We start from the raw sequence: 72,089 nt of genomic DNA on the forward strand, positions 1-72,089 counted from the left end.
GCTTAAGCAGATGTTCTACCATGCAAGGCATGTAATTGACTGAGAATAATTTATTTTTAGAGGTATGTTAATAACTGGGAGAAGCAATCCAAAATGGTCAAGTTCATGTTCTTGTAAGAATTTCCAACAGAAAGCATACAACATGGTATGATCCAGAGAAACAAGAATCAGAGGAATTCACTGAAGGTGAGACATTTAGACATTAGAAGCAAGCTTTTGCTTCATTGTATTAGAAAAAACATCAAGATAAAATAGCCAAACAATTTATTCATCGATTATTCAGTAGAAAACAGCAGTGCAAGAGATGAGAAAGAGATGGGAAAGCATTAACTATATATGCTTATTTCACAATTGTCTACAATAAAAGCAAGAGAAAAATCGGCAGAAATTAGATACATGTTTCCCTAATTCAAACAATTATTACAATCACTAAATAGGGAAATAAGATGTAGACAACCAGATAGCGGAATTGAAAGAGTCATTAATGAGAAAACTAACAACTGAAGGAAGCAATTGTACCACAACAGCACTACAAACAAAACAAATAAGGTTGTATATGATTAGATACTGATAATAACTAAATAGGCAAGCTAAAGCATATGCTCTACCGCACAAATAAAGCAATTGATTGAGAATAATTTATTTTATAAAATACCAATATGTAGGACAAGCAATCCAAAATGGTCAAGTTCATGTTCATGTAGGAATTTTGAAAGAACTCACACAAAGCTGCGAGAGTACAACATAGTATGATCTTGAGAAACAAAAATAAAAAAGATTCACTAAAAATGTGACATTTAGATATTAAAAGCAAGCATCTACTTCATCATATTGGGAAAAACATCAAGATAACCATTGCACATAAACGATCGAGATGCCAAGGTGAAAGGAAGGGAGGGAACTCAAGAAGAGGAAAAGGATGTTAAAATAGCTCAAGGATTGTCAAGTGACAACTTTTGACATGAATTGGGCACAACCCAAAGAGGAAAATATTATAATTGGATTAGATCCAACCAAACAAAACAAAAGTTTTGAGAAAATCACCACATGTTAATAGAATTAAGAATCTACACATTATTCTGCTTGCCTGAACTTAGCTTGAATCAAAAGACAAGAGTCTCAGCAAAAATTTGATAGCTTTCAAGCCCTACAAACACATTGCAGGCTTGGGACAACATACAAAAAATAAAATGACAACAAAAATAAATTCTTGGAGCATTCAAACCCAAAAATTCACAAAAACAAAACCAGAAAAATCTCATTTGGGGTTATTAAACTTACATAGCTTTGTGAGCATGCACTTTTCTAATTAAATCAACACTTAGTTAACCCAAGTGGTCTTTTGGGATAATATTTAAGAAAATGGGCTTGCAAGCTATAATTACTAGCCAAAGTAATAGATGAATAAAATAGTAGAAATCTTCCTTTCCAAGGAGAACAGCATAAAAGATATGTCAACAATCCCAACCCTTTTGGGGTTGACTTAATTTAAAAAATTACATGGCCAGGATAAAAGATTATTTATAGAAAAGTAGAGGACAATGTATACCACACTATGACTAAAGAAAGAGAACATTTGAATAAGGCATTGTAAACAATAAACACTTATCTTGTACAGAGTTGAAAGAGGAAGAAGAACCCCGATGTAAAAGCAAGATATTTGAAAAGCCCCAAATCAAAGAAAGAAAAGAAAAAACCTCCCTAAGAAAAAGCTAATGGTGTATTCAAAGAGTAATAAAACCCAAAATTTAGAAACCATAATTATGTACCTCCAGGGATGTACTAAATAAATATCAACCAGATTGTTACTAAATCATAGAAAAATCCCAACATTAGCCAAGATACACATAGGATCACACAAACATATATAGAAAAAAAAGGGCAAGTGGCATGAATTGGCTGGCTGCTTTGAATGTTAAGCATGATGGTTTAAGTAAGAAAAACCACCATGCATTTCAATATTCAGAATAGAAAGGAAAAGTATATGCTAAGAATATTTTTTTTATATATTCATCCTTTTATATATCATACCTTGAAAGATCCTTCTGTATACATGCCTTGAAAGAGATGTCAATGACACCACAATCTAACCTATGATCCTTCATATTAAGTAACTTAATTCCACCATAATGCACGTGGGAGCTGCCATTCAAAAGGACAGTTGCCATTGCAAAAGTCCTGCATGAGGCAAGAGTTCACAACATGAATGTCAAAACAAGCCCAAGTACATTAGCATACAAAACATATAGCTAGTTCACAGTTTCTACATACCAAGAACACTACCAAATAAACAAGTTTCATAACCCATGAAGAAGATTTTCAAATCCAACTTCAATTGAAATCCTCATTTGATTGTAAAGAAAAGATTTAATCTAATATTTTCTTTGAATAACAAATCAACATGCAAAGTCCTCTCATACTGAGAAAAGCACAAATTCGAGGAATGCAAAACAATATGAGAAAGACCTGGTCATTTTACACTCTTCAATTACTCCCAACAAAGTTATGACTTCAACAAGGTATATATGCTTACATTACAAGTGTCAGTGAAAGCAATTTGAGCCACTTTGTGAGCTTACACAATTCCGGGATTTCTTGTTACCAAAAATACAAGCCAAATACCACAATTGCAACCCAAACTACCATCTTCCCATCATCCCAGTCAAGTTTTCCTTAACTGTACTACATCTTTTATGCAAAAATCAATCACAAAACAATTGGATACTTCTCAATGATCAACCAAATTTCTTACACAAGCAATAATTTGAGCTACCTCCCCTTTCTTTCCAATTTGGAAAATCCCAAAATCACCACTTTCCAAGACTTAATCAAGAAACAAACAACAAAGCTCAAAACTTGTAAAAAAAGCAAACAAAAAGCAGTGACACATTAAACCATACATCTCATATGCAAAACAAATACAAACCAAGAAACTCATTCATCAAAACAACAGCACCATAAATCCCAAGATCATAACTTTCCAAGCCTTAAACAATCAAGAATCAAATACCAAAACTCAAAACTCGTGACAAAAAGCAAAGAAACAAATAGTGACACATTAAAACATACAACTGATCGGCATAACAAATGCATAGCAAGAAACCCACACATCAAAACAACAACACAATCTAATATTACCTAAAAAAAACTCACTTTGTTTATACAAACTTATATATCACTCTTTCTCCTCCTCCTCTTGGGATGTCAAACACCTACAACAACAGAAATACTGAAAACAAGAAATAAATCAATACAAAGAGAAATAGAAAAAAAAGGCAAAGAAAAATACCTTCTAGGGAAGTGAAGCGGCAAAAGAGACCTTGGTGGCGGAATCATAGTCAGACAAAGGAGGTGTTGGAATTTCTCATTTGTGGAAAACCCAAAAAAAAATTAAAAATTAAAATAAAGAATGTTGAATGTGTGTGGGGTGGTGGTTAATGAAAAGGCGGGGAAAATGGGCATTGGTTATAGAGGCTGGCTGGGTGGGTAGTTTAGAACTTTAAACTTCTAGACCTTCACGCTTGTCTCGCTCGCCATTTAGTCGAAAAGTTTATGGACCCCATTTCAGTGGGACCCAGCCCCGATCACATGTAGAGACCCCACGGCCCCACTCACAATCACTACAATGAGCCCATTGACACGCCTCTCGGTCCTCTCCTCTAATCCCCCCTTCTGGCTCTCGCCCTTCTCCCTCTATTCATCTCCGCCTCTCTCTTGTTGTTTTTGAGGCCATTTGAATTGCTATAATAGAATAATGAGATAATAAAGAGGGGCAGTTTGGTCAGGCATGAGACACTAGACGATGGATTTCGTTAGCTTAACTGTTTTTCTTTCCTTTACTTTGTATCTTCGATTATTTTTTCTTTTCTACTTCACTTTTGGTAAGAATAGCTAGTTTATGTAGTTTCTCCTTGGGTTTTTTTTTTATCTTTATTTGTGTGCTTTTCAGTTTTTTTTCAATAAATTTATGGTTTATCTATTTTTTTAAAAAAATAAATAAATAAAGAGAGGGAATGGGAATAAATAAGAGATGAAAATAAAAGTGTTTGGTCGGAAGGGTAACTCATTAGGAATGAGAAAAATAAAAAAATAGAAAAAGAAAAGGGAAAATTACTGTTTACCCCTCGTGAATTTCAAATATTCTCAAACAGCCCCTCCAACTTTGGCAAACCTCGGACAACCCTTTCGTTATTGTTTAAGTTCCCTTTTACCCCCTACCGTTCACTTCAAATGGGTCCATGTTATGAAATTCTATTTTTGCCCTTGAAAATAGTGGGGAAAAAATCGCCCAATCACATCATGTCCGACCTTTATACATATAATTTTGCATTTTTTTTTTTGTCTTTCTGCTTGCTTTTTGTCAAACAAAGTTTAGAAGGCTCATCACTTCTTCTTCTTCTCCTCATTTGGTTTGTTCGATTTGAGTTTTGCCGATTTCCTGATAAGGTGAGAATTTTTTCGATTTGAGTTCTAATATTGACGGCGCTGACTTCTTGGGAATCAGTGCTAGCTGAGATATGTGAGCGATGAGGTCTCGATGTTTCCTGTGTCAGGATGAAGTTTATCACATCCGATGGATATAAAACGGTTTGTCCAATAGAAAACGAGGTTGACTTCTAGCGGATGTGTCACATATACTCCATCTTCAAATGCATTGCAGTCGATCTTGTTATCGAGACAGACGATGTGCATTGTTGAATCCTACTGAAAATGAGTTCCTTTCATTGTAAAGTTTTTCTCTTTTATGTTTATCTAGTTGTATAAGTTAATTATTGTTTAACTGTGCAAGTCTATGTTTAAATATATTACGTTTAAATTTAAACATTGTCTTCTCCATTTAATTTATTTTGTCTTTGTTTAAATATTTGTCTTAACGTTTAAATATTGACTTAACGTTTAAATTTTTAATTTATTATTAAAACACTTTATGTCTCGGCTTAAAATATTGATCTTTTTCATTTAAACTGAAGTGTTGGCAGAAATTTGGATTATAGAGTGCTCTGGTCCCACCCCATGGTGACCCTGACAGTGTGGTATACCTTCCTTCCTCGTCAGATCAATCTAAACTGTTGTCGTTGAATTCAGAAGATCAAGGACCGGCCCTTGTAGAAGGCCACATATGGCAAGTTTATGGTATCCCGTTCACAAGAATTAATGACGCCATTAAATTTTCTAAAATTTAACATAAATATCGGAAGACCCCTTTCTTTTATCAGTCAAGCTTGGTCCCCCGTGTGTTTCTCTTTTTTTTCTCGGATCTGAAGCGTCAACCGGCTTGTGGACTTCACACTAAAAATGAGAAGGAAGACCCCTTCCCTTGAACACCCCTTACTCATTGTCTGAGACCATCTCCTTCCCCTCAAGCAGCGTGAATAGTCTGGACCGTGTGGTGCTGAGAGAGTCATTCATCCACACGACAGTTCTGCGGTTAAATGGTAACAGATATAATTAAACGATATTGTAAATATTTAAATGATATCACAAATATTTAAATGATATTGCAAATATTTAAACGGTAAATACATAAATTAAAGGTTAACATATAAATTTAAATAATAACATAAAAACTTCAAACTTACTTGTCCATACAGCAATTGAGGAAGATCCTTATCAACCCCTGCTCGAATTTGTGGAGGCGCGATTGTCCAACGTATTTTTTCTTCTTTGGAATAAAGTCTTTCTGAACTTCTTCATATTGTTGGTTAGCAAGGATCATATCTCTCGTTGTTTTTTTGGTGGAGCTTCCTTGCCCCTCGTCAATAGCTGTTTTTGGGATCATCATGCGGTACTATTGCTGACGGTTGTCGGTGTTCAGCACCAGCAGCATCTTCCTTTGATGCGAGCACGACGACAGCATCAACCGGAGACATATCCTTACATGCTTCTTGTTGTTGTGGGATTGTGTCTGCCTTCGATGCGGCACTATCGACCGCTGGTTCCACCGTGACTATGATTTCGTTGACAATAGAGTCAACGATCTTCTCAACCGAGACCACGGCAACAACATCAACGGGAGACATACCCTTAGCTGGTTCTTGTTCTTCAGGGATTGTATCCACCTTCGATGCAGGACTATCGGCAGGCGGTTCCACCGTGATGGGGATTTCGTTGACAACAGAGTCAACGATCTTATCAACTGCGGCAATATCAACATCATCTATGATCTTCTCCATCGTGACGGGCATATCATCAATGGTGACAGACTCAATAACAGCATCAACCACCGATGGTGCTGCTATTGTTTCATCATCAGCCGATGGTGGATACAGAGGCATTATTATTTTCCTCTTTTTTGCAAGTCTCTTCAAACATGGGCATCTTGGAATGACCATCCCGATGAAGTCCTCATCATCAAATTCCAATGCCTCGTCCGTCCCAGGTGCTTCATTTGTTTGGAGGAACGGCGCAGTCGATTGTGACCGTCCTTCCAATGCCTCAACCCGAGCAACAAGCCGAGGGAACTCGGTCATCAATATTTGGCACACCTGCAGAAGGGTTGCAGTGGCATCATTGCCTAGTGTCGTCGGGGGCTACCACAGTCGGAGTGGCTGTGGCGATCGGGGGGACTGTCATTGTTGTGGTGGGGGGTGTTACAATCAGGCGGGGTAGGGGAGGGATTCTCCGACGTTGAGGAATGTGTGCGCGTGTTGGGCTGAAAGTAGGAGAACGACGTCAAGCGCGTACAGAAGAGGTTGACCTCTCATCTTGCTTTTGAGCAAGTGGTTCCGGAGCAATAGCATCCACCCGGCGGTTGACCCGAACAAATATATCTTCATCAGCATTCACCAGGACTAGCTCAAGAAACTAACATATGTAAACCAAACAATCTCAGCGAAATCATTTAGCAATAACTGATATATTTAAACATTTAACTTATATATTTAAATGGTATCACATGTACTTAAACAAAAAACAAAATGTTTAAACTTTAAAGAATACTTTTAAACAGAAAATAAACACCGTTAAATGCTAAATACTATATTTAAACATTAACGACTACTGTTAAACACATTGTTCATGATTTATTACCTCTTTTCCTTTGAGAGATGACAAACTAGTTTCTATCGTCGCTTGCTTCCGGTATGTATTTTCACCGTAGCACAACATCCTTGGGGTCTTGTAGAAATGGACTTTTTTTTCCGGTTCTGGTTAGCTAATAAAACCAGATGTTAAGGGCGACCGAGCAACCCTTAATATACCCTGTGTTGGTCTTCTTCCCCACTCATCTACCTTACACTTAAGCGGCTGCTTGTGGAATATCCTCCATAAGACACTTGTGCGTCGCCTGCGTCCATGCGTATCGCCCCATGCTAGGTAGATCATTGACATAATCAATGATCCAGTTCAGAACCGAGCATAAGGTATTTGGGAAGAGGATTGTACCCATGAGGTACACCATCAGGAGTTTGACAAAATTTTCTTCTTTTTCCCTCTGTCGAACAAGTTGCTCAAGAGTTCTCTTAATGGAGTCTTTGTGTCTCTCGTAAGTTTTTGATAAATAACTCTCTTCGAAAACTGAGCGTGTTTTTTTTTCTTCTGAAACACATGTCAATATTAGTGAAATAAAAAAAAAATCATTTGGAGATAAGAAGATATTATAGCTAAAATTTGTTTTACTATAGAAAAAAGGTGCTTAAATAGTTTCTTCTTTTAATAATCACCATAATCTTGAGTTAGCAACTTTAGAATGAAGAATCACTTTAATATTATGAAGAAAAAATTTAGAGGGCCATGCCAATATTCTTTTTTTAGTGGTTGTTGTACGAGTCAAAAAAACATATTCATATCATTTTCTTAAAAAGAAAAGATTGGGTTTGAAAATATCATCTTTTCAAAGGAAGATTACCATAATTTCCTGCATAATGAAAATGATAAAACTATTGAAGCAGAGGATTCATAGAGAATTATCAATTTTTTCAAGCACAAGCATGTTGAAGACCTGATGCCAACCACAAGCACATGGGAAATCAAGTAGTAATAAGGATATCATTCGCACGAGGACTATGCTATTGATTACTAATGTCTTGCAATTAGGGTTATCTAGATAAATCTATATGTGTATGGGATGATTTAGGAAAATAAAATAAAATGAAATGGAAACTAAGTTAACAAAAGCTAGGATAAACGATGGCTAAGGGATCAAATTCAATTTCTAAGGTTTCTAGGACTAGGGTTTACCACAATGATAAATAGAAAACTGTATAGCTACTTTTTCTCCATTAGGTTTAATTGGTTCGAAGGTACAATATCCTAAAGTATTCTCTATTTTCTTTCAAAATATAATGAGGTATCTAACTTAAGTTAACTCTTACTTTTGTGGTAATTGAATTTAATTAGACCTTTTAAGTTCTGTGATGCCTAGTAACCCTCAAAGAATCCTAACTCATGATTTCAGCTACAGTTCTAGAGCTTCCAACAATTTTTTCACCTTTGGGCCCTTCCCTTGGTATCTAAGATCATACAAACATGGGATCTAATATATTCACAAGCATTAAATACCATAGAACTAAATCAAACTCAATTAAACATTAATGAGTAAAGGAAAGTCAATACAAAGTCATCTTATTCATTAAAGGGCTACTCCTAATCCTAATATAAAAATATTCACACAAGCATGGTCGATATATACGCCATAAAGTTCGATATAAACATAAATGAGCAAAAATTAAAGAAAAAGGGAAGGAAAATTCTTTATCGACCATCCAAGTGATGCATCTCTTTCTTGTAGATCGATAAATTTTGCTTGATCTTTAGTCTTTCCTTCCTTTGAATGAGCTTTGGAGACTCTGAACACTTGGAATCGTCGAACCCTTTCTCTTGTAGCTAAAGATAACTCTTCTCAATGATTTGATGGTTTTTTTTATAAGAGGAAAACATGTAAGTGTTTGTTAAGTTAGCCAGAAACATGGCCATGTCAGCCAGCACAAGCAAGCCGTGTTCTTTTCAGTCAAGGGCTTTTTAAAGTTTTGTTGATTTGATCCAGTAATGTACATGGCCATATAACCTGAGTAGCCTGTGCTCCTCGTTGTCAAGGGCTTTCTGCCTCATTTCAACTCCAAAGTTGGTCTTTTTGGTACTCCATCAAAATCTTCTATTCACCATGGAATTAGAGCTAGTTTCCATTTATATTCACACAAAAATAATATTTAAATTTTTTTTATTAACCTACCATTTACTTGAATAACCCAAACCATTTAACTACTAACCCAAAGGCTAAAAAAGTTTGATGTTTAAGTTGATTATAATAACTATACTCCAAACAATACACAAACCGTTGCTATATTTTTTCTCACAAAATAAAAATATATTTTTTAATAACTATAATTGATTTGAAATATCTAATTAAACATTTATGCATACAAATAAATAAAATTAAATATTTTTTATTACTAATATCATATTTAATACAAACAGAGATTTAAATACAAAAGAAAATAATTTTTTTTTTTTAAAATCTCCCTTCAACTTTATGACGCATATTATACAACTATTTTCAGGCATAATAAATGTATAAATACTATTTTACCGTTTTACCCCTACTTTTTTGCCTTGTTGCCACCTGTCATGTTCTCTCTAGCTCATATGAAAGAACAGAAATGGTCCTTCACTCCAAGAGAAAAAAGCGGGATCTCAATTCCCTCTCTCTCTCTCTCTCTCTCTCTCTCTCTCTCTCTCTCTCTCTCTCTATATATATATATATTCAGCACTGAGATCGATTCCAAATTGAAATTCAAGAGATGGGGAACTTGGTTGGGAGCTTGTGGAGCTCGGAGCCGCCGCCGCCGATCGTTCTCGTGCCGCCCATCTTCGATTTCCCTCCCCTCGCCGCACGTACCAGGTCAGGGATGATGCCCTCTTTCAGCTTTCGCCATTGCTGTGTTCAAGTTCTGCTGATTTTTGACTTATTTATTTCTTTATTTCTAATTGCATGCATGATGCTGGATTGAACAAAATCAGGGGAATTTTTTTGACATGGAGACCAGATTTAGGTTTTTACTTTTTTTAAAATCTGGAATTGGTTTAAATCAGCTGGTAAGAGTAGTGTCTTACTTGAAATTTGTCGTTTCTTGTTTGATTTATGGTTTGTTGGTAGAAATCACCTTAGATAGTTTGAAATTTGTTGAAGAAACCATGTCTTCCTTGATCTGATAAACAAAAGGAGGTTTTTTTTTTTTAATATCCAAACAAGTTTTCTAGGACAGTAAAGACATTATTTAGGCATTTTTAATCATGAGGGGCAGTTGCTGATGATGTTCACCTTGATAGGCCATTAATAGTGTGATGGGTGTAGTTCATGACATGATATTTTTGTAGATAGAGATTCACTCCTTATCTGGCCTCCGTTGGGAGTACTTCTTTTTGGTGGCATTGAAATGATACTGTTTTTTTGGTTTGTAAGATTCTTCTAGGTTTAGCTATATGCACTATTAATCCATATACATCAATGGGCTTATGATTTTCCATATGTTGATCATTATTAATGCCATATTTAATAAAGCTAAGTGCTTAGATATAATTCATTCATCAGTTGGATGCTATCTGAAATTCTACTCTGCCTTTCCTTTCTTGACAAGGACGTGCCATTTATAACAGTGTCTGATGTGCACAAGCATCATTAAAATATCAGCATGTTAAGTCCTGATTGCACAATTCAGAATTATGGTCTGGCTTTGTAATGTTTATAATTCTACTTCTAACCAAGTCAAAGCAATCTATTTCCAACATGTGGGAGTTAACAGAGGTTTTGGTTGTTAAAAGAGGAGTTTGATGCTATTCAAAATAAAGGAAGCAAAAGGATGTATTTATTTTAGTATGTTCACAGGTTGCCAAGTGTAGAAAGTTTAGTCGCTTTACATTTTCAAATAAAACCAGGTAATTGACAAACGGAAACTATAGCACCTTTTTTCTGTTCATGATAATATTGTATGACGATACTTGCAAACCCACAAAACGAGTCCTTTTGCCTAATGGATGATATCATTCAAGGTTTTGGTGAGCATTAGCACTCACTATTCATGAATTTCTGAGATATCTTATGTCTCACTATTTAAAGAGGAAAACCTATGTTCTATTTATACTTTAATATCTTTTTCTCTTGATCTTGTTACTCAAAATAAAAAATGCGGGTACTCACTGCATAAAAAGTTATAATATATTTGCAGTATGGTTCTCATTATATTGATTAAGTAGAAGCCATTTAATGCATTTTGGCCTGTGGCTTCTGTCTCCATCCAATCCAAATCTGTAACCCGTTTTTGTTTCGTTCTGTGCAGAATGCTGTTTCCAGCTTATGATTTATTATTTGGAAAGCTAGCACTGCGCTGCCTTTTTGAGGACTATTTCGAGCAAGCTGGGAAACTGAACACAAGAATTATGCTGAAGCCAATTGAAGATCCTCATGTAGATTTGGTGGCTACTGTATCCTGTGTGGTAATGCATGCATTTTCTGATTCCTCATTCTATAAATCAATAAATTCTTTCTTTTTTTCCCTTGTATCTCTGGATAGTAGTACTCAATATCTACATCTGTACTATTTCACAGTATGATAATCTTAAGGGCATTGCTGTTTTTTTCGGAAACTGGAAAGGAACTTACAAACATTAATTGTATTGTCCCTAGCTTGATCATGTTGCTTTTATTAGCCATACAAAAGTTCATGCTTGAAACTAAAAGTTGTAAAACTTTCTTTGCCATTTATAGCTGCTCTCTTTTTTTAAGAGAGGCATCAACACTTTCCATAAACCAAACTTTTGTTGTACAAGACTAAGCGGGATAAAATGGTCCCCCAAGAAGGTGAGAAATAAAGGATGAAATTTGCTTTTTATCCTATGATCATAGGATGTGGATATTCATATACCGCCCTGGTAGCCTAATTCTTATGACGGTCTTGATACTATTGCCAAATACCAACCATTTTAAAAAGTTTTCTTTATATTTGTGTGAATGCTAAAAGCTTAGATGTTTTAAGTTTTTTTCACTTAACTTTGTAACAAGGTAAAGAACTTTTGCATTTAGGAACAAAAGTTTTCCTTAATGCATTCAGTTTTCTGGGCCCATTGATAAAAAATCAGGACACGATATCAATGGGAATGCTGTGCTTCGGTGGCAAAGGTTCTAATTCTGCCTTCCTTTATTCTCTGATTTTAATCCTAAAACTTCCAAAATTGTGTTTCTCTCACCATTGATCTAATCTATGCTTGTATCTGTTTTAGGGATTTAAATGAGCCCAACACATTTATGGACCTCTCTGTGTCAGATTCTGAACCGTATGAATCTTTCCTTTTTTTCTGTATTATATTGTGGTACTTTTTTTTTCTCTCTTTGATTGTTTTATGTGCTAATTCTGATGAACATTTGTCTGTTGTTTAGCATTTTATGCATGAGGTCATCTGCGTATTACCCCAAATTCAGATTGGGAGCTTTTGGCATTTTCCCGTTGGTTGTTTCAAATAGGTATTGTTCATGTCCTCACCACATTTAAGTGATTTTGTTGCTTTATTACTTGATTTTTTTTTAATTTTCAATATTTATTTGGTGGATTGATATTGTGTTTTCTATGTTCTCCTATTTTGAGTCATGCTTATTCATTGTGAGATAGCTGTTTTTGTAAATTGTTGTGGTTATATAATATTTCTTTGTATTATGGTCCTTTTCTTAAATATTCCTTTTTTTGTTTTTGTTTCTGACATTTGTTGGGACTTTCTGGACCTTTGTTAGTTTTCATTTCTGTGTAGGAGAATGGTTTGTATAATAACGTCCAAATCTTGCTTAGAGTGTGTACCATCATAAGTGGGTATATTATATTGATGAATAATAAACAAAAAGCTGTTATTTGGACCAGAAAAACAACCATGAGATGATTTTCTTCGTAAGGTTTCTATTCTGATTCATCATGTGAAGAGTGATATTAGTCAGATTTACATGGATGCACAATGTTTTCATCATTGAAGTAATAACATATCTATCAAATGATACAATATCTAAAATATCAAGTTTGATGCTGTTAAAGAGCCCATTACTATATAGCCCATTTTAGCCTTTTACTTCTTGTGTCTATATATACTTGTATACATCACTACATGAACATCACTCTTCATATCATTCTTCCACTTTTCATATCATTCTTCCTCTCTTCATCTCATTCTTCCTCTCTTCACTCTCTCTATGTTCCATATAGCCTTATTCTAACACGGTATCAGAGAGGGTTTAGAAATTTTAACTCCGGTCATCTTCGCGGTCGTCATCGTCATCTTCTCCGGTCAGTCTCCAGCCCGGCCTCCTCCGTCGACTTGTTGGCCTCCCTCGAGACGCCAGACCTTTCTCTTTCTCACCGGTCGTCATCGTCATCTTCTCCGGTCAGTCTCCGCCGGCCTCCATCAAGTCGTCGGTATTTTTCCCATCCCTAAAGTTGTCGGCCTCCCTCGAGTGCCGAGCCTTCTTTCTCAAGTCGCCGCCCGGTCTTCTCGCTTTCCCTCGAGTTGCCTGCCGGTCCTCTCCTTCCTCGAGTTGCTTGCGGTCCTCTTCTCCTTCTTCAAAGCACCGACGCATCGATGTTGCGCAGCGATGATGTGCGCGATCGCAGACCTACGATGGCGAGCACTACGGTGATGTGCGCAGATCACAAACACCACGATGGCGGTCTGCGATACCGACATACTGATCACAGCCGCGGTAACGCAAAAAGCGATAGCGAGTGCGCGATGTTTTAAAAACATGTCGATCCCGATTCGGTCCTCGACCCGATTATTGGCGATGGTGCTCTTCCTCGCATCGACATTAGACTTACGATCAAAATTATCGTGAGTGGGCATTTTTCGATGCGCATGCTCTTGCGATCGATTGGTCAGCCTCTCATCCACTTGACGATCCTCACGATGAGGCGGCAACTGCTGCCGGTGAGTGTCGAGCTTGGCGGGTTGTCGATGATCGTGTCGTAGCTATCTTGTGCATGAGTCGTCGATGTTTCCATCGGGGATGAGCTTTATTGATCATTTATCGGCAAAAAGAAATTTGGGACTATCTTGACAACGTTATCTACACACCAGTGAGGCACTCCGGTTCTCCCTACTACAAAAACCTGCATAGTCTTCAACAACAGGATCTATCAGTGGAGGAATTCTACACGGTATTCACTCGTGTATCTGGTCAATTGGATGCTCTGGTTGCAAGAATTGTGTTGCAAAAGAAAAACATGAGCAACAAAACCTCATGTTTCAGTTTGTGATGCGCCTCCGCTCCGAGTTTGAGCACATGGCGTTCGACTTCTTGGGACGTAATCCTCTTGAGCCTTTCTTTGAAGCACTTGCGCCTTGATTGCTGAGGGAGACACGTCTTCGTGCTCTTGCTACTACTCCGATGACCTCGCTGCATGTTTTTGGCGACTTCTCATCGGCTTGCGGTGATTAAGGGTCCTTCTGTTGACTCTATCACCTGCACCCATTGCAAGAAGACAGGTCATCGTGCTCGGCCGCGCTTCAAGTTGCATCACGAGCGACTTGCGAGTTCGGATCGGGCGTTCCTCACGGATCTCGTCGGCGGAGTTGCTCACGGGGCTTCTTACGATCCTCCCGTCCGATACGTACGGATCCGTGCCCTCGATGTCGACCTCGGGTACTACTACTTCCTCTTGGGTTATAGACTCGGGGCTTCTTTTCACGTGACCTCCGATGATTCTCGACTTTCGTCCTGCAGAGCTCGCTCCGATAGATACGTATATTTGAGACCCGGATGGAACTTCTTGTTACGTTTCACATCGAGGATTCTTTCTACTTCTCGATTCACTTGTTCACGATGTGTCCCTCGTTCCTCGATTTGTCTATGAATCTTAGTATGCATTGAGTCGACTTACCGACCTTCATGTTTTTGTTGGGTTTGATGATTCTTCTTGCTATATGCGGGACCGTCGGACCAAAAGCTGTGATCGATCTTGGCCATCGCCGTAGTGGTTCTCGCGGACTCTCGTTCTAGATCGTCTTTCTCTCCTCTTTCCTTCTACCATGCCTCGCTATCCACGAGATCCACGCTTCTACGATCCATGTTCGAGGATACGCTTTTTCTACTACACTACGCTTTTCCAGCGATGGCGTCATCGCCTGGGTCATCTATGTGGCTCACGTTTGTCTCCTTAGTTCGTCGAGGTGTTACGGGTCACTGTGTCTATTGATGTTGGTTTTTCATTGTTCGGGTTGTAAGCTTGGCAAGCAAGTACATCCGCCGTATTCGCAAGCATCTCTAAGTCTAGTCGTCTTTTTTTGATTTAGTTCATTCGATGTTTTGGGGTCCTGCGCCTTTTTACTTGCAAAAGGTGGTCACAAGTATTATGTCATTTTCATTGATGATTACTCTAGATATACAGGTCTACTTCACTGAAACATCGATCTCGATTGTTATCCATCTATCGATCGTTTGCTAGCATGGTTCGCTTTTCGGTTTTCTCACGCCATTCGTATTTTTCGTTACGATTACGGGGAAGTATCATCTCTATGTTTTCATCAATTTCTCTCATCGAGGGTAATCTTCCTCAACTTTTCTTGTCTCGGTGCTCATCGGTAGAATGGGATTCTTGAGCGTAAACATCGTTACATGATTGAGGCGCTCGGACTCTCCCTAATTTAGTGCTTTTGTTCACCCGCTTTCGTTTGAGGCGGTTTCCACAGTGATTTATCTCATTAACATGCAACCATCATCTTCTCTTGAGGGTAAATGTCACGGAGAAATCTTGTTTAGCTCTCCTCCCATCGTTATAATCATCTTGGTCTTTGGTTGTATGCAGTTATGTCTTACTTGCACCCTCGTGAGCGTACCAAGTTAACATCTCGATCGATTGAGTGTGTCTTTCTTGGGTATAGTCTTGAACATAAGGGGTTATCGTTGCTATGACCTTTACGCTCGTCGCATTCGCATATCTCGTGATGTCAGCTTTTGGCGAGAGTCGTCCTTATTTCTACTCTTTAGCTACTCGACCTCCCTTTTCCTCTCCTTTCCCGAGTCTATTTCGTTTCTTCGACTTTTCTCCTTTGGACTTAGTTCCTACTATAGAGTCTCCGTTGTTCCTTCTTCATCTCTTGTTCCACCTTTAGATCCATCTTCCGCTATCACCGTCGATCCTCGACTCCGACACCTTTCCTTTTCACTATCGTCGTAGGCCTAAAGTTCCCCAAGATCCTCAACTCCCTATTTCTATTCCTTTTGATACTCCGGCCCGATACCAGCGATCCGGCGTCGATGGTCTTTTTACGCCTCAGCGTCTCGGTATGACCTTCGTGATCGTAGTACTATTTCTGCACTGACGGATATGGTTTTTCCTATTCTGAGTGCGGTATATGAACCTAACACTTATCGAGGTAGCGATATCCATGGTGGCGATTGGCTATGTCGAGGAGCTTTTCGACTCTGGAAAAAGGCGGGCGCTTGGGATCTTGTTCCTCTCACATTCACGCCACTCAATTACATGCAAGTGGGTGTACAAGGTCGAGACAAAAGTCCGATGGTTCGATGGAGCGCTATAAGGCTCGCCTCGTGGCTCGTGGTTTTCGGCGGGCACATGGTCGTGATTATGATGAGACTTTTTGCTCCCGTGGCTCATCGACTACGATTCGCTCTCGATTCGTTTGTGGTGCTTTGTTCGCTCTTGGACTATCTCTCGGATGGATGTGAAGAATGCTTTTTTCTTCACGGTGATTTACGAGGAGGTATACATGCACCCTACCCACGGCATTGAGACATCTAAAAAGTTATGTTTGTCGCCTTCGATCGAGCTCTCTATGGTCTCGAAGCAAGCTCCACGTGCTTGGTTTGAGCGATTTAGTTTTGTGGTGCGTGCAGCTGGTTTCTTGCCCAGTGATCATGATCTTGCATTATTCATCCATACCTCTCAGCGTGGTCGCACTTTGCTTTTGCTTTATGTTGATGATATGTTGATTCATCGGTGATGATATGGAGTATATTGTTTTTTTGTGAAGCAACGTCTCGAGCCCAGAGTTTATGATGTCTGATTTAGGACCTCTCAGCTATTTTCTGGGGATTGAGGTGACTTCTATAGATGATGGTTACTATCTTTATCAACATCGATATATTCAGGACCTCATTATACGCTCTGGCCCTTCTTGATTCACGGATTGCCGCCACACCTATGGAGCTTCATGTTCGACTCGACCTACGGATGGCACACCACTAGAGGATCCTTCTCGTTATCGTCATATTGTGGGCGGCCTTGTCTATCTTACCGTTACCGAGGCGGATATTGCTCATGATGTTCATGTCTTGAGCCGATTCGTTAGTACTCCCTACTTCAGTCCACTATGGTCATTTTACTTCGCGTGTTGCGTTATCTAAGGGGACAGCATCACGGCGCTGTTTTTATGCTCATTCTAGTCCGCCTGACTTCACGCTTACTCGGATTCCACTTGGGCGAGTGACCCTGTTGATCGCCGGTCCATCACTGGTTATTGCATATTTCTTGGTACTTCTCTTCTTGCATGGAAGTCCAAGAAACAGACTGCAGTGTCACGTTCTAGTACTGAGGCAGAACTTCGGGCACTTGCTACTACCACATCCGAAATTGTAAGCCCGTTGGTTCGTTTGGCTGAATTTGGTGTCTCATGTAATACTCCCACTCCTCTTCTTTGTGACAACACTGGTGCTATATAGATTGCCAATGACCCCGTGAAGCATGAATTAACTAAGCATATTGGTGTTGATGCATTTTTCACACGTTCACATTGTCAGCAATCGACCATTGCTCTTCAGTATGTGCCGTCTGAGTCTCAAGTTGCTGATTTCTTCACCAAGGCCCAAACTCGAGAACAACATCGATTCCATCTTCTCAAACTCTGTGTCTCAGATCATCCTAATCCACCTTGAGTTTGAAGGGGGTGTTAAAGAGCCCATTACTATATAGCCCATTTTAGCCTTTTACTTCTTGTGTCTATATATACTTGTATACATCACTACATGAACATCACTCTTCATATCATTCTTCCTCTCTTCATCTCATTCTTCCTCTCTTCACTCTATGTTCCATATAGCCTTATTCTAACAGATGCCATGAGATAAATGTTATTGGAGTTGATTTGTCCATGAGGGGACTCAATAAAAAAATAACTATGCCTTAGGAATCAACTGAGATAAATATTAAAAAAAAAAGGAAAAAATTACTCTCTCAAATGCTTTTGACTGTACTTTCATGCTGCCAATACACCAAAAGACAAAGGTATACTATATTAATTGCTCTTTCATAGTGTACATGTTTGGCTATCCAAATCTTGTATTAATCACTTCACATGCACCTGCTTTCAGAAAATGAGTGTCTCTAATTAGGAAATTCTACAATATGGCTAAGGCCTGCAATTTCAAGGTGATAATCCTTTCTTAAATATAGGTGTGGAAAACTTAAAAACAGGAATTATTAAAGAGAAAAAAGTGTTTCGCTTTAATCACTCTATGGATACTTGCATGTGACAATCATACTCTCCTATCGAATTATCACAGGGAGAATCTCTATTCCCTATTCAGAGGCTTCTAGAATTGGAGGTGATCATCTCTTCAATCTTGTGTCTACTTATTATACCGTAAGAGATGTTAGACTGGAGATAAATCTTGAGCCTCGGCGTATTTTCCGGTTTTACCTTAACTTCAAAATTTCAATTGTGATGAAAATATCGTATGCAATCCAACCCATCAGTTGTATTTCAACATAAATCAAGAGTAGTTTGCTCCCTCATTCTCCTATCTTCCACTAGATTTGCACTTTAATGTCCTATCTTTGCTCTAATTATAGATTGGGAAGAAGGCGAAAAGGGCTTCTGTATGATAACATGGGTATGATATTAATAGTTGGTTTTACTTCTATGATCTTAACAAGTGTGACATATGGTAGAAGGTTCAGAATTGGCACTGATTAATATGAATATATCATGTCCAGATGTCTTTGTCATACTTTTGCAATGATCTCTACAATGATAAGATATTTACTTTTGATAGAAATTAATTCCTTAAACAATTAATAAGCACATCTGGTCCACTTCAATTTGTGTCACCGCCTTAGTTCCTGGGACTTATATTCTTGACATAAAATCTTATTATACAAGTGTTTTAATGATCTGAGTTGAGCTCATTAAAGCAAGTATGACCATCAGCGCAGGATGATAGATGCATAAACAATTACTAGTCTTAACTCTCTTATAACATACTTATTTGTTTAAAGAAGTTGGTTTCTTGCTAATTTTATTCATGATTTACTGGTAGACAAATATACAAACACTTATTCTTCAACATCTAATGTTACATCTAGGGTAGAAGGAAAGTTTCTCTCGGTGTATTGCCATGCCTTAGTATGACAACTAAGTTATTCCTATTTCCTTCATTATCCTCTAATTATATTGATTGCCATACTGTCAAGCAAAAAAGTTGGTTTTGTCAAGAAAAAGCTTTCAAAATCTTTTTTCTTCCTGGCTAAAATTTTCTTGTTCATGTTGAAAAACTACCTATGTTTGTTATTGATTTTGTCCTTAATTGCATATGCAGGGTTTATCCAGAAGATTATGGAGTCATGGGTTTGAGATATGGATCGGAATGTTTGTCCGCTGGGACCACATTTATGCCATTCCCTTGTATGTGATAGCCATAAATTTTCTGCTCAAGCTAGTTTTATAATCTTCTCTATACTTATTATATTCTAGATACTCATACAATAAATTCAGTTATTTACTGGTCTTGCACAAAGAGAAATTGAACTGTTTCACTACTGTCGAATAATTATTTGCAGAACCACTGTATTCCTTACATGTTGAACAGATTTGAAGAGAAATCTTGATGTTGTGGACTTAAGGTGGTTGTTGCACTCTGTTTGCTTGACATATGACACTTAAATTTCTTAACTTCAGTACATCATAAATGTCAATTCTCATTAAGAACAGCCTAGAACAAAGATTTCTGATTAACTTAGAGGCTTTTTGGTTTATAGTGAATTAGAATACATCTTAAGTAGTCACATGTAGTAAAAAGTCATGTTTTGACTGTTAGATGTAACTGGAAATTCAGGATCTCCAAATTGTTATGTTGGTTGTTAAGTGTTATCTGAAACTTAGCACTAGTTTAGTAGAATATGGATTGGATTGGCTCAAGACAGTTCTGCCCTAAAATCCTCGTTTAAACTTTTTCCTTCATTTGCCTTTAAAAGATGATAATAACATATCCAGCCCCTGCCCCAAATCCCAAAACAGGATCTGAAAAATATAATTACCATTGCTGCTCGTGGTATGGACCTGGCTTGACTACCTAAGAGGTATAGTATGAAACTTGTTAGAGTGGATTATTTGTTAATTAATGCAGGGTTATTTCTGTTTCATCATTGATTAGACTTTTGTTCTAGTTTACTGCATAAGGATTATAATTTTTTTGTGTTTGGTGGGAAACCCTAAATCTTGTCTTATTTTTAAGAGGCTCACCTCCTATAATCAAGGAAAATCATTCTTTGAGGTGCTAGATCCATGAATTCAAGATTTCTCTGTTTTTCGCTGTTGTTTTGTTTAGATTGTATCGGACGTGGTGTCAACCCTACTTACAATTTTTTTTAGTTGTAGGAACTGCTCAACAATGTACTGTCGCATCACTGCATACTCCTTTGTTGAACTTGTTAGAGTAGGATTATATGTTCATTAACATATTATCCACAAAGCTGTTTATAGATGAGCCTGGCTTGGCGTAACATTTTTATATATTCATTAACATAATGTATGGTAGCACTTCTATGAACGTTGCACTACCTAACATTTTTCATCAGAGAGAAAATGGGCAAGGGTGAATGGTTATCTATAGGACACTGTACCATGCATACTCCATCTAAATTATAATGAATATTTTTGGAATTCTTTAGGCACTGACAAAATATTTTTCTTTCAAGCCTGGTATGAATATCTTTTCATGGTGACATTATTGAAAGTGTGCATCAATTTTGATATAGTTATTGGAATTGTTCAGTATCCCAGTTATACTTTGTCAATTTTCAAAATGATTAACTGCAATTTGTTAATTGTGATTTTTTTCCAGTGTCCAGTGAGACTCCATTTTGTGCATGGCTAGTTGGCAAGACTGGGAGGTTAACTACGGGAGTGAAATTCAAGCCACTTGGTTAGTTGAAACTGACATATGGGAATTCTCTCTTATACTTTTTAACCTTTCGTCTTAATTTGCAATATCATCGTTTCTTGCCTAAGCTGTTTAGATCATCATTTCTTGTGTAAGCTGTTTAGATCATCATTATTCATTTGAAGAAATTCATACTTCAATTCTTGGGATATTACAGACATTTTATTTGCTTTCAGTTGGCAACCCATTAACTGGGAGCCTAGGATGAAGGTTTTCTTACAATAGCATTGCACTCCTTTTGATTCATGTTTTTGTTTTTGTAATTTATCTTGAGTTGTGAAGCTTTTATTCCTTGCTGGATTTTTTCATGCTTGTGCTTTGCATGTGAGGTTTCCATTGAAGTTCTAATAACCTGGCTTCTAAGGGTCTTGCATGAAAGACAAAGCTGAGCGGTCAGTGTACTCAGTTGAGTACTTGCTTTAGCCACTGGTATTTATAATACGGTAAACCTTGGCTTGGAAAAATGACTACACTCCTTTTTTCGTTGTAAAATTGTTGAATGATTTTTCAACCTGGTTACATGGGTAGTTTGGGGCTTTTTTGGTCATGACCACTATTTAATATGGTCTCCCCATAAGTTAGAGATTCTTCATTTTACTTTTGTGCTACATTTGGTTGACGAATAACTTGGAATAACTTAGGTTATCTCAAGTTATGCAAAGACCAAATAGAATCACTAGGAGTAGGAATAATTCTTTTTACAAAACTTGAGTAATGAGACTAATATAGTCATCAATTATTATTAAAGATTAATTGGACTAAAACAACTTGAGTTGAAACTTAATTGTTTTGATTAGTGTTAACCCTTTGAAACTCATAAAAACTAAATAACTTGCTATAAAAGTTTTCTCTCTATTACAAATTTTAAATACCAAAGCTCTTATTCCAACTAATCCCAACTTCATGTCAGCATTAAATGACTTGCATTTTGTATAAAAAAAATAAATGGGAGTTTCTCTTATTGAATTTTTTTGCTAATCTGTTAAATTTTTTAACTTTTTGACTTATCTTTATCTTTAGGTGAAGGGACCTATCGTATGAGGCTCAAGGACTTGAAGAACTGGAGCTACACAATTGGATATGGATTTGGCTCAGGCAGCCCCCTGAATCCTTCATTTAATTTTAGCCTTGAAGTCGATAGGAATTCACAGGTTTGTATTCCATTATGTTTTTTTAGTATGTTTCTTTGAAGATGTGGCAGACCTTTTTTCGTGATATAGACAATAATATGTTTTCTAATTGTTATATGCAGTTAATAGAAATAGATAATAGATTTATACAATGCTGCTTCATCCTGGAATAGATATCATTTCAATTCTTTTCATGCGGAGGTTGTTTTTTATGCTTTTGATGGATATGCATATTAGAGTGCTTTAAGAGCTAGTTAGTCTGTAGATTAATTTTATGATGTCGAAGAATTGAAAGGTGTTCTAGATTTAGCCATTTAGAGCGGGCCAAATCATAAGCCATTGGTGGACTTAAATATCAATTTTGTGCATATACGTAAATTATCTACTATTCATGTTTGATGTCTACTTTCTGGATGTCCAATAAATCACCCTCTTGCATCTCTCTTTGGAATTTCTTACATTGGCATGTTTGGTGGTAATTTATATGAAGCTTGGCTGACCTGGGACCCGGACTTGACCCAGTCACCCCTATAAATATGACATGGAGTGGGCATTGTATTAACATGCCCAATATATGGCATAAAATAAAATAGGAATAATCATAACAAAGAATAATCGTAACAAAGTTTAAATTACATAGCAAAGTATAAAACAGGATTAATAATATTTAGCTGATATCTAATTTGAAAATTTATAAGCAACCAAATTAATAAAATAAAATTTTAAAATTTTAAAAAATTGTTGATGTAGATTTAGACAAAATCATTATAACGAGAATAGAAAGAATTGCAGTAAAGGAGAAAAAAGAAGATGGAGAAGAAACAGAGATGATGAAGTATAGAAGAAAAGGAAGAATAAAAGAACCAAAATGAAAACTATGAAGAAGGATTTGAACTTGGTTCAAAAAAATGTTAAAAACTTATAATATTGTTGAGTTCCTAAAACTTTTGGGTTTTATTTCAAGATTTAGTCTTTCTAATCTTGGTTCAAAGTCAGATGATTCTAAGTTTAAACCAATCGATCTATACTGAAACTAAGGGGAGCAAGTCAATCTTGACCCATGACCCGGTCAGCGTCCAAAACTTGCTGGCCTGAGCAAGCCACCAGTCAACCTGGGCTGGTCAGCCAACCATGATTTGGATAGCTCTTTCATCTATATTATCCTGATATTATCTGATATGGCACTAAATTAACTTTTGGTTGTGAGCATACACTATTTCTTGTGGTGTTGATTGATACTTCTATATCAACTTATTGTTTTTTCAGTAATCATATTGTTTCTGAGGCAAGCTAGTCCATGAATTAGAGAAGCTTCACAAACTCTACTTACTACATATAATACTTGTTACCGCTTTAATACAGTGTTTTTGTTAGACAACCAGTATGACTTTGCAAAATCATTGCAAATTCTTCATTGTAATTGGGCTGTATTTTTTACTATACTAAGTAATCCCACCATAACTTCATTGTAGTGTGCTTCAGATGCAAGTTGCCTTCGGTCATCAAAATTTGTTTCTACCTATAAGCCAGATGAAGTCTAGTTTTTCACCTGTGGGATGATGTAGAGTGAGCTTAAATCAAGTTTGGGGTTATAGGATAGATATAAACTTTTGGCATGAATAATTGTGACTAATACTCGAGCCAACTTCAAAGTGTTTGACATTCTTCCATGCTGGTCATGGAAAAAGTGTTGGGAATGTCTATTGAGAGCAATTTGGTGAAAATGTATTGAATACTAAGCATTAAGTTTATTGGAAAGTTAACTAGATTGCCAGATAAAAAGGAAAGAATGTGTGCAAAGTCGAAGTAAATGGAGGGATATAGAGACATAAATCATATCTTTAATTACTTTGTAGTATATGCTTTATTTCAAATATTACTTTCGCACATATTTGCTATTCTTTGCTATGTAATTTACTGATTTTTTCATTTGACTTACAAAATGAATTTCTCCAATTGCAGCTGATTGCGTCATTCTATCAGCATTTGGTTGTTCAAAGAAGGGTACATTTTCTTATTTTTCAATTATTAGTTTCATTAGACTATCCTTTCCTTTTTGAGCTATTGAATCTATCTGCCGGTTGTTACATGGTGAATGTCTGTGCAATGGTTTAATTCAAAAAAATATATTACTAATGTAGATCATTGTCTCTGCAGAATCTATGCATTCTAATCTGATTTGAAAATAGCATATCGTTTTCATGCATATGGTATTAATAATTATCTAGTTGGTATCAAATTACCTTAAGTTATTTGTTATTGTTGAATTATATCTTCAACGAGTGATCTTAGTCTGCTTATCAGATGGGTAGAATTACTCTGCCCGTATTCAATTAATATTGGACAAACCTCTGAACTTTCTTCCCTTACCATGTAAGAAGACGTGTTATGCTTCAAAGCCTCTCTTGATCCCATGTTCCTGTTGAGACAAAATATGCACTTTATTGTCATGTTATACCTGTCTGCATGTCTTCTAAGGCCCAGGACTTCCTATACTTAAGATTCCTTGTCCGCTATGTTCTACAGCTTCCAGCAAATAGGCTTGACCAGTCATGTTCATCCCTTTTATATTTCAATGAAATAAAGCCATTGGATCCTTGTTTTTTATTATACATTTCTATTTCATGGCCTGAGTTCAACATTTGATATGCTTATGTGGCTTTTGGCGTGCTTTTCATAAAATATTTTCTCATTATGTTGACCATAGCCAACAGACCTGACCGGTTAATCATGGCCAATCAAAGGCATCTGTTTATTCATATTCTTTCCATTAAATCTTCTCCATCAGTTCCTTGCATGTCAGATACAAGTTGTTTGCCTGCAAGGTTCTAAATTGTTAGACCTTTTAGGTATTTATTTGGAAAAAAATGATTCATTCTTTGACCCAAACAGGTAAAAAATCCTTTGGAAGAGAGTCATGTAGTTGGAATCACGAATTACGTGGACTTTGGCTTTGAGTTCGGAACAAGGTATGTAAGCAATGACTCCATTAATTCACAATGTTCATTGTGGTGTGGGGATGAACCTTCTGTTTATCTTGTATGAAGGATTATTGGAGATAAATCATCTGAAAACTTAGACAAGTCCTCATTTCAAGTAGCTGCATCATGGCAAGCCAATAAGAACTTTTTATTGAAGGTTAGACATTCATGCTTCTTCAATGATTCTAATTAGTTGGCACGAAATAACTTTCGTCTCTCTACTTGTCTGCAGGGAAAGTTTGGTTCTCTAGGCTCTTCTATAGCATTAGCATTCAAATCTTGGTGGAATCCTTCTGTTACATTCAGCTTTTCAGGTGCTTGCTTTTGAAATTCTCCATCTGCGTATTTCTGAACCATATGCTTCCGCCAAATGTGCTTTTAGTGACATTTAAGAATTATGTTATCTAGCTTCTTTACAAAGTGAATGTTGTCTTCTAGGTTATAGTATGAAAGCATGTGCTGTGTGTAGTGAGAAAAATGAGTTCCTAGGATGACTAAGATTTCTGTTACTTGTCTTTCTATTTAAGCTTTAAGAATGTGTTTAAATTGTCTTAGCACTTGAAACTTGACTTCAACAATCATGTTTTGCATTTGTTCTATCCATGTGGGATTATCATCTGTAAATAGCGTACTGTTGTTTTTCAATGTCCTTTATCCATGATTTAATGCATATAATTGGTAGCGATATATATATATATATATATATATATATATCAAATTCATGCTTTTATATCAGGGTTGATAGTATTATAAACACCATTTAAACCTTGAGGCTAGAGCTAAAGCTTTTGTTACATTGGGGAGAAAGCTAATTTTTATTATTGTGAGAGACTTGCCCTACACTGAAGCAATTTTTGTTTATCATTTGCCATAGTTTGTGATTTCTTATGCATGATTGTAACTATATATTTTGTCAATGCGATGAAATAGTTATTCCTAGTGATGGGAGTATTTGACCTAGGCTCAATTATTCTGGATGGTATTTACCATCTATATTCTAGTTAGTTTGCTTATGGTCATTGCTTTAAATTCATTCTCAGTTTTTGTTGGTGACCACACTGGTGATTATGCTATCTTTTACTCTTTTGTTCTCCTGGCCCGTTTTAGATTACTAACCCCTTAAGACCTCTGTGTTCTCTACTCTGTTCAAATGGTGATAGTTTCTTCATATATATCCATTTCACAAACATATTATCTCGTCGCCTAAACCAAACTGTCTTCATTCTTGTCTACCTTGACTTAATATAGCCTTTATTTGCAGATGAAACTTATGACATCACACATCACATTGTAATTTATCTTAATTGCAACTCAACCAAATTTTCTCTTATGAATTTGTATTTGTTTTCCCCTAGCTGCCAATGACTCTAATGGGAGAAAATATGGCCTAGGACTACGCATCGAAGCTCTTAGACAAGCCAGGTTCCATTCTTTTTTTTTTCTTTTTTTTTTCCTGGTTTTTGGTTGAACTTTTACTGCACCCATCGCAATGGCATTGTCATCCTTACCGTAATTGCATCTGTTTTTTTGTTTCCTTGTGGAATGCAGTTATGAAAGGGCTGATCCTAATTATGTAATGCTGAAACCAAATAAAGAGCATTTGGCTGAAGGTGTTCTTCGCAATTTCGGAAAGCGGCCGATGTTTCAATCGGAGATAGAATCTGGGAATTACGATCGTTTACCAAGAGAATTGAGACCATTAGGAAAGATCTTGTGATCGTTTTGTGTTCCCTGATTTTTGAGTGACTCAGGGTGCTTCACAAGTCTAACCTGTGAATCATTGGCTCTAATAACTCATCCTTGTTTATGATACAACAAGGATCAGTTAATGCGGTAGTGTAGATCATTTTGAGTTGGATATCTTCATTTTTTGTACTCAAATTGTTGTATTTTTTGCAGAAGCAGAGCCTAGAACTGCAACTGTGGCTTGCATACTTCATTTTACATCCAAGATCCCCATTCACATTTTTTATAGTTCTTTTTCAATGTCTTCCCAGTCATTGTTTATATCATCAAGATATCAACGGCAACATGCATCAAGCTTGATCATAATCGAAATTCAAATTGTTATGGATCGATGTAATGGTTTATTTATTTATTTGTTAATTAATTTATTTTTTTATAAAGAGGATAAGCTTTTCGGTTAGCCAAGGGATGTGTGTGGAGTTAATACCTCATGCGGTCTCATCTTCAATTATTTGGGTCTACATTGGGGTTCAAACTCCTGTGGAGTTAGTTCTTTTACATGAGATTTGAATTATCATCACATTTACCCTCCCCCAAGGATATGGGGTTAGTGTTGTTAGTTATCTGAATTGGGTGGCTTGATACTCTCCTAAAGACATGGGTTAGCGTTGTTAATCACCTGAACCAAGCGGCTTTAGTTGATGCAATCATTTCTTCTTGTATGCTATAACTTTTGCAAGTCTATGGAGATATATCTAAACTTTTAGCTGGTTTTGGTTTTAGGAATAAATTTGCTTTTAAAATTTTATAAACTCAATCACGAGGAGGGTGAGCTTTGATGCCATTGAATTAGGAGTATTTTTAGTTTTATAAAAAATTGCTAAGATGATGAACTCTAAAAATAAAAAATAAAAAAAATATTTTTCGTATTATCAAAGGGAATTATCAAGAAAGCTGTACGTTTAAAGGGATTGATACGTAAATTTTCTTTATTTTTCCTTTTTTTTTCAAAACATAATTATTTGAAATCTAGAAAAAAAAAAGAAGTTAAATTATCTAAAAATTCATGGAGATCCACTGCACTCTCTCTGACTTTTTCATTTTCAATTAGATCCCTCTTTTTTTAAGTCATTTTTTTAATCCTTGGTTTTACTTCCGTCAAGTAAATGAAAGCAAAATATGACAAATGCCCATATCTTAAATAAAAAGGCAAAAACAAAAGTTTTCCCATCAAGTCACATCACATTAAATGTGATGTACAACAATAAAGTGTTTTTGTCAGATCCTACAGCAGCAGCAGCAGCGCCGTCGTAAGGATGTTGGGGATGCCGTTCAACTTACTCCGGGGGGTTCATCCAGGGTGAAGTAACGGTTAGTGCGGAAGCTTACTAAAGAGAGTTTAGAGAGGAAGGAGCATGGGAGATGAAGGCAAGAGAGACAAGAGACAAGAGAGGTATTCACAAATGAAGGACTTCTTTATTGCATAATACTTGGGATGGGTGGATACAAAGGATGAGGATGATACTAGGACTATAATGCCCAAGAGGTAATTCCTCTCCTTACAACACAAGGGTGCCTTATATAGGCTCCAAGAGACTTAACCCTCAAGCAACTAAACTCATGGTTAGCTAACTTAACCATGGTTGGACACTATTACAGACAAGACACATACCTAATTGTCATGTAGCTAACATGACAATTACCAAACTTATTAAGTACAAGCATGCTCTTCAACAGTAAAACTACTGTTGCTACAGTTGACCTATTTTACATACTAAAAAAAACAAATACCGACTCCTTTACATATTAAAAACAAACAACACTGCTTCAGTCCACCAAAAGATGAGCAATAGTTATGTCTTCATGTGGAGAGTCTTCTGAATCTTGTGGGAAGTGGCCATTAGGAATGCCCAAAGGAAGTTCGTTGTCTTGATCCTCGATTATTGGAAGATAGTTTGAAGAATAGTCTCCCATATGTTGGAGTGAGATAGTTGCATTTACGTCTTTGAAGTGTTGGACTGCTGAAGGTTTATTATACTTGAGGTTTGCAAATGGAATATCGATAGGAAGTACCTCTTTTCTTGAGTAGACTTTCATAGTAGAATCCTCCATTGCTAAGGGATAGTAATAGGACTGTCTGATGCTGATGAAGGTGAATGCTCGCCATAAAGGAAGTTGTTCAGTGACGGGAATAGTAAATGACTGTATTTCTTCTGTGAATACTTCAGTTGGAATGTGCAGTTGATACGGAACAGATTTCATGAATAATTCCAAAGTGATTTGATGTCTTGCATCTTCCAAGTATCCTTCTTCATAACCTGGTGGAATTGACTTGATTGAGAGATTGATGACTGCAGGTAGTTTTAGCTTCTTGAATATTTTTGTCAATAGATATGAAAGCTTCCAGTGCTTCTGTAGGAACTTGATCTGTTTTGGCCTTGTAAGTATTAGTCTGCTGATCATGCCATATTGTAGTAGCCTTTCAACACTGAATAATATCCCTTTTATTTCTTGGTCGATCCAGGAAGATAGATCAAAAGATGCTTTAACAATGAAGAAGCCTTTTTCACATTGGCAGTCTTGATGGCGGTGTGCTGAGTCTTGATATAGATCAACGGAGAATGCCATGCCATGAGGATGTACCTTTTCTTTGGCCATTTCTTGAAGTAGTATTTGAGTTTGGACAAAGTCTTCATATGCTGTCTTGAGAACCTTTTGTAAAATTATTTGTTGTACATCTTGAATAACTGGAGGGAACCTTTCAAGAGTTTCTTCTTTTTGTTTCTGATTTTGAATCATATGCTGGGATATTTCTTTGTAATCTTCAGTTACCTTTTGGAGCTTTTTGTTGAGTTCTTCAATTTCTTTTTTCTTAACATCAATTTCAGTTTCTAGTAATTTTATTTTTCGATCTTGGGCAATGAAGTGTTCAACGGCTGGTGGAGAATAAACTTTTGTTTGGGGTTGATGTGATGTAGAGTTGTATGGGATTATGTGACTTGGTTTTGCATTTTGGTCTTGGAAATATTGACTAAGGTTTTTCATGGATTGGAGATATTGGGTATTGTTTCTATTATTCCAAAGATTATCAAGAAGAGTTTGTTGTTCATGATCCAAGATATTGGTAGTACGGAATTTATGTTTTTGTGGGATAGTGGAGAATTGAAGGGTAGGAAAAGGGTTTCTTTGTGCTGAAGGAACTTTAGACATCTGCAAAACAGAATCCTGTTAGTTTTATAAATTTTTATATTTTGTATTTTTGGATGATGGTGATCCAGACTCCCACCATAGCAAGAACGCGAATGGACCTGCTGGTTTTTGCAGCCACAGTCTTACTATGCGGATGGACAAGCCTTTTGTTTTCAATTAAGTTTATTTTCTTGTATAATTCTACTTAATTGATCTGCGATAATGTTGTCTTTTCCTTTAATATGTTCAATAATAACATGAAATCCATTTCCAACTATATAATCTATGAATGTTAACCATCTGTTTGTAGATAATTTATTTTCTGACTTTTTATGATAAAAAGAAACAATAGCTTGACAGTCAGTTCTTAATAAGAATTCTTTGCTTTCTATAACAAATAATTTAAATTTTTCCATTGCTTTAATACATGCTAATATTTCTGCATCTGTACTTGTTACTTTAGTATTATAAGTTCCACTGTCATATCTGCTTATTTTTTCTTCATTTTTTGTTGATTCCTTTTTTGGTCTAAATTTTAAAACAGCTCCCCAACCACCTATACGACCATCTGATTCAATTATTAAGTATGAATTTAATGGTGGTAGTTCTAAAGGTTTTATGTTGCTTACAATTTGTTTGATTTTTTGAACAAGTTTAATATCTTCATTGTTGAATTTCCTTTCACCATTTTGTTTTGTTTTATTATATAATGGTCCAGCCAATTTACTTAGATTTGGTATGAAGTTTCTTGCATAGTTTAATTTTCCTAAGAATGATTGAATTTGTTTTAATCCTTCCAATTTATCTGGTATTTCTAAAATACTGCTTGCTATATGTTTCTGTAATTCTATTTCTCCTTTTCCAATAATTACTCCTAGAAATTCTATTTTTCTGCACCCAATTTTCATTTTCTTTTCAGATAATACTAAACCATGTTGTTTGCATTTATTAAAAAATATTTTTAAATGATTTATATGCTCCTTTATATTATTGCTAAATACTAAGATATCATCAATATATGTGACAATAAATGAATCGTTTCTGGATATATTATCCATTTTTCTTTGAAAAATTTGAGGAGCATTTTTTAATCCAAATGGCATAACTTTCCATTCATAATGCCCATTATGTGTTACAAATGCTGTCCATTTTCTACTTTCTGGTTCTAATTTAACTTGCCAAAAACCACTTTTTAAATCAAATTTGCTATAAATGTTTGTTCCTTTGATTTTGTTTAATAATGCTTCTTTATTTGGTAATGGATATCTGTCATCTTCTGTATTATCATTTAATCTTTTATAATTAAATACCATTCTGCTTTTTCCTCTAATTATTTCACTATGTTTATTTACTATAAATGCTCTGGTTCTATGAGGACTTTTGGTTGGTTCTATTATATTTAAATCCATTAATTCTTTTATATGTTGATTGAATTCTTCTTGTTCATATGGAGTTGCTTTTATTACTGGACAGGTTATTCTGATATCTGGATTTATTATTTCTAATTTACAATTTTCATTTGTCCTGTCTATGTTTTTAATTGGATTTTCTCCTATAGTTCCATCTTTCTTTAGATCTTCTATTATAGGTTCAATTTTATCTTTTAAAGGAGTTATCTGATTTAATTCAATATAGTTCATTGCTTCAATTTCTTCATCTAATGGGATGTTAATTTATGATATATATGCTAAAGATTGTATTTTTGTTGTTGTTTCTAAATGATTTACTTTATTAAATAGCATTACCTTTTCTCCTTGAATAAATATTCCTCCTGTTTGATTTTTTATAAAATTCATGCCTAGTAAAATTTTTATAGAATTTTCATTTGTTATTGGCTTAATCCAAGTATATGGTAAATTATATTTTTGATTATTTAAGATGATTGAGCAGTCTATTAATTTTTCATTTAAAATTAATTGATTTCCAAAGGCATCATTTACTAATGCTTTTTGTGTTGTTTTTTTCTTTATATTTTAATGGCACAATATCTTCTGTTATATAAGTTTTACTTGCTCCTGTATCAATTATTCCTTTTTCTGAAATTTTAAATCCATCTTTAAATTCTAAGATAAAATCAATGTTAAGGAGATTGTTATTTTTATAATAAATAGTCATTATGCTTTCTGTTTCTATTGAATTTTTATCTTTTCCATGGGTCATTGTATTATTTTGACTTTGTTTTTTATTTTCTAATTGTTCTTGTAATTTTTTAATTTCCTCTTCTAGGTTTTTGATTCTTTTTAGAAATTGGTTTATTACTTCTTTATACATCATATTGTTTTATAAGGATTTTCTGTTTCTTCTAGAAAGAAATTTGGTCCTTCATTTCCATCAAAAATACTACATATATCACTATCATTTTCACTATCATTACTAGCTATACTTACTATATCAATTTCATCATGTATTTCTAGATTTTGATACATATTTAATCTTTCTTTATTTACTTGTGAATTTTTGCATTCTTTTTGCATAATGTCCTTCTATTCCACATAAATAACATTTTACATTTTTCACGGTGGTTTATGTGTTTTAAATTTTTTTAACATGATTTGGTTTTTGGTCTTCCTTTTTTAAAGTATTGACTTCTTTTTAATCCTTTTTTTGGTTTTTTCCATTCATTATTTAGAAATTTGGTACATATATTTTTACTACAATAAGCTGTAATTTGATATTTGTACTGTTTGCTTGACTTCTAAACATTTATCTTTTTAAATAATTAAATGTAAACATTATTGCTTTGGCCCTATTCGAGTTAAATTTTTCATGTCCTTTTTTTCGATCCAATTTTTTTAAAATAATATCTCCTAAAGGTTTAGGGAGTTTGTTAAACCATTTTTTAGTTAATTCATTATTTGTGAATGCTCTTCCTGTTTTAGCTGCTAATGTTATGTATGCTTGACTAAATTGAACAATTTCACCAAAGTTTTGGATTTGGAGTCTTTCTAAATCTCTAGCTGCCATATCTTGTAATAATGTGTCTCCTCTAGATGGATTAGTTCCTAAGATGATTTGTCTAATTTGTCCTGTTACATTATATGGGTTGTCAGCCATTTGTACCATGTATTGATATTCTTCTGAATAATTAATTTTCCAACTATTTAGTAAATCTCTTGCAGTTGTTCCTAAAAGATTTTCAATAAAGTTTGTTGTTCCTATTGAGTCTAATGTATGGGGTATCCTTTCTAATGCATTTATGGCATCTGATTCCCATCTATCAATTAATTCTGGCCATTTTTGAGGATGGACTGTACTTAATACTAACATACTTCCTTCATTATTTTGTTTTGGCATTGTTTTTATAACTTCTAAAGGATCTGGTTTTCCTTTATATGTTTTAAAATTTTCTTCATAGTAATTGGTTGAATTAAAATTATGTTGTGATGGAAATTGTAAAGGTTGTGTTGTTCTACTAGTTCTTTCAATTGTTGTCGGTGTTATTATTGTTCTAGTATTTGAACTTTCTGCTCTTTGATTATCTGAAACATTACTTGCTCTTGATTCAACATTCATCATTATTTCTTCTATATTAATTTCTTCTAATTGTTTTATCATTTCTTGATATTCTTCATCTTCTTCATTATTATTAATTTCTTCCATTATATAGTTTTCTTCTGTTTGTATTTTTGTTGGATAATTATATTTATCATATCTGCATTCTATTAAAAATTTTATGTCATCAATATCATCTGGTAATTCTTCAAAATCAATTGTCCAGTCATATCCTGGATATATTTTTTCGATTATTTCTTCTATATCCATTTTTGTTTTAATATTTGATCTTTTATAAATTGTCCTTTTGATGAAGATTTCTTAGTTTTATCATGATATTTATAAATATTATTTGTATTATAATTGTTTGATTCATTATTTCCTTAGTTTGATTTATTTTATAATATCTTTCTTTTTAATATTTTTGTTGATATTATTTGTTTGATATATTGATAAGTTGATTTTCTTTTGTTGATTTAAGATAATAGTTGTTATACTTTGATTAATTTTTGTTTTTAGATTGAACTGAAATAAGATTTGCAGAAAATATAAAATTACTACTAATTTGCAGTAAAATAAAATTTACTTCTACTTTGTAATAACTTGAAATAAGTAAGAGAGAATACTTATGCAGTAACAAGATCCACAACATGTAATATGATAGAAGTTAAACTTGGTAAATAACCCTATTTGATCCATAATTATTGTAAGTAAAAACATGTTTTTGGTTTTTGTTGGTTTTTTAGTTTTTTGTGGGTTTTTTAAAATTAAACTCCTTTTCACCATGGACATTCTCATGTCGGCTCATTCAATCTTACCGTCTTAGGACCTACTGACCCTTTCCCTCTGGTACTTAGGCGATCCTTGTAGAGTCTCCAGTTTCCAAAGCCTGAGTGTTCCACTTTGCATAATTACTTGGAAGTATAATTTTTTGAGATCATCTTGATTATCTTTTAAAATATAAGAGTTCATCTTTCCAACTGTCAGAGTTCAGACTTACCTCCACACTCTGTTTTCCCCTTAACGGACCTCCTGTCCTCTGGCGGGTACTGTTTGGTGCTCTCCAGTTTGTCTTACTCTTAGATTAGTTAGAAAAACTCTTTATATAAAAGATACATCTTTTAAGCTCAAAAATATTTTTCGAAGATCTGTACAAAACTCATTTTTTAGATTTTTTGATATGGGTTCATGGATCAAATAAAAGCTATACTACCAAGGTAAAACTTACTATCTACATGTTGGGGACCCTGTTAAGGGTTTTACCCCTGCATGGTAAACATTACCTTGAGGTTTTCGAGGAAGGTTACTGTAGCTCTGATACCACTAGATCCTACAGCAGCAGCAGCAGCGCCGTCGTAAGGATGTTGGGGATGCCGTTCAACTTACTCCGGGGGGTTCATCCGGGGTGAAGTAACGGTTAGTGCGGAAGCTTACTAAAGAGAGTTTAGAGAGGAAGGAGCATGGGAGATGAAGGCAAGAGAGACAAGAGACAAGAGAGGTATTCACAAATGAAGGACTTCTTTATTGCATAATACTTGGGATGGGTGGATACAAAGGATGAGGATGATACTAGGACTATAATGCCCAAGAGGTGATTCCTCTCCTTACAACACAAGGGTGCCTTATATAGGCTCCAAGAGACTTAACCCTCAAGCAACTAAACTCATGGTTAGCTAACTTAACCATGGTTGGACACTATTACAGACAAGACACATACTTAATTGTCATGTAGCTAACATGACAATTACCAAACTTATTAAGTACAAGCATGCTCTTCAACAGTAAAACTACTGTTGCTACAGTTGAATAGCTAGTAATGATAGTGAAAATGATAGTGATATATGTAGTATTTTTGATGGAAATGAAGGATTTATGCTTTCTGTTTCTATTGAATTTTTATCTTTTCCATGGGTCATTGTATTATTTTGACTTTGTTTTTTATTTTCTAATTGTTCTTGTAATTTTTTAATTTCCTCTTCTAGGTTTTTGATTCTTTTTAGAAATTGGTTTATTACTTCTTTATACATCATATTGTTTTATAAGGATTTTCTGTTTCTTCTAGAAAGAAATTTGGTCCTTCATTTCCATCAAAAATACTACATATATCACTATCATTTGTCTTTTACACTCTTTCTTTTTTTCATTTTTCTTCAACTTCTTCTTTGTCATCTTACTTGGGTTGCCAAAACCTCAACTTCTTTTCATCTTGTTTGGGTTGCTCGTTAAAAATATCAACACGCACGTTCTTCTTCATCACCATCTTCTTCTTTTTCTTCTTCCTAATAATTTTCATGCTTTTACGGCTGTGGAAACTTACAAGCTTCTTCTTATTTTCCATGTTTTTGTGGCTGTAGAATTTTACAACTTTCTTCTTATTTTTCATGTTTTTGTGACTATGGATCTTACAAGCTTTTTGAAATTTCATGTAGATGTAATCAAGAATAGAAACTTTTTGTGTTGTGGTGCGATACAAAGGAGAATGATGCATGCTTCAATTCAACGTCTTAAGCTCATGGGAGTCAGTCATGGGTGAGATATGTGTGGGTTGGAGCCTGAATGTTTCTCAAGTGAGAGTGAAATTCGTAACACCTGACTCATACAAAATGCTTTCCCCAATTGAGTCTGACCCGGATTTTCAACGCATGTATAATATATACCATAGTTTCAACAAATTTGTCGTGGATATTACCATAGAGGAAGTGAGTGGCTCTGCAGATGGAAACTGGGATTCAATGACCCCATCGTAATACAACAATGACTGCTATTGCTGGTTATTTTTCGGTTGTGTTCTTGTGTTTAAGTCATCGTTACTTTGTATTCCTATCATTTCCTGTGTATTATTATCTTTTCTTGTGTATTATAATTATTTCTTGTGTGTTTATGCCTATTTTCTGTGTATTATATACATTTCCTATGTATTATTAATTTTTCCTTTGTAGTAATCATTGTTCCTGTGTATTTTGTGTATTTTTGTTTATTACAACATAGGGAATCCTTCTCAGACAGCATGAACCCAATGGCAATACTTTTCTCTTTGAACATCCTCCTTCTGTGGCATTCAATATTGCAGGGTGTTCCCAAAAACATGATGGGTCGACATTAAAAGTAGGTCAACGATTTAAGAATGCATACCACTTCAAAGATTACCTGCGAAGCACAACTATAAGACAAAAATGCTAATGGCGAGTGCATACTTCGAAAAGGAGACATCGGTACGACAGCGCATTTGCGGTGGAGACATCGGTACGACAGCGCATTCAAAAGCAAGCAAGATGTGGGTTTCTGAACGTGTCATGCAGAAATTGAAAGAACGACATTATATAGAGCTGTTGACATACCATACGTGTCATCCAATTTCGGGGTTCTTGCAGAAGATGGGAAGTATATGGCCTATCGTACAAGCATGCATGTGCCAAGATCATGCAAATAGACACAAATATTCATTTTTACATATACGATTAATTCACAGTTGAATGTTATCATCGGGCGTATGCCATCCCAGTATCTTCGATTTTCAGACAGTGACAAGCCATCTGACGATAAGCAGGAGCTTTGAATTCGGCTGCCAATATCAAATAAACGGTCCGACCGTCCAAGAAGGAAGAGAATCGAGTCACAAGCCATCGATGTCTACTATTTACATTGTAGTGGTGCCGTCAAGCTGGACATAATCGTAGATCATGTTATGCAGTCATAGCGGACTGAACATTCTATACAAAATGGTAATGTAATTTATTTGTTTTTATTGTTACCATGTTTAGTTTCTGTTTAATATAAGCATGATCTGTGTTTGTTTTGTTGTTGTTGTTGTTGTTGTTGTTGTGTAGCTTGTGTATTAAATTGGTTTCCTATGTATATATTCGGAGTACTATGTATTATTTTTGTTTAATGTGTAGAAAACCTTCAGTTTGCTATGTACTATATTCATTTCTTATGTGTTATATTGGGTTGGTGTGTATTATTTACATTTCCTGTGTATCTTTAACTTTTCATGTTTAGTAAATTATGTTGATCTGCATTGTTTTTGTTAGTGCAACCACACTATTTAAATTGGCATGATTTGACACCAAGGCAAGATGACGTGGAAACCATGGTGACAAGGCATGATTGATGACATGGAAAGCATGGTGACATGGCATGGAAACTTAGCTTGCAAGGCTAAACATCTTTGAGATCTTGGTGGAATTATTTTTAGTAAGTCTATAACATGGAGGATATTATCTTGAAGATCTTGGTGGAGCTATTTTTAGTAAGTCTATAACATGGAGGAAATTATCTTGAAGACTATTTGAAGACAAGATCATATCAAGACCATATTTAGGTGATTTGATTGAAGACTAAATATGATGGAGCTTAATTGAAGAAATATCTATTCATGGTATGAATGAAGGCTAATTGAAGATATGATTTGAAGAATCCTTGATGAAGATTGATTGAAGTCTATTAACGGCAAGATTTGAAGACCAAACTTGGGTGAATTGAAGATCAAGTTTGGAGAATCTTTGAAGACCAAATTTAGGTGAATTGAAGACTAAGTTTGGCAAGTTTCATGAAGACGCACAAGGACGTGCGCCCCTTGCGAGGGGACTGCGTGATGAGGAACTGAGGAGGTAGGCTAGTTGCCGGCAGTCGGGATGGGAAATTTGGCTGCATCGATTCGGACTAAGCATGACCGGGAGGTTGATAGGTCTTGAGGTCGTCCGCAACGTAACCAGAACTCAGTCAAGTCAGCAGTCAGGGCCATGTTGCAACTTATGTTACAACATGAGTTGCAACAGCTAATTTCGGAAGGTTTTTAAATTAGTAGCCGCGGAGATTCTAAAAGAGGTATGTGCTATATTTGGGACGTTGAGGCGTTTATATAAGCTACCTTGCTTGTAGATTGTAAGTGTGACTCTTGGGTGACTCTTGGAGGAGAGTGTGTGAGCACCAGACAATCTAGAGAGGGTAGTGATCTTTATTGTTGAGAGTGTGAGTGACAAGTGTTTGTACTCATCTATTTTTACCTCTTTTAGTGGATTGTTTATCTCCGGGCTTGGCCCCCCAGACGTAGGCGAAGTGGATGCCGAACTGGGTTACCAACGTCGTGTCTCTCTTTCTTGTTTGGTTTGTGTATGCTTGCATGAGTGTTTGAATGTTCCCTAAAACCCACAAACCACACCGGTGGAACTAACAGTTTTCATTCACAAAGAACAAAAAAAAAAACACAAGTACATGTATGGAAACTGAAGTTATGAAAATGTTATTGTTCACATGAACATGGAATACATCAACATTATGACTTATTTGAAATGCCTTCGTCATTTGCAGAAGCTTCTTTTTTGCTATCGATCTCCTAACTGTCAACAATTCTCTTTGTCACTAGCTGACACAAGTTTGAAGAACTACAAAGCAAGAAAACACACAACAAATACAATGTCGTCAGCATATCATACACAGTTAATCTATAATATACACATAAAAATGAAACACTACACATTAATTACATTTTATACACAAGAAGCAAGGATTCTACATAGGATGCTAGGAATATACACAGGAAGCAAGGATTCTACACATGAAGCTTATATTTTGGGTATTATACACATGAAACTATTATAATACACATGAAACAACTCATTGCACAAAATTAGCAAACATTTTGTACAGAAAGATGACACACTTCCCTGTTTTCCTTTGAGTGATTTCAATAGCGGGCATATAGACGCCGTTTTTATGAAACTGTTCTCCCCATAACACATTATATGGGGTGACTGTCCGAATTATAGTTTTTTCACACTGTCCGTCGTCTCATAGAACGAGATGATTAGGGTAATGGTGCACCCTTTCATGTGCACACTTAAAATGTCACGAACTGTGTATGTTTTGATGTTGTTATGTAGTTGACTGGGTACCTGTGTTTTAATTTTATTTCCTGTGTATTTTTTCATCTTGTGTGTATTATTTCTATTGAATGTGTAGTAGTTTTGTTTTTTGTGTATATATTATTTTCGTTTGGTGTGTATTATTTATGTTTCCTGTGGATTGTCCATATTTTCTTGTTTAACATTCCATTTGATGTGCATCATTTGTTGAGTACATTTCGAATTTACGACTGATTTTGTAATTACAAACAACAATATTAGTCACTTATAAACAACAAAAAAAATGACAAATAATAATATGGATACTAAAGTTCTTGTAATGTTAATGTTTACATTAAGTACTGATGTCAGAACCCTATAGATTTTGATCTTAGGTTCGGCGTTTAAGTTTACCATTGTCTCCTCCATCATGTATAACACACTATTAAAATTAAGAAAATTTTAATTTAAACAGTTAGTAAACATGTGTGTGTATATATATATATATATATATATATATATATATATATATATATATATATATATATATTGCATGGACCAATTTTTCAAAATTATAAAAAAATAATACCAAATTACAAATTCAATAATTCTTCAAAATTGTAGAAAAACTTAATATATTTTTTGAATTTTTTTTTTTAATAACGGTCTAATTAGATATGCAATGAATATTTTTTTTATGAAGTTGAATAAATCATAATTTCATTAATAAAAAATTATAACAAAAACAAATAGCAAGGTAGCATAACAAGAAAGAAATAAAGAAATTGGAATAGATTATTAAGAGTGATTGGTAATCTTACAAAATAAAATAAGTTTTATTAACCAACTTAAAAATAATTTCATTAATTATTTATAAAATAATAAGTAAATATTATTTAAAACTATCTTAATCTTTAAACAAAATTAAAATACTATAAATTTAGAAAAAAAATAAATTTGAAATTTATTATCTTCAAAATTAAAAAAACCAATGTTTCAAATTCAATTTTTAAGAAGATAATAATAATAATAATAATAATAATAATAATAATAATAATAATAATATCCAAACTTTGGTTTCAATCCAAATTCCAATGACTCCACATGCCAACCATCATCGCTAAAGGTTCCCAAGGAAAAAAGTGGTGTCATTTCAACCGGTTGAAATGATGGGCAATTAATACTTTTTAAACGTTTTCTCTCAAGGGTATTAGCGTAATTTCACAGGGATTTTAACACCTCCGTTTTCTCCGTCAACTGCTAATGGGATGAAAAGTAAATAAAAGAAAAAAAGAGGACCTGTGAAGAAACTCAATACTTTAGGGGATTTAATGGGATTATACAAATTTTCCAGGGATTTTCAGTATTTCCCCAAAAAAAAATTATTCTATTAAAAATAATATATAAGTCAAGTGATCATAAAGAGATGGGGAAGAAGAAAATAACGAAGAAGGGTTGTAAACTACTTAAAGGGTGTAAATACCATTTTATAAAAAAAGATAATAAAAAATGTAAAAGCCAGAAATTAGTATTTATTTAATGATTTTATTATGTCATACAACTAGTTTAAAAGCACAATAATATATGTATATATTAATATATATACACACACACATATATTGGTGTGTACCTCAAGCATAATTATTTTTTTATCATTTAATAATAGAAAATAGGTGATTTATCTTTTGTCTCTTTTAGATGTAAATTTTATATATTAACTTTTGTGTGATTTTATTTTTTTAACATTTGAGATATAATAACTCCAAAATATGTTAATATTTTAAATATTCATTTATTAATTATTAAAATTATACAAAATATCATTTGTCCCCAAATAATGTTAGGAAATCATGTTTTGGATTTACAACAAGGATAGACATAAATTGGAATCTTGATTTGGCTAAGTTTGCATTAATTTATCTTTTTATTTGAACACATGCAAATATGTACAAAGTATAAGTTTTTTAGCACACGTTCCCAAGAACAATTAGATGCTCATCTAATGGTCCTCGTTTTGTCAGCTATGTTAGGCAAAGAACTACAATGCAAGTGCTCAGTTGAATCTGAATAACACATCAATGAAGATTAAACACACTGCCAAATTTGAATGTAAGAACAAAATATCACAAATAGAGACACGATTTATTTACGTGGAAGAAACCTCCTCCAGGCTAGAGGAAAAAAACTATGAGACTAAAGCCTCTTAATCTTCCACTATAATAAACAATAATGGACAATACAAGAGAGTCTTCTTTAGATAACACCAGAGGCATACACCATCAACCAATCATCATAAATAACAAATCCATTTGAAAATCGTAAGAGATGAACCAACAATTGAAGAAGAAAGCAAAGGAAAGAAGTTATCAAACACTGCAGCAGTCTGTCACCTGTTCCTTTCACCCAAAAACTCAAAACCAGATCTCCACCATCCAGAACATGTGTCTTTCAGCCACGAACGTGCTCTCAAAATTTGAGCTCAATCTAACGGTTATAAATCGGGAAACGCCAAGTTACTAGGCCTATGTTGTGTAGATTTTCTCTCTTTTTCTCTCTGTCGAAGATGAAGGCGCTCTCTTTTAACTGTTCAATCACCCCTTGCCCCTTGACCTAATAGAACCCATTAGGTCAGATGCAAGAGTGTATTTTAGTGTATTACTAAAATACCCTTGGAAAAGGTAATTAATGACCTTTTTTACATAGTTTCTCAACTTGGGCTTCATGTAGGTTAACTTGGGATATCCTCCAGCTAGAAGGGAAACCCAACAACTCTCCCCCTCACTTCTAGGTGGAGGTTATCACCATCCCGATGATATCACGACAAGCTTCAAACTTTTCCCTTGGTAGTGCCTTTGTCATCATATCAGAACCGTTGTCATCAGTATGGATCTTCTCAAGTTCCAAAGACTTGGAATTCAACACATCTCTAATCCAATGATACCAAATATCAATATGCTTTGATCTAGTATGGAAGACAGAGTTCTTACCAAGATGAATAACACTCTGGCTATCACAAAACAACACATACCTATCTTGTTTGAAACCGAGCTCCTCAACATATTTCTTCATCCATAACACCTCTTTACAAGCTTCCATTGCTGCAATAAACTCTGCCTTAGTAGTATAAAGTGCCACACACTTCTGAAGCTTTGATTTCAAAGCCACAGCTCCCCTTGCAAAGGTAATCAAATACCCGGATATAGACTTACGTGAGTCAATGTCTCCTACCATGTCTGAATCAATGTAGCCAACTAGATCTAACTTCCCAGCACCATAGCACAACGTTAATTTATTTGTGCCTCTAAGATATCTCAATAACTACTTCACTGCATTCTAATGTTCTTTCCTTGGATTTGAAAGAAACCCGCTAACAACCCCAATTGCAAGGCAATATCGGGCCTTGTACACACCATTGCATACATCAAACTCCCAACAACTAAAGCATATGGAACCCCCTCCATCTCCATCTTCTCCTCATATGTAGAAAGACTGTGTAGAGTACTCAACTTGAAGTGGGCAGCGAGAGGTGACACGTCCGAATATGCGTGTAAACCGCAAGTGCACGGGTGTCGAAGTAATAATCCCAGATGAGTGGGTATCGTATCCATAAAGAGTAGGGAATAAAGACACTTAAGTTGTTTCTTAACTAATGTAGAAGATGAATAGTGATATGTGTGACAAAATATGAAATAACGAAAATAAAAGCAACAAGATAGAGAGCACAAGTAAAGAAGAAGGTAAGGCAATCGATAAAGATGGGGGTACCCGGATATTGATCCGCCTAGGACAATCATTTCAAGTGCAAGAACCCTCTATTATACTTCCTAATTGATGCAACTATGAGTCGTGGAAATCCTTAAATACATGATCCCAAATCTAAGGTCAACCATGCCTAACTCTATACAGGTCCCGGAGGAGAGATTAAATAACCTCTCAACCTCGCACTCGCATAGAATTGCAATGAGCTCTAGGGATTCCAAGTGATAAACCCTATTCCTATATATAGACCTAACCCTTTGGTCCAGGTGGAAGATCCCTAGCCACAATTAAGCCCTAGGCGCTAAAATCACCTCAACGCTTCACTCCATGGCACTCGCAATTAAGCCCCAGCGGAAGGTCATCCCTTAGCCCATTCACTCTACTATGGCCGCAAAAAACTCTTGGAATGTGGAGGTAGGATAGGTCACACCGGAGGGGAAAGGGGATGCTCCGCTACCTCTCGACTCACCCTCTCAACCCTCTCCAATCTAGCTTTGTCTAACTCTCATGGTGTGTCACTCACTCACAAGGGTTACCAACAAAAATTCTCAACCCTGGTGTCACTCTAGGGGAGTATTCATACAATCAAACATACAAGATTGGAACTCACAATAAACATCAATTAATTGAAAGCATAATAAAGAGATTCAAGGAAACAAATACATCCTAGGGTTCACAAATACCCAAATACCCATTAGGGGTTTAGCTCTCCATGGAGCTAGATACAATCAATGAAATCAAATGTAAAAACAAAGCATCCATAGAAAACCCCCTCGTTAGTCATGGCGATGGTCTTGTGGAGAGTCCTTTACTCGTTGCAAGGGTCCTTTTGTCCGGCCTAGGATACACCTCGCCGGATCGGTGCCGACGAAAGCTCTCCCACTAACCTTCTTCTAAACGGCACGAGATGTTAGAGCCGTAGAACCTCTCCAAAGCCATAGCCAATACCTCTCAAAACCCTAGCCACCGTTCTCTCTCAAATTGGGGAAAAGATGGAGAAAAGAATGCTTAAATCAGGGCTGAAATCGGCTTTTAAAGGGCTGGAATCGGGAATCCACACGCCCGTGTGAGCGCCCCTATGGATTTCCACACGCCCATGTGGATTCTCTATTTTCCTGTTTTCTCGGCCGGCTGTGAACAGTGCTACTACAGTATTTTTGCTACAGTTTTACTGCATTACTCTACTACAATACCAGCCCGAAATACTCCCGAATCTATGCTTTCATCGAGGTAATGCAAACAGGCACACATTTACGTCGTGGATCACTTTGCTTCTTCAATAATGGATATGTTGATGGATATCTTGTTCTATATGCACAAGTCGGAATGCTTGAATGTGACTGCCCTTGTGCCCCTCCAAATAGTTGTGCTAACTCGAATACGAAGAGGTTAGCACACATTCCTGCATCTCGAACTTGACCTATGTCTTCGCGTTTGAACCTTAGCAAGATTTCCTCCAAATTGGTGCATTATGACCCACATTGGCTTTTTTCTCTCATAATCGGTCTCACAACCCTACCTGCATGAAAGTAACATAAATACACACATATTAGCGTTAAAACCCGAGAAAAGTAATACTTAACACAAGGAAAGAACACTTCGTATTCTTATCACACAAGCACTTATCAAGAGGCGAGCTAACCACCTTAGCTCTATCCATCTTAAATCTCTGAAGTACCTTTTGAATATACTTTTCCGGGGATAAATATAATCTCTTGGCTTCTCTGTCACGATCAATGCGCATTCACAACATCCGGTTTTCTACTCTTAAGTCCTTCATGGCAAAGGACTTACTCAACTATTTCTTCAAGTCTACAATTCTTGAAGTATTCTTGCCAACAATTAAGATATCATCTTCATATAATAGTAGGATAACAATGTTATTATCAAAAAAAATTTTAATATAGATGCAGTGATCTGATGTGGTTGTCAAATAACCCTGCTTCCCCATAACTGAATCAAACTTCTTGTACCAATTCCTTGGAGCCTGCTTCAAACCATAAAGATTTTTGTTCAACTTACAAATCAAGTTTTCTCTGCCTTTCATCCGAAAACCTTCCGCCTTCTCCATGTAGATTTCATCTTCTAGATCCCCATGTAGAAAAGTTGTCTTGACATCCATCTGCTCAATCTCCAATTCAAGACTCTCTTCTATACCGATTATAACTCTAATAGATGACATTTTCACCACTGGAGAAAAAATCTCATGGAAATCAATACGTTTCATCTGATTGAAGCCTTTAACAACAAAACGTGGTTTGAACTAAAGGATGAATGGTGTGTTCTTCATGCTTAATCCTAAACACCGACTTGTTCTTTAAAGCTTTCCTGCCTTTAGGTAGTCTCACCATATCAAAAGTATCATTCTCATGAAGGGAATTCATCTCATCCTTCATGGATTCAATCCATTTATCTCTATTCTCATCTTCCATAACCTCGTCATAAGATTCAAGTTCACTATTATCAGTGAACAACACATACTCATCAGCAGGGTACCTCTTAGAGGTCTAATGGTTTCTAGATGATCGTCTGAGTAAAACTTCCTCAGGAACTTCTTCATCTGTTTGTATGTCACCCTGAACCTCATCATTTTGCTGCATATCATCATCCATCTGGATCTTCTATTTATTTGGTACATTTACCTATGCAACTTGATTTGGTTTAGCATCAACCATATCATCATAAGACTTTGTAACTATCTGTTTTGTTTTGTCAATATCTTGAATGGTTTGATCCTCTATAAACATGACATCACAACTTCTAACCACCTTCTTGGCAACCGGATCATACAGCTTGTACCCAAACTCATCTTGACCGTACCCTAAGAAGATGCATTTCCTTGTCTTCACATCAAGCTTCGATCTCTCATCTTTGGGAATATGCACAAATGCCTTGCATCCAAAGACCTTCAAATGATCATAGCTCACATCTTTGCTACTCTAAAGCTTGTCTGGAACGTCGCCTCACCCAAAAATGACTTTGACAGTTTTGCATGAGATAGGAAACATCTGACTCTCTCAACTAGAAACCTATTCATCCTCTCAACTAACCCATTCAGCTGAGATGTCTTTGGTGGAGTCCTCTGATGCTTGATTTCCTGATCCTTGCAATACTCTTGAAAAGAACCTAAATACCCCCCACCATTATCTGTTCTGATGCACATAAGCTTCTTCCATGTTTGTCTTTCAACTGAAGCTTGAAACTACTTGAAAACACCAAGAACTTGATACTTAGTCTATAAAGAATAAACCCACACCTTCCTTGAGTAATCATCTATGAATGTCACAAAGTAGTATGAACCACCCATTGACCTCGTCTTTATAGGACCACACACATCTGAGTGTACCAACTCAAGAGGATTCTATTTTCGTATAGGTAGACGACTCTTGAAGTGAACTCTTTTCTATTTTCCAGCTAAACAATGTGCACACTTTTCCAAGTAATCTTCTTGCATCCTAGATAACACATTCTTCCTTTTCAACAATGCCATGCCCTTCTCACTCATGTGAGCTAACCTTTTGTGCCACACTTTAGTAGTATCCATACTCTTAAGAGCATTTACATCATTCATCAAAGTAGCATGCATGATATACAGAGAAGAATGTTTCTTACCCTTTGCAACAACCATGAAACCTTTGATCAATTTCTATGTATCATTATTGAAGGTGTTGCAATAACCTTCATCATCAAGTCTTTCAACTGAGATCAAATTCAAGCAAAAATTGGGAACATGCTTAACATTCTTAAGCACTAGTCTTACCTAGTTTGAGTCACCAAGCACACATCTCCAATACCAGCAACATGAGATGTACCATTATTGCTGAACCTCATTACTTCATAACGGCCAGGTATGTACGAACTGAAGAACACCCTATAAGATCTAGCATGTACTGAAGCTGAAGAACACCCTATAAGTATTCAACTCTTCTCATCCGACACTATGTTGACTACCTCCGTGTCATAAGCCATAAACAAATCATCAATTACATTCACTTGATCTTCTTTACTATCACCAGTTTCATCTTTCTTACCATAGTGGTAACACTTAACATTTCTGAACTTGCCCCTGGATTTACTTCTGCTACCTGGGCCTTTACTCTTACTTCTCCCCCTTTTTGCTGTAAACAACACATCATATTGGCATGAAGAATTATTGTTCCTCCGTACCTCTTTATTTAGAACTCCTTCCCTGGCATAAGTCATAGTTATCTTGCTATATGGTGCAGAGATACAATGTGTCGTACGAAAATGTCTCCCAAGAATCACGTAACGAGCCCAACAAATAAAACCCAAGAACCTAGTCATCAATCTTTATGCTCATAGCATTCATCTGCTGAACAATACCCACATAATCATTTATGTGATCTGCTATAGGAGTCTTCTCACTATAGTGACATATCATCCACTTTTTGGTCAAGTACATCTTATTGTTTCCGGTCTGCTTAGCACACAAGTCTTCTAAACTTTTCCACAGTGTCTTAGCATTAACTTCTTCGGCAACATGATTGGATGAATTATCATTAATATACTGATGAATAAAAGCACACAACTGCTTGTTGTCAAATTTCCATTCTGCATCGGTAATTGACTCAAGATTTTTCTCTGCAAACACTGGTAGATGCAAACTCTTAACATATAACAGATTTTCCATCTTTATTTTCCACAAATAATAATTTTGTCTATTCAGATTAATCATCTTCATGTTAAATTCCATTTTTATGCAAATCAAAATTACAACCAACAACCGAAACTCTGATACCACTTGTAAGGTAAAGAACAACAATGCAAGTGGTCAATGGAATCTGGATAACACACCAATGAAGATTAAACACATTGCCATATCTGAATATAAGAACAAAATATCACAAATAGAGACACTATTATTGTGTGGAAAAACCCTTCTCCAGGCTAGAGGAAAAAAAACCACGGGACCGAAGCCACTTAATCTTCCACTATAATCAACAATAATGGGTGGTACAAGAAAGTCTTCTCTAGATAATACTAGAGGCATACACCATTAACCAATCATCATAGACAACAAACCCATTTGCAAATCATAAGAGATGAACCAACAATTAAAGAAGAAAGCAAAGGAAAGAAGTCACCAAACATTATAGCAATCTGTAGCCTGTTGCTTTCCTCCAAAAACTCAAAACCAGATCTCCACCATCTAGAACATGCGTCTTTCAGTCACGAACGTTCTCACAAAATTTGAGCTCCATCCAATGGTTAACGAATCAGAAAATGCCAAATTACCAGGCCTATGTTGTGCAGATTTTCTCTCCTTTTCTCTCTATCGAAGATGAAGGCGCTCTCTCTTAACTGTTAAATCACCCCCTTGCCCCTTGACTTAATAGAACCCATTAGGTCAGATGCAAGAGTATAATTTAGTGTATTACTAAAATACCCTTGGAAAAAGTAATTATGACCTCTTCTACATAGCCTCTCAACTTAGGCTACATGTAGGTCAACTTGGGCCATCATCCAACTAGAAGGGCAACCCAACAAGCTATACCCCCTCCACAAAACCAAACTAACCCCCCTTTATTATCTCTCTTGCTTTCACTCTCTTTCTCTTCTTTCATCTTCTCTCTCCTCACTTTTCATTTTCTACAAATGTCAGTATACTTTTCGTTCTTTGTCCACAGAAAATATTTTCCCATATATATATATATATATTGATAATGTGTACAAGAATCCTTAACATAACAATTCAAATCTTTAACCGTACTTTGGAACCCTCATCTTTCAACACAGGAGTTAATTTCAAATTTAATTACCCTTTTGGTCCCTCAAAAACTACAGTTTCTTTCTTTTTGGTCCTCTTACTTTTTTTGGGCCCTTTGTGTCCTTTTACTTTTTGGATTTGAAAAATTAGATCCTCTAAGTGACGGTCGTTGAATTGGCTGTTAGATGGTTGCAGACGTGGCATAGACTTATTTAAAATATTGATTACAAAAAGGAGAAAGCGAATAAAAAACATAAAAGTTCTTACCATGTTTTAATCCAATGAGAGGATCTAAATCCCAAGCCTAATACCATCTCTAATATGTGAAATCCCTAGCCCATTAGATTCCCCCACTTCTTATCCCCTGACATTTTCCATCTCTTGACGCTAGTGAAGCGCTGCACTTGAGATGCTACCACCATTTCGGTCCCTTGCCACCAAGAGCAAACTTTTTTCAACGCTTGTATAACCTTTGTAGAGTTGAATCTCCTACTGGTTGTAGTTACCACCGTTGCAACTAATGTAGAAGACCAAGATCATAAGAAGAGGCTGCAATTCACCCTATTTCTCTTTCAAAGATCTTAAATTGTGAATAGACGATAAGCAAAGAATGGCATCTTCTATCCAACTGAGGACTCAAAAGCTTGAGGCTCTCAAAAATAGATGATAAATAGAGAATAGCTATTGTCTTTGTTTTTTTGTTTTGTTTTGTTTCTTTTCATTTTGTTTTTCTTTATTTTTTTTTTGTATTTGATGTTATTTTATAGATTGTAATAAATTTTCTTTTGATTGTGCACTCTGTTTATGGCATTCAACATGAGAATGTATACATGTGTTTTATGTTTAAATTAATGTGAAATTTTTCATGAATTCCATTTTTGATTGCTTTGTATTCTATATATTGGGTGACAACATACTACAATGAAGAGAGTTAATTAGATTTTGGCTCAGTATAACTTTTATTTTTACTTTTTTGTGGCTAAGCAAATATGAACTTTATTACATCCAAACATTACCATATATATTGCTGAAGCTGATAACCCCATACATCAAACAAAACAATACTCACATCACCAATAAAGGATTAAAAAGATTGTCTGAAACACAATTTTTTTAATTTGCAGCACTCAAACTACAAGCATCAAAAGAAGCCAAACCATCTAAATGCCCATACTATTCTTTTAATTACTAATCTTATTTACAGTTGAACAAAAACAAAAAATTGTACTGAAGCTTTAATCAGGTATAATCATTCATACATTCCCTTTAATTAGGAAAGTCCCATGCTTAATTAGGAATATCTCAACTGCAATCTTAATTTATAAAAATACAAACATATATCATTTAACGATTGATTCAAGTTTTTGACATTCACTCACAATCAATACAATTTGGAATATGGCAAGAGATACCACTTGTTCTTGTAAACAAACAAACATTCATTTAACAAATTATTCAAGTCTCTAACATTTATATTATCACATAAAAAGAAAAAACATTTGATGTAAACTATCTTGGTTTTGTTGATAATTTGAAATATGGAAAAAGATACAATCTAAGAGCCAAAATTGACATGTATGTAACAAAAAAATATACAGCCTTGCGTGTCACCAATTCTCACATTCATTTTAATAAGGATATACTTTTCCGAACTTGAGGCCAAAAAAAAAAAAAAACTCCAGTAACAAAAGTCACCCTAACTAAGTGCTTCTCTGCCTCAGGTTGTGGATTTCTTTCAAATCCATTAGGGATTATGCTTTGTTGTGTTGGAAGATCAGCAACTTCATTAGGTAATAATGGACTATGTGCCACTTCTATTCCAACTACAACATGCCCAATGTGTGTGCCCCCTACACAGTAAAGAAACATGTTTCATTCCTTTGTAACTCACACACCTAATAATGAATTTATGAAACATTAAGGTTTAATTCAGCATTAGGGGTAAAATATATGGTAAATTTTACTTACTTGTAAAAATCTCATTGGCCTATAAGTGGTAGCAGGCCTTCTTCCTTCCTTTTGTGATGTAGCTTGTGTCTTCTCTTTACCCTTTTTCTTCATTCCTTCATGTCTTTTTTGTTGGTTACTTGAGGTAACATTTTTAGTTGTGTCCTGTAAAGGCATAACAGTTGTGCTTATGGCCATTAAATTCATAAGGGAACTAAAATAAATAACACAAGAGAACTAAGAAACTTACTATGTTAGATTTTTTTAGACAACTTTTCCTATTATGACCCTCCACATGATAGATTCCGCACTTGAGAAGCCTCCCTTCCCTTTAAAGATTTGTGCTGCCTTTGCCTTCTAAGGGTTCTCTCTTTTTTTCTTTCTTTTTTTCGTAGGTCACCCGGGCATCCTCTTGGTTATAAGAGGCAACATGGGGCCTTGTTCACTTGTAGGCCAAATCTCATGCCATTTATTGGACTGATTGTGAATTGGTATACCCTCATGTATGTGTCCTTGCTAAACCATTCAGAAATATATGTGAGTGTATCTACTCCATGGAATGCAATCATTTCTAATGCATGTTGGCAGGGAGTGCAACTCTTCTCCCACTTTCCACAAGAGCAAGTATTATTTGCCAACCTCATAACATAGCTCTCCTTCACTAACATCAACACATCATCTAGAGATACTTTATGTTTTGCAGCCCCATTTCAGTCAGCCTCCCACTTTTCACTTTGGCTTCTCTCTTTTTCAAGTTTAGCAAGTATGTTAGACCCAACATTAGTCTTCCACTTGTCAGTAAAGTTTCTTTTGATAACCATTCTCTGTATCACATATCTTCTTATTTCTTCCAACATGGTTATCACTGGTTTGCTTCTAGCTTCCACAATCACTCCATTGAATGTCTCACACATGTTATCCACAAAATCATTAAAGAATGCTATACACCAATTATTAATAGGCCACATCTCAAGTAGATCCTCCACAACTTGCTCTTCTCCTTTCATCTCCTTCATACTTTGCAATTGCTTTTGTACCTCAGGTGGACTGGTAGCCCTGGCTATTTTCCAAAATTAAATTTGAAGCTCCTTACTTGGGTGTCACTTCCCCCATCTTGCGTAACTATGGCACGCACACATCCTATGCTCAATTAGTGGTATAAGTTCATTTACAGCATGGATAAGGCCTAAGGCCCTACAAAAAAAGATAATGTGAAAAATTAAAAAACACAATTAATCAAAGGAGTAATAGTGAAAATTATTACTTACTTTCTGCACATTACTAACAATTGACCAACCAAGGCCATCCCCAATGCCAAGATATGATTGTAAATGCTGAAGAAACCATGTCTAACTTCAAGTTGTTTCCTTCTCTACAATTGCTAAAGCTATCTGGAACATTTGATTGTTCGTGTTCCTTCCTACAGCCACAAGTAGCTGGCTTTTCATTAACCCAATCAAGAAGCAACCATCAAGTCCAATGAGTCTCCTACAACCAGCAATAAAGCATTCCGTGATTGTTGTAAGGCAAGCATACATTCTTTGGAAAACTAGTAATGACTTTGGACTTTGTCTTTCAGCTAAAATAATCATATTACTTCCAAGGTTTGTCTCCTTCAATTCCAAAGCATAATTATTCAGAACCTTGAAATATTCAATAAATTGTTGCTCAATTTTCTTCAAAACCAAACACTTGGCATTTTTGCAAACTTTAATTGAAATGAACACACCTAGTTCCTTTCTAACAAGCGCCTTTAAGTGTCTAAGCTTTAATATAAGCATACCAACCATCATATCTCCAAATTTTTCCATAACCACATTTGTTGTCACTCTCCTATTCCTTGTTGTCTCGAGAAGGCAGGAATGTTATGCCACATAGTGCTTGATTATAAGCAACCTCTTTGCATTGCACCATGAGCAAAGAATTAACCAAGTGCACCTTTTTGCAAAACATTTGGCTCTAACCCTCACTGCATCATTCTTTACATACATAAACTCAAACCTTTTCTTGGTGGAAAATTCAACAAGTGCATTCTTGAACATTTTCAAATCCGAAAACCGAAGATCTACGTAGAATTCTTCTAAAGGCATAGTAGGGTCATAATTTTTCCTACTTGACTTGTGCCTTTTTGCATTGTCTGCATCACTCCAAGGGTTTGATGACTTTATATAGTCACTCTTATACCCACCAATATGCTCATTTTCAAGTGTCAAAAGATCCATAGTCTGTTCAACATGACAAGCTACACAGTTAGTGGGCTTCCTTCCTCTAATATCCTCATTACCACCTTTATTTTGCACTATCTTCTTTTGTTGCACATATTTTCTCACCTTAACCCTAGCCTCCTCTCTTTCTTCATCAACATCCGAATAGTGATTAACAAGTGGGATATGTATGATCTTCTTTTCATCATCTTTAACAGAGTCATTACCACTGTCAATTTCTTTAACCTCTCTCACATCCAAATCCACATCACTTTTAGAGTTAGGTAACAAAGTTTGTGGAATGTTTCTGTCATGTTTAACCCCTAAAAAATCCACATAAACATCTACTCTCCTGTTTTTCCTTAAATAAACAACTAAACTTAATACTACCTTCATCATTAGAAATCTCTTTCAATGTTCCCCCATCATCGTTGAAAAATATGCTCATAGAATTTGTAATATCATATCCTATCTCTTTAATATATGGTAATAAATCCTAGTAACATACCTAGTCTGGATAAACAACAAATTCAACCTCCAACCCATCAATATATTCAACCTTTCCTTCCTTAACTAATGTCCCTCTATGATGATACTTAATAATGCATTCATCCTGACTAGCCATGCTATCCTATAAATGAAATAAATACAAAATAATTACTCCATTTGAGTGAAATGAAATATAATTTGTGATATAAGCAAGGGGTTTAATTTAAGAAAGGTAATATATTCATCTATAACATAATAGGCATATAGTAACTAATGATAAGAGTCCAAGGTAGGTATTTGCAGATAAAAACAATTAAAAAAATTCAAGTTTAGCAAGCTTTAACTCAAAGAAAAAAAAAGAACAAGATGAGATCCATCACTGGAATTCATGTGGTCCATCACCAACATCCATGTGTGTAAACCAACAACTGATGATAAAGTAAGACAATTCACTAAATAACATTATGGAGAATCAAAATTAAGGGTAATTAAATTTAGATTTTTTTTTTTTTTTCTGCAATTCTTGATTCATTTGAACTTTGTTTTTTTTTATTGCTTTTATCTTTTCATGCAATTCCTGATTCAAGTAAGTACAATGTGCAGGTGTCCTTTTGGAGTAACATAAGGTTTCATGGATTTAATGTATATAAAATAATAAGAAAGAGGTGTTATGTTTGATTAATGATGTTTGATTTGTAGATACATTGTGAGGAATGGGATAATTGAGCTATATACTAGAGCGATGTCGGTTTGTCAAGTTTTGATCATGCTCAAATTAGGATGGTCTTTAAACTAAGAATAGATCAGCAAGTTGATTAGAATTATTCAATTTAGTCTAATTGAGATAAGTAACAAATGTATGTATTTATCTTTTCTTTTGGTTATATTTTGTCTTGTGAAAATAGTAAATTAATTACATGGGAATGTCAAATTAGTAGCAAAAGATAATGCCAATGTTAGAAGATTTGTTTCCACCAAGAGGCCAAGTCTCCCCCGGGTATTTATATACTTATCTCTGTGGACCATTTGCTAATCTCTACAAATTGGAATACTCTGTACACAAAATCATATTGGTGGTCCACATCTTTGTAGATAGGAACCCAAGATTCCAACTTAGTGCATCATAGATTCATGTCATGCATTAACTGAACCAATTTAGAAATCATGGACTAGGTATTAGTAGGACAATTCATAAAAGTTGTGGAAGAGAATAAAAGGGGTTCATTTCACTCATACCCACTAATGTTTACACTTTATAACGTTGTGGGCACAAATTTTTTTTTTTTGTAACACAAAAGCCACTTAACTTTTTTCTGGTTGCACGTCAGGCCATAATAGCCTGTTTTAAGGCAGTTTTCGACGCCATGTCAGCACCACATCAGCGCCACATCAGCACACTCACTGGAACTGCCTTAAAACATGCCATTATGGCCTCACGTGCAACTGGAAAAAAATTAAGTGGTTTTTGTATTAATTTTTTTTTGTAGGCACAGTGTTATAAAGTACAAAAATTTTATGTCCATGTTTGGATTGGCTTTTTTAAAGCCCAGAAGTGTTTTTTTATAAGTTAAGCATTTCTAGGTTTTAAAATTCATGTTTGTATTGGCTTTTAGGCAAAAGCTAAAGCTGTTAAAAAAGCTAAATTTCAGCTTTTTTGAGAAGCTACTCAAGTGGTGCTTCTCAAAAAAGCACTTTAGAGAAGCTATTTTAAGAATTGTCTAATTACCATTATACCCTCAACAAATTCATAAATTAATACACTCACTCCTAACTTTCTTCTCCATCTCTCATCCTACATCTAATTTTAATTAATAATTTTATTAATATTAATATTATTAATAATTGTAATAATAATAATAATAATAATAATAGTAATAATAATTATTATGATTATAATTATAATCATGATATATTAAGTAATAATAATAATAATAATAATAATAATAATAATTGCAATTATAATTATAATAATATCACATTAAGTTATTATTATTATTATCACTAATGTTTTCATCATCATTAATTGAATGTATAATAGTAATTCAATGAAACAAAATGAATGTCTATTTTAGTAATTTGCCACCTCTAAAAGTCCTTTAGAAAATTCACATCCAAACAACTTCATACATACAAAAGTACCTTTTTATTAACCTATCCAAACATAAAAATATTGAAAAGCACTTAACTTATTCAAAGAAGCACTTGTAAAAAAAGTGCTTCTATAAATTAAAACAAAAGCACTTTTTCTACAAGATAACCCAACACAAGCCCAATCTACATAATTAGAATGGAAAGGAAGTTATTACAAACATCCTAAGCGTGACCTCCACCAAAAAAAAAAAAACTCTCCATCATTACATAAATCATTGCTTTAGTGAAATTAAATGGGTTAATTTTTCAGGAAGTCACCCAACTTTGCCTTATTATCATTTTGGTCATCCAATTTCAAAACATATCAAAATGGTCACTCAAGTTATAAAAACTTTCACCGGGAAGTCACTCGAGACTCTCCATCGCCCAATAGCCTACGTGGCGACCGTAAAAGCCCAGCCAGCCACTGATGTAAACATTATCAAGCTTACGTGGCTTGTCCACGTCGGATTAAGTCGCTGATTCATCAAAACAATGACACCTCAGCCCTTTCTTCTTCTTCTTCTTCTTCTTCTTCTTCTTGTCTTCTGGTTCTTCTTCTCTACATTCTTCTTCTCAGTCCTTTCTCCTTCTTTTTCTTCTTTCTCTCGTTCTTCTTCTCTACCCTCTTCTTCTTTGTGCCATTGTTCTAGAGACTTTTGAATCTAATATCTTTTTATTTATTTATTTTTTCATGTTTCTCAAACTGTTTCCTAAGATAAAATGCTCGTTATTGCCATGTTAGACCGTCATCTGTTCATTTCATTGTCAGGAGATGATCATGAGATGATGGTGTTCGTCCACAACTATCATCTCTATTGACTCCACTGGTTGATGTGATTCAACTGGATAAATTTGTAAAAAAATGTTTTTTCTTTTGTCAAGCTTAAGCAAGTCACCCTTACCTAGTGAATGATATATGCATAACATGTCAGGCATCTCTTTTCTCTTTTGCTTTTTTGTGAGAGAGAGAGAGAGAGAGAGAGAGAGAGAGAGAGAGATGATGATGATGATGATGATGATGATGAAGGACCTTATATCATCGACGCCATGGAGGTGTAAGGAGGAGCCTGACAAGTCGACGATGCCAAGCTGAAGGTTACAGCTAACCCGGCGAGACCTCCACCATGCACGCCCGATCATGTGCTCCGTCTCTCATCCAAGTCCATCCTCAACATGAGCTCGAGATCGACCCCGAGCTCCGCTACAGCTTCCATCGAAATGCCCAGGTTTTCTCCTCTCCTTTTCTTTTTTCTGTGGATAAGAACCACGCTTTTGTGGATTTAGGGTTTTGAGAAGACTCTCACTATTTCGGTTGTTTCTTTTAAGTCATTTTGTTAGACAGGACTTGCATTGATTTCTTCAAGTCTCGAGAACAATGGCATGAAGAAGAAGAGGGTAGAGAAGAAGAAGAACCAGAGAAAGAAGAAAAAGAAGAAAAAGAAGGAGAAAGGGCTAAGAAGAAGAATGTAGAGAAGAAGAACCAGAAGACAAGAAGAAGAAGAAGAAGAAGAAGAAGAAGAAAGGGCTGAGGTGTCATTGTTTTGATGACTCAACGACTTAATCTGACGTGGACAGGCCACGTAAGCTTGATAATGTTTACATCGGCGGCTGACTGGGCTTTTACGGCCGCCACGTAGGCTATTGGGCAACGGAGAGTCTCTGGTGACTTCCCGGTGAAAGTTTTTATAACTTGAGTGACCACTTTGATACGTTTTGAAATTGGATGACCAAAATGATAATAAGGCAAAGTTGGATGACTTCCTGAAAAATTAACCCAAATTAAATTCAAATGTAAAGAATATAAAAAAAAAAAAATAATGTTGAAATATATTTCCCTCCAATGTAAAACATAATTTTTTGAAAGAAAGAGAATGTAAGAGAAAAATACCTTACTAATGGCAACAACTCCAGCAACACGAGGTTCAACTCTATGAAGGTTGTACAACTGTTGAAAATAAATACTCCCTTTAATGGCAAGGGACCCGAATGGTGGTGGGGTTAAGATGTCGGGAGATAAGAAGTGGGGAAATCTAATGGGTTAGAGATTTCACATATTAGGGATGGTTTTAGGCTCAGGATTCGGATCCTATCACCATATTAGAATCTGGTAAGAACTTTTATGTTTTTCATTCGCGTTCTTCTTTTTGCAATCAATATTTTAATTAAGACCATGCCACATCTGCAACCATCTAACATTGAGTTCAATGACTGTCACTTAAAGGATCTAATTTTTTTAAATCCAAAAAATAAAGGGACACAAGGGTAAAAAAAAACATGCAATGTACTTTTTGAGAACCAAAAGGGTAATAAACCTTAATTTCACAAGCACTCTTATATTGCGGTGGTAGTTTTAAAATACTTATTTTCCCTTATTATTATTTTTTTAATTTCATCACTTTATTATTCTTTGTTTCATATTTACCAGCTTTCGCCAAACAAATGATAAAAATTATTCTAATATAAATTTTGAGAATCAATATAACTAGAGCTTGTTTTAAAAAATGGGAAAAACAACCGATTTAATTTGTAATTTGAAAAAAAAAATGCCATTTTTTTTTTATTGAGAAGAAATTTTAACGACAGAGTAGTTGCAACAACTATCTACAACCACTAATAGAGTGGATTTACTTTGTGTATATATAGACACAATCGGGTATATGTGTAAATTTTATTTTGTTTTCTGAAAGGATATATATGACCAAAAAAATGTGGTTTTTACCTAGAAAATATAACAAATTGCTAATACACTCTTTATGAAAAATTATATTTATTTATATGCTCTTAATCAAATCATTTTTATTTATTTATATACAGAATGTAAACTAAAAAAATTTATAAAGTTTAAATTATTATTTAATTTTTTTCTCCTCATCTATTTTTGAAAAATAGAAAAAAAAAATCAAATATCAAACTATGATTTTATAAAATTTATAATTGATTTTTAACTATAAAAATAATATAACTAAATATAATTAAATTTATAAAAAACCATTCGTAGTCCAATGATAACTGATTACAAATTGCACAAAAGAGCAAGAGTTCAAAAGCTTGCTCCTGTAAAAGTATTTATCCTGTTCACATATGACATACTACGCATGGTACACTAGAGCACACCACTGTTCATTAACATTGTTGATTGATTTTCATGTTGTTTGTCACTTTGATGGCCTTTATTGTCTTTGTAAAATATACTCCATTGGGTCTTTTTACTTGTCAATTTTATCTAATTCACATAAATTGAAAAAGTTGATTAAAATTAATTGGTAATCTAAAATATATAAAAAATTATATTGAATTTTCAAGATTACCTTTATTTAAAATATGATTTAATTAAATGTGTAGTTGAATATGATTTATTGGAAGTCGTATAAATATATTAAATATAAAAGGTTAATTTGAAAAACCAATATTTAATCCTTCATAAATTTTCTAAATAGACAACTAAAAAAAATCAAATAAAAACTCTAAAATGGGGACAAGTAAAAATGATTGGATGGTATATATATTTATAAATAGGGTTTAAGTCATATGTGTTCTTACGCAAGTGACTGGTCACTAAAAATATTTATTTATAAGCATTGGGAGATAATTTAACTATAATTTATAAAAATATTGTATATATTTACTGTGCACAATTTGTATGTAGTGGTGTATAAAACTGTTGAACACTATTTATGAATGATTTTATGCAACGAATATGTAGGAATGTCAGTGGGGCGGGGAATGGGATCCTCGCCCCCATCCCCGCTCTCCACGGGGCGGGGATTCCTGGGTTAAAATTCCCCGCGGGGATCCCCGGCCCACGGGGAATCCCCGCCCCGTCCAAAGCATAACATGTGGGTTACAACATTGAGGTTACAACCATCGGGGTTATTTTAAAGATAAATAATTAGTTTTTATGAATATTAGAAATTTGAAAAATTAGAAGTTTGAATTTTAATTTTGTAAATATATTATATAATGATTTTATTAAAATAATTTAAGATTTTATTAAATAAATATGTTTTAATGAAATATATAAATTTAAATAGTTAATAAGTTGTATGAATTAATTGTGAGTTCCATAATAATAACTAAAAATATTAACAAATAAATATTTATTGATTATATATATATAATATTATGTTAATGTTGAAATAATCTTTAATAAATATATTAAAAGTATATAGTATATATTTTTGGGGAATCCCCGCGGGACATGGGGTATTTATTGATTATATATATATATATATATATATAATATTATGTTAATGTTGAAATAATCTTTAATAAATATATTAAAAATATATAATATATATTTTTGGGGAATCTCCGCTGGGCACGGGGATTCCCGTGGGGCGGGAAGACCATTCCCTGCCCTGCCCTGCTAGGCGAGGAGGAATGTTTTCCCGCTCCCCGCCCCACCGGAGAGGGATGTTTCAGGGGTTTTCTCACTCCATTGGGGCGGGGCCCGTGAGAAACAGGGATTCTCCACCCATTGACATTCCTACTAATATGGTAGATGTCTCTTGATTTGATTTGAATTCTAAGGAAGTCATACATAATAAATCCTCTTATAAATATGGTTTTATATTGTATAAGGGTATTTCAGTAATTTTGACATAAAAAACATATATATTAATTAGTCCACCTGTCCCAGGACTCTAGGAACCTCCTGCTACTGCTAGTTCTCAATAATATATGCTAGGTGGGTCCCACAGACAGTTCTCTCCACGTGGAACGTCCTTATTGGTTCTCTTCACAATCCACATCCTTCCCAACCCAACCCTTGTTGTACGCTCACTCTTTCGTCTCAAGCTCGAATGCTCAATGCTCTCCGCGTTCATGGCGGCGACTTCCCCTTCTCTCCTCCTCCTCGCCTCCTCCCTCACCTCCTCCTCATCCTCCCCCTCCCGCTTCTCCATTAGAGCCCACCTTTCCTCCCCTAGACCCTCGCCTCTCCGACCTCTCCTTCTCCATTCCCCACTCTCGTCTTCTCCTCCCCGGAGACCTTTTTTTCCGATCAAGTTCCATCCAGACCTTCTCTCCGCCGCCCGTGACTCTCTCTTCGTGTTTGTCGCCTCCCTCGCGCTGTCCGTCTCCGTCTTCGTCTCTGACGCTGGATCGGCAGCGGCCTTCGTTGTGACGTCGCCGCGGAAGCTGCAGTCCGATGAGCTCGCCACCGTCAGGCTCTTCCAGGAGAACACCCCGTCCGTTGTCTACATCACCAACCTCGCCGTCCGGTACCGCTTCTTTTGTTGTTATTGTTGGAGTTTTGTGGGAGTTCTGATGGTTTTGGTAACTTGGTTGATGTAGTTCTTGATTGGTTTTTGGTGACAGGCAGGATGCTTTCACGCTGGATGTTCTGGAGGTCCCGCAGGGGTCGGGGTCCGGGTTCGTGTGGGATAAGGATGGGCATATTGTTACCAATTACCATGTAATTCGTGGCGCTTCTGATCTCAGGTTGGTGGCTTGTTCTCATTGTGATAACAATGTTTGATTTGGTGCTAAATGAGGTTGCAAGTGATCTATGCTTGGTATTTGAGCTGCTGTGAGGATTAGAGGTGTTTGATGCGGAGGTTATTCTTTTGAGATTTTTTGTTTGTTCTTAGAAATGTATCCTCTTGGTAGTAAATGTTTCACTTTGTGATATTCCTTAGTTGAGGTATTCGTGAATTTGTGCTTCTTCAATTGCTAGTTCTATGACCATGGCTTCATATAATCAACATTGTAAGATTGGGTAGTCTTAAATTAATATTTGTCTCTGGCAAGCGAGGACGGGGAATTGTTTTGAGGCCTAGCTGTATGGTTTTGATTGTCTGAATAAATAGAAGAAGCTATTGTGAGCATTTGAAAAGATTGCAAGACTTCCTACATAAGTCAATTTCAACTGAAATATTTCATCATCTTAAATAAAGCTAATTGAGTAGCTGTTGCAACAAATCTATTACTGCCATATCCACCTGTATCTGTGAAAAGTTTTTTCTGATCAGTAGCTAATTGATGATCAAAATGGAAATATTTACCAAACAATCTATCTTGTTATCCTTTTTACTCCAAGCATGTTTCGAAGAAATTTATGGTTGTACTACGTTCTGCTTTTAAATTGCATCTTCCGTGGTTGTGGTAGACATTTCTCCCACCAGTCTAACGCTACATGCCCTAGTTACATACAGGGTCACCCTTGCTGATCAAGCAACTTATGAAGCCAAGGTTGTTGGATTTGATCAGGACAAGGATGTTGCTGTTTTGCGTATTGATGCTCCAAAAGACAAGTTGAGGCCCATCCCAGTGGGTGTCTCTGCAGATCTGCTAGTTGGACAGAAAGTATATGCCATAGGAAATCCTGTGAGTTCATACCCCAATTGATTTTCTTTATGCCCTTAACATCCATATTGGAATTTGTTTCACAACTTATGGACTAATTTTGTATATGCGCATCTATTTCTTGGAAATTGTGTTCATATCAAAGCAACATTGATATGCATATTTTGCTTTGACTAAACTGTGACTTAGGTTTCTACCAACATAGAAGCTTGTGGACACATCCAGCAACAAAGATCATAATTATGTGTGTGTGCAAAATGCCAATTAAATGGTGATCATAACAATATGAATAAATTCAAATTTTAATTTTTAAAGTCAGGAGCCTTAGCTAACCGTCCAATGCCACAACTAAGCCAAATGCCTCTCACCCCACAATTTTCCTTGGACTCTCCTGCAATCCTTGCTTAAGCTTGTGATGATTGCTTTTATTTTATTTATTTATTTATTTATTTTTTGACATTAGTCCTGTTGTAAATGGCCAATAAAAAGGTTTTTGGTAACTTAGGCTTACGAGTAAATAACTTTAAAAATGGTGGTGGGACTTTTATCTATGAAAACTTCTGCTGTTGCAAATGATTTGAGCCATGGTATCTTAAGATCCTAGCCACTTGCATCTCTGCTTTCTTCTAGAAAGCAAAATGATGATGCATTTCTTCTGATTCAGAAACACTTTGTACATCCCGCTTATGATGATTATTTTCACAATGCATGGAAAATAACTTTCAAAATTTTCCTTTATTTGCAGTTTGGTCTTGATCACACACTTACAACTGGTGTCATTAGGTGAGAAATCTCTTTTTACTGTTATTTTTTCATAATATATTCAAACCTCAATAATAAAGTCAAATCAAATGTAAGAACAGTCTTATGCATTTATATCTTTTCACGAGCACAATTATTATCGGTATAAATCATTTAAGAAGCTTAAAATTTAATTAATCTTCTAATAAGCTAGTTCAAGTGTAATCACAGCACTTTTTATTCTCATGTTTTCCACAGTGGCCTCCGGAGGGAAATCAGTTCTGCCGCCACTGGGCGTCCTATACAGGACGTTATACAGACTGATGCTGCCATTAATCCTGGGAATAGTGGAGGGCCATTGCTTGATAGTTCTGGAAATTTGATTGGCATAAATACTGCAATTTACTCACCATCTGGAGCATCATCTGGTGTTGGATTTTCAATCCCGGTTGATACAGTACGTCTTTATACTGTGCCTGACTACAGATACTGCAGATGTTCTTTTAATTAGACCTATTGAAATTTTAACTCATAAAAGCTTTCAATTGGAATTACTTTTGCTCGAGTAAGTCTTACACTGGATGCATTTCACCAAGCCATTTGTTGGCAACCAGTTGACAATTAAGGTACATATGACACGTTCATATGAAAGTGCACTGCCTTGTGACACATCCAACAGTTTTTGTGCAATACACCGGATCTAGGGAAGAATTTTCCCATTTGCCTAATAGACTCTGTGAACCTTGAATTGAGTATATTACTTTTGCAGGTTAATGGCATTGTTGATCAGCTTGTAAGATTTGGCAAAGTTACTAGACCCATTTTAGGCATCAAATTTGCACCAGATCAGTCTGTTGAGCAGCTAGGAGTTAGTGGAGTGCTTGTATTAGATGCTCCGGCAGATGGTCCAGCTGGGAAAGCGGTATATATTAATTTTCTTAAATAGTGCTAGAATTCTTAGCTTTGTGCTTCTTATGGAATTACAGGTAGCTATATCAATTTCCTGTTGTATTAAGAGCCATTTCCTTTTCACTAAGATTTCTTTGTCTTCTTGTAACTATTGAATTCCTCAGGTTTGTAGGAACATAATCAGATAATTAAGTGTGTAAATAAACAACTCCTGCATGCTATTGTTTTTCTTCCTCCAAGAATTTCTTCGGTCAGATGATCAGCATGTTAAAATTACAAAAGTTTCTAATTTTAACCAAATCTTATGCCCGGCATGTTTTGCTACATTAGTGAATATCTGACCATGATGTTATTTTTTGTTATTAATGAAATTTATGAAGCCACAAACTTGACCTTCATCTCAAATATTGCAATAAGGTACTGTATTCCTGTATTTAAATGATCTTAACATTTTTCAGGGTTTGCAACCAACAAAACGAGATGCCTATGGTCGACTTATATTAGGAGATATAATAACATCTGTAAATGGCAAAAAAATCACTAATGGGAGTGACTTGTACAGAATACTGGACCAATGTAAAGTTGGTGAGAAGGTGAGTTAAAATTACATCATCTCCGCTTTTAATAAAAGTCTAAAACTTTAATTGGTTATAATTTAGAATAACTAGGCCTATTTATTTTTATTTTCTTTGCAAAATCTCTGTAAATGCGAAATGTTCAAAAGAGTCTATCATTTCTTATAAATTCGCCAGCAAGAAAATAATTTTAAGCTTGAGATTTCTAGTGGCTGACGGTTATAACTGTCATTCTACATTGCTAAATACAATAAGTGGGTTAGTGATGTTAGACATAATAGAATGTCATCTCATGTGTCTATATTATATAGTTATTTTAGATGCAAACCAAGTTTTTTATGCAGGTTCAATTTGACTATTTATTACCCTTACATAGTCTCTTGTTGCAAATAAACCAAATAAACCAAATAAACTAAGCTTTAATACTATGTGATATGCACACCAACTATGTTGTATGGGCCTAATTCAACTCAATGAGAGACCTAGGCTTATATATTCAAGTCCATATCTACTAAATTAACTTATATGAGACTATTAGTTACTCTAACAGTTATATCCTAGCATTGGCAGCCATTTTTTCTTGTATATTGTTATTTGATATAGTTGTATCCTTCCATAGCTGCATATTCTCTTCTGTGGGCTTCATATAATGGCTCGTTATTCTTAATTGGTACTAATAACTGAAACATGGATCGATGTATAGTGGTAAACTAAATCAAACTCCATGAGCTAAACCTAGACAAATAATGATAGAGACAAACATTTACTGATGCGAATATTTAAATCGTGATCATAAAAAGCATTTTCGGGAAATTTGTTTCTTTTTCAGTTGCTTGCTGTTGGCTAATAACCATTCTTTTTCCCTCCCTTGTTAAACTCCAGGTAATTGTTGAGGTATTGCGGGGTGATCATAAGGAGAAATTCCCGGTAGTCCTTGAGCCAAAGCCGGATGAGTCATAGGCATCATAAATTTATGAAACTCGACAACTTAGTTTATTGCGATATTTTACCCCTCTCATTGTTCAATGTATAACAGAAATGCATTGCTTGTAATTCACCATGTTAATGTATCTCTGCTATCAGTTATCCAGAGTGCTGGACAAGTGGCTGTGTGTATATTATGGTTGTACACTGTATAATTTGCATTGCTAAATGCTACATACACATCAATATCATTAATGGATCTCTTGCCCATCTGAGCTTGAAGCTTGTTTTTTTACGAGACTTCAATTCAACACCAAGTGTTGTTGAGTTTGATAATATGTGATTATTATTATCTTTGATATTATGCTTTTTTTTTCAGCAGAATGTCATAGGGTGTGACCTTTCATTATTAGTCTTTGTTTGGTATCAAATTAAAAAAATGAATATTATTTTCATTGAGGAATAGCATTCCTTCTCTTGATGAATCTCATGCCCCCTTCAACTGGGCAAATATTTTTAATTGAAAATTATTTTTGCCCTTGCTTTAAATAATTAGAGAGAATTATTTAATTAAAATATTTAATTATAACAATTTGTGAATAATAGTTACATGAATTGTTTATTTAAATAGTTAAATATAATAATTAAAATTATATAATAATCAAAGGGATTTAATTATTTTATAATATATTAAATTTAGTTATTATTAAACATCATCCATTATTTATACAATATCATTTATTTATGCATTTTCCGATTTTCTAACTCCAATTTAATGATTTATATTAAATTTTAATTGAAGGAGTTTTTAGAAAAATCTACTTCTAAATATGTTATATTTATCGGATTCGGGTATAGACCCGTTTAAGACCTCTGGACCCGTTTCTCGTCTTCTTTCCCGCGCACACCTCCCAATTCCGCAGAAAGGAACCCTAATTCCGTTTCATGGAAGCCGATCTTTCGAATCCATGCCCGCAAAGCTTAATCAACGAGAATGTCGTGAGTGTTCATCTGTTCTCGAATCCGTTCTCTTCTTCTCTATTTTTCCTTTTTTTGTTTTCTTTAATTCTCCTGATCATCAGGTTCCTGGTGATGTTGTTTTGGATGTCTCAAGCATGGTGAATCAGACGGTGAAATTGGGCGTTGGCTTGCGCCAGGTTCGAAATTTCATTCTTATTTGCTGATTTTGGGTAGATTTCTTGTTGTTATTAGAGTTGTCATCGTGTTCTGATTGTTAGAGGCTTATATTCTTTGATAGGAATGTGATTCGCTGTCGGTTTTCAAGGCTGGGAAGCTGCGGTTTTTGAAACCGAACAAGTATTGGGTTGAAAGCTCCCACAAGAGGGTAATTGCCGCATTGACTGATCACTGATCCTTTTTGGTATTAAAAAACAAAAACAAAAAAAAAATGTGTTTTTGTTGCATTTTAACTAAAATATATGTTCTTTGTTCTTGATGTTCAACGAGTAGGATTTGAACCATTTTTGGAGAATTAAAATGCATCTTTATCTGTTTGATCTCCTAAGATTTCCACCATGCTGCTTTTTGTCTGTGATATGAATTTCTTATGTAACCCTTTTTAATATACTCTTCTATTGTCAGTTTTCCATTGTTTGCTAATTTAAGTAAAATTTGTGCATTCAGTATGTACCATCTGCTGAAGATACAGTTCTTGGCATTGTGGTTGATAGTAAGCCGGATGTAAGGGTCTTTCTCTGTCTTTTTAATATAGTAATTGTTTTTTTTTCCTTGCTAATTACTTCTTTAGACTGTAGCATCTTTAAAGTTTCTTTGTTGTGTGTTTAGAACTTTCTTGTCGACATAAAGGGACCTTCTTTGGCATTTTTACCTGTACTTGCGTTTGAAGGAGGGACCAGGAGAAATATTCCAAAGTTTGAGGTATTGCTTCTATGGAAAGTTTTAAATAGTTGTTCTAATTTCAATTCCCTATTTCTCTCTCATTCCAGCACCTGATTTTGACTAACTGGGAAAGATGGAATTGGGGTTCCTATAATCCTGTTATGTGTCATTTCATAATCTAAGGTATTCGAAGTGTTGAGATCAAGCCTGACCGCCTGGTTTCTTGGAGTTTGTTTTCTGGCTAACTTAAAAATCCCCACCTTTGTCGATGCACATTAACTAAAATTTCTTCCTTTGGTTTGTTCAACAGGTTTTTAAATCATTGTCCAATAAAACTTTTATACAGGATTCAGTATGATGACTTTAGGGGTAGATAGATATAAAAGTAGATAAAAAGCTAAAATGTTAGCTACTCTACAGTTTTTCTTTAATTCATGCGCGCATAGACAAACTGGGAGGAGCGTTCTGTCAAAATCTTGAACTTTTGTTTGTCAATGATTTAACATGTACAAATAAGAAACTTGAAATGTATTTATATAAAAATCCGTGTAAAAGCTAAAAGCTTACCTTACAAAAGATTAGGTACTAGAATTTTAAAGATAGAGAAATGCATCAGAAAATAATTAATTTATAGACATATTAAAATTCACATATCTACGGCAAATAATTTAATTTCCATTTACTTTAGCTAATGCTGATTAAACTTGATTTATGTCATGAATGAGTAATAAGCTGATGCAGGGTTTTGCCAGCGCTAAGCATTATCATGTGCGCACATGATATAACGCTAATGGTGATCTTTTTACTAACTGGATTTATTTGTCATACAAAATGGAGAATGCTTATGCCTTTATGGGCATTCTAAAGAAATTGATTATTTTTTAATGATGTTACTAACTTACTAATATGCAATCTTTAAGGGGCATTTGGTTGGAGGAATCTTGCCAAATTCCTTTGCGTCTTGTTAAGGTGTCTAGCGTGCCTATGCTTGGTAGGCACTAATTTAGCAATACTCCTAAGAATATAACAATTTTAGGAATTCAACTTTCGTACAAATCATGGTCAAGTGATTTCCGCCCAATACTTATGTGGTGTCATATTTCTGTCTGATTAAAAAGTTTACATATATCTCTTTATACCAAAATATCGCTTGATATATTTTGACATAACGTGTACTTTGGTGTATATGGCTTTATGCATTCATTTCATGATTATATAAGAAAAATTAAAGATTTGCTTTTAAGTTTGTCCTTTTTTTTAAATGGCAAGAGTCTAATCTGGCATACGTTAAATGCATTAAAGGGTAGTTTGGGAATTTTGTTTTGTAAAATGATTATATTCCCATCCAAATTTTGTGTATATCAAATATCTCAAGGTAAAATACTTGTTAATCTTTGAATTGAATTATTCGCAACCCAAGTAAGGTGTTCTAATATTCTTAGGAACCCTTGCAACCCATGAACCAAACACCCTCCTCAGAGAAGTGAATCTTTGTTGATAATATGTGTTAAAATTTTGCCATAAAGCTTCTACATTTTCTCATAATGGAAAATGTATATGACCATAAGCTAGAAGTTGAGGCTATCAAAGAGTTACTTCTTATGCATTTAGCAGCAAACAACCTTAATGCCATTACAAGGCCGTCTTTTGCATGAGAAAAAACATAATTTATTATGGAGTCCAATCTTTGCTTAGATGGATCCTGAAAATGGCATGATAATTTTGTAAAGCAGAGTGGTGTTGGATCTTGTGATTTGAAGAAGATAACTTTGAACTTTCTGTTGCTTGCTCTTCTTGTTTTGATATTTTGTCATTTGTGTAGTTGGTTTTATCTTTTAATCTTAAGCCATTCTACACTGAATTTTTGCAGGTAGGGACACTATTGTACGTTCGAGTTGTTAAAGCCAATAATAGCATGAATCCTGAGCTCTCATGCACGGATGGTATATTGTTTTTTATTAAAACTCCCGAGTTGCTGGTCAATTCTCAATGTTTGCATGATTTTGTACCTCACTTAAGTGGTATTGCAAATACAACTAATTAGTGCTGATCAGGAGATCAGTGATTGGTTTTTTTGCTTTGTCTTGAATTTTAGTTCCTCGAACAACTTAGGTGTCAATGATATTATAAGAAAATAAAGTTAAAGTGAAGTTCTATACAATTTAACTACATACTAAATATGAAACATTCAAACAACTTAATAATAAAAAATATTATGTGTGGGCGTGTAGTACAGGGCATCTCTAAAATTAATGCCATATTGCTTGAACATATTTGAACATTAATTATCTTGAAGAAGCTAAAATTGTAAATACCCCTTGTTTCCAATTAGTCACATGATTAGCTCGTTTTTTTATTGTGTTACCAACAATTTTTTTTTTCAATGTTGCTCTTTAATGGAATCATCAGATCACTTTGTTTTCATGTTTCTGGAATAACGTAATTTTTCATAGATAGTCTCCCTGTCTATTTTTTTAATACAATCTTCGACTTAAACTTTCATGGAGTCTCTCTGGCTTTATTTATTTATTTTTAAATACGATCTTCTCATAAGCGTATCTTGGTTTTTCATATACAGCTAGTGGAAAAGCTGCGGAATTTGGCCCCTTGAAAGATGGCTACATGTTTGAAACATCAACTGGTCTCGCACGAATGTGAGCACATGTCAACAGTTTTTTCTCATGATTAGATTGAGATTGAACCAATATTGTTTTACACAGGTTGCGAAGCTCTCCGACATGTCCAGTTCTTGAGGCTCTTGGAAAGAAAATGTCCTTTGAGACAGCTATTGGGTTAAACGGCCGTGTTTGGGTATGTCATCCACAGCCCCATTTTTAGCACTGCGAACTCCCACCACCCTACTCCCTTTCTTTTGTACCGTTTCTTCCTCTCTACTTTTTTGGTACTGATCTCATCTATTTTGTGTGAATTGATTTTTTTTGTTCATTTAATTTCTGATGCAGGTGAATGCACCGTCTCCATCGATGATAATTCTTGTATCAAACGCAATCATTAACTCAGAGTTCTTAAGTGGTGCACAGCAAAGAATTATGGTAGAGAAGCTTGTGCAAAGATTTAGTGATGCTTAACACAATGGCAACAGCTCGGTCTCTCGTGCTCCTTTTACTGCCGCCATAGACAATGTGCATCAGAAAGCTGAGCGATCATCTTTTCATGACAATAGTCTTACAAAATTGTCAAAATACACTAGAAATGCTTTGTTGTATTTCATCCGAAGAAATGAAGCAGAAAATTTTGCAGGATTCATTCCACTGTTTTCTGTCTAATTGTCATATTTAAAAAAAAAATCATCAATTTGATAGGCTTATTGCGTGATATTTATTCTCATGTTGGATTGGAATTCTAGGTGTATCTTATACGTTTTAGAACCTCACATGGCATTGCACTTCCTTATGCTATTATTACTAGCACTTCATTGGAAACGTTTGGTCCACAAAACGTTTAAATGGGAGAGCCAATTTTTTTTTTTTTTAATCATATGGCCCACCTGGTTTTTATTTTTTGTTTTTTTAAAGTCGTTATTTATTTCATATTAGATGACCGTTGCAACATTTTTTCGTTTTAAAATTTAATTTTATAAATAAACCCACATTTTTTATTAAATTTTCCACTTCATTTTTTTTTTCTTCCACTACCTCTTTGTATTCTTTCAATCTTCCACTCATTCATAGGAATAATTCTTTATCCTCACAAAATCCAAATTTAAATTATTTTTAAAATTAACAAAATTGGCAATATTTTTCATACGTTTTCAATATCTCCAAAATTTTCAAATATCTCCTAAATTATTTGCCTTCACAAAATTTCATTATTTTCTTTTAATCGTTCAAAACGAACTATACCATATTCGTATACTATATATTCAGGACTAGTAAAAATCCTAATGCAGAATTGAATAGGCTTACAATTAAGTGAACCCAAAAATTTTTATGGAGCTTGTACCGATAAACAAAATTCAATAGAAACAGGGTTGTTTTTTTTTTTTTAACTCTCAATTTATTTCTTACTCCATACAACGAAGGATTAAAAATATCATTCTAGTATTCTAAATAGACAATAACATGAAGAACAAGTGGGAAAGCTTCAGCCTAAGAATATAGAAGATGATAAAATACTTATAAGTGCATGGTTTATAATTTTAACCGGTAGCATTGTAGGTACAATCTAAAATAATAAAACATTTTGGAAACGAATAGCCGAGAATTTCAATGAAAATAAAAAAATCTGATCTAAGCATTCAACCAATTAGTTAATGAGTTCAATCTGAAAGCAACATTAGTTCTAGATGCATCAATTGTTAATGAATTCCATTAATGTGTTTTAGAATTAATTCATATAATTTTAAAATATTTTAATAATGTATTTTAAAAAATATGAAAAATTTTAATATATTAACTAATTATTTTTTATTATTAATGAAATATTTTTGTGAGATAACTATATTTATAATGAAATGGTTATTGGGAATAATTTAAATGATGAATGAAATGCCTGTGGGTCTCATATTATAGTATAATCATGGGAAATGATATAATAGATAAGAGTTTAATGAGTTGATGAAGTGCCATGGTGACAGACACTTATGGGCTGTGTAAATTATGCAAATATATAAACATGCAAGTGTACAGGTCGTCAAGTAATATCTCGTGAGTGAGCACGAGGGTCGTAGCACGAGGGTCGTATTTCCCCAGAAACAACGAGAGGCTCATATTACTTCCTTTTACTTAATCAATAGCCTAATCGTTTACGCTCTTTTTTTAGTTTACTTGTACAACACTGTTGAACAATATAATTGGAGACGTTGTTAAGCACACTTGAAAGGAGTTGGGAGTATGTACCATAGTTATCTTGATTATTATATAATTATGATAGAAGTTAAGTGTCAATCGTGTTTTAGGATCGAACCAGGAGAATTCAAAGGCCTACTAACCCCCAAATCCCTTGGCGCTAGGTCTAAATTACTAGAAACTTAAGATGGAATCTCTCCCACCCCAGTGCCTTAAGTGCGTGAATCTCATGAGAAG

At 35.0% G+C, this 72,089-nt stretch overlaps 3 protein-coding genes across 3 annotated transcripts; all 3 read left to right on the forward strand.

Moving 5' to 3' along the window:
* Positions 1-9,656: 9,656 nt before the first annotated feature.
* On the forward strand, positions 9,657-27,231 carry LOC120251054. Its single transcript, XM_039259596.1, has 14 exons — positions 9,657-9,838; positions 11,274-11,418; positions 12,045-12,112; positions 12,214-12,267; positions 12,371-12,454; positions 19,526-19,611; positions 21,050-21,130; positions 22,169-22,299; positions 24,241-24,282; positions 25,171-25,247; positions 25,326-25,416; positions 25,492-25,573; positions 26,615-26,681; positions 26,808-27,231. The coding sequence occupies exons 1-14, from the start codon at positions 9,738-9,740 to the stop codon at positions 26,974-26,976; spliced, it is 1,278 nt and encodes a 425-aa protein (XP_039115530.1). The 5' UTR covers positions 9,657-9,737; the 3' UTR covers positions 26,977-27,231.
* Positions 27,232-60,501: 33,270 nt separating this feature from the next.
* Positions 60,502-65,478, forward strand: LOC120251672 (protease Do-like 1, chloroplastic). Its single transcript, XM_039260279.1, has 8 exons — positions 60,502-60,951; positions 61,049-61,171; positions 61,885-62,056; positions 62,781-62,818; positions 63,035-63,233; positions 63,546-63,698; positions 64,144-64,278; positions 65,143-65,478. Exons 1-8 carry the CDS (start codon positions 60,539-60,541, stop codon positions 65,218-65,220), a joined length of 1,311 nt encoding a protein of 436 aa, XP_039116213.1. The 5' UTR covers positions 60,502-60,538; the 3' UTR covers positions 65,221-65,478.
* Positions 65,479-66,055: 577 nt separating this feature from the next.
* Positions 66,056-70,316, forward strand: LOC120251187 (putative exosome complex component rrp40). Its single transcript, XM_039259724.1, has 9 exons — positions 66,056-66,183; positions 66,267-66,341; positions 66,443-66,529; positions 66,829-66,885; positions 66,991-67,083; positions 68,915-68,987; positions 69,623-69,698; positions 69,765-69,855; positions 70,008-70,316. Exons 1-9 carry the CDS (start codon positions 66,130-66,132, stop codon positions 70,131-70,133), a joined length of 732 nt encoding a protein of 243 aa, XP_039115658.1. The 5' UTR covers positions 66,056-66,129; the 3' UTR covers positions 70,134-70,316.
* Positions 70,317-72,089: the final 1,773 nt, after the last annotated feature.

This window comes from Dioscorea cayenensis, chromosome 20 (genome assembly GCF_009730915.1).
Source record: "Dioscorea cayenensis subsp. rotundata cultivar TDr96_F1 chromosome 20, TDr96_F1_v2_PseudoChromosome.rev07_lg8_w22 25.fasta, whole genome shotgun sequence".
Classification (NCBI taxonomy): domain Eukaryota; kingdom Viridiplantae; phylum Streptophyta; class Magnoliopsida; order Dioscoreales; family Dioscoreaceae; genus Dioscorea; species Dioscorea cayenensis.

Excerpts from the sequence above, each read along its gene's own strand:
- LOC120251054 (XM_039259596.1), top strand. The coding sequence starts at position 9,738 with ATGGGGAACTTGGTTGGGAGCTTGTGGAGCTCGGAGCCGCCGCCGCCG. Across the intron at positions 11,419-12,044 it reads ATGTAGATTTGGTGGCTACT|TTTTCTGGGCCCATTGATAA; the intron begins GTATCCTGTGTG and ends TAATGCATTCAG. Across the intron at positions 21,131-22,168 it reads AGTGAAATTCAAGCCACTTG|GTGAAGGGACCTATCGTATG; the intron begins GTTAGTTGAAAC and ends CTTTATCTTTAG.
- LOC120251672 (XM_039260279.1), top strand. The coding sequence starts at position 60,539 with ATGCTCTCCGCGTTCATGGCGGCGACTTCCCCTTCTCTCCTCCTCCTC. Across the intron at positions 62,819-63,034 it reads CTTACAACTGGTGTCATTAG|TGGCCTCCGGAGGGAAATCA; the intron begins GTGAGAAATCTC and ends TGTTTTCCACAG. Across the intron at positions 63,234-63,545 it reads TTTCAATCCCGGTTGATACA|GTTAATGGCATTGTTGATCA; the intron begins GTACGTCTTTAT and ends TTACTTTTGCAG.
- LOC120251187 (XM_039259724.1), top strand. The coding sequence starts at position 66,130 with ATGGAAGCCGATCTTTCGAATCCATGCCCGCAAAGCTTAATCAACGAG. Across the intron at positions 66,184-66,266 it reads GCTTAATCAACGAGAATGTC|GTTCCTGGTGATGTTGTTTT; the intron begins GTGAGTGTTCAT and ends CCTGATCATCAG. Across the intron at positions 68,988-69,622 it reads TGAGCTCTCATGCACGGATG|CTAGTGGAAAAGCTGCGGAA; the intron begins GTATATTGTTTT and ends TTTCATATACAG.